General features: G+C 42.3%; 2 protein-coding genes across 2 annotated transcripts; one reads left to right on the forward strand and one right to left on the reverse strand.

Moving 5' to 3' along the window:
• The first annotated feature begins 1,706 nt into the window (after positions 1-1,706).
• PLA2G2E (phospholipase A2 group IIE) lies at positions 1,707-4,963 on the forward strand. The gene is made up of 4 exons (XM_061187042.1): positions 1,707-1,746; positions 2,492-2,630; positions 2,868-2,974; positions 4,821-4,963. The coding sequence occupies exons 1-4, from the start codon at positions 1,707-1,709 to the stop codon at positions 4,961-4,963; spliced, it is 429 nt and encodes a 142-aa protein (XP_061043025.1).
• Positions 4,964-10,987: 6,024 nt separating this feature from the next.
• On the reverse strand, positions 10,988-50,407 carry OTUD3 (OTU deubiquitinase 3). The gene is made up of 8 exons (XM_061184820.1): positions 50,059-50,407; positions 43,300-43,448; positions 31,663-31,775; positions 27,963-28,085; positions 19,075-19,206; positions 18,425-18,521; positions 17,042-17,226; positions 10,988-16,039 (listed from the first exon to the last, which is right to left on the reverse strand). Exons 1-8 carry the CDS (start codon positions 50,277-50,279, stop codon positions 15,863-15,865), a joined length of 1,197 nt encoding a protein of 398 aa, XP_061040803.1. The 5' UTR covers positions 50,280-50,407; the 3' UTR covers positions 10,988-15,862.
• Between the last annotated feature and the right edge of the window lie 21,682 nt (positions 50,408-72,089).

Genomic DNA, 72,089 nt, shown 5'->3' on the forward strand with positions numbered 1-72,089 from the left:
TTTAACACCCCACTAACACCAATAGACAGATTATCCTGCTTTGGGTAGTATAGTCATTTTCACAATGTTGATTCTTCCAATTCAAGAACATGGTATACCTCTCCATCTGTTTGTATCATCTTTGATTTCTTTCATCAGTGTCTTATAGTTTTTTGCATACAGGTCTTTTGTCTCCTTAGGTAGGTTTATTCCTAGATATTTTATTCTTTCTGTTGCAATGGTAAATGGGAGTGTTTCCTTAATTTCTCTTTCAGATTTTTCATCATTAGTGTATAGGAATGCAAGCAATTTCTGTGCATTAATTTTGTATCCTGCTACTTTACCAAATTCATTGATTAGCTCTAGTAGTTTTCTGGTAGCATCTTTAGGATTCTCTGTGTATAGTATCATGTCATCTGCAAACAGTGACAGCTTTACTTCTTCTTTTCCGATTTGGATTCTTTTTATTTCTTTTTCTTCTCTGATTGCTGTGGCTAAAACTTCCAAAACTATGTTGAATAATAGTGGTGAGAGTGGACAACCTTGTCTTGTTCCTGATCTTAGTGGAAATGGTTTCAGTTTTTCACCACTGAGAACGATGTTGGCTGTGGGTTTGTCATATCTGGCCTTTATTATGTTGAGGTAAGTTCCCTCTATGCGTGCTTTCTGGAGGGTTTTTATCATAAATGGGTCTTGCATTTTGTGGGACCTTAACATTTCTGATCACGACAGAGCCGGGTCCTCTCCTGCATCCCACGAACCTCCAGCCAAGCTTTGAAGCCCGGCCTCAATGTTCTGACCCGACGATGGGGACAGCAGCTCTCTCTGGGGGCCAAGTTGGACCAGGAGGCTACTGTCTCCCCGACCCAGGCCCTAAGATGACATCAAAAGGATGGAAGTTTCCAGCTCATGCTGGAATGTGGGTTTTCCAGCTGAGTCAGATGGAGCCTGTTTCTATGGCAGCCATGCTCCACCACTGCTCAAGGGTTTGGGGAGACAGAATTCTTAGCTGGGAGTATTTTCGCTACCTGTCAAACAAGCAGGAGCCTGCCCAGGAAAGAACAGTAAAGAAAAACCCCTAAGCCCAGTTGGCTGAGCGCCCAGCCTTTGGATTCTAGGTTCTTGGACAAATGGCCCCCTGCTATGTAGTCAAGTTGCCATCACCACTCTCCGTCTGGGTAACACAGGGGCTGGTTGAGGGGCAGGGAGGGGAGTCGGGGCCATGCTGAAGTAGCTAGCATCATGGAAACAGGACAGACTTGCCGTTGGTGCTCCCTGGCCAAGGGAGCTGAGAACTGAAGTTTCTCAGCCTCTCTAGGCTGCATCAGTAAAATGGGAATGAGAAAAAGACACCAAGAATGAAGAGCACCTAGCACAGCCCAGACATACAGCTCCTCGGTGGGACCAAGCACGTTGATTTGGGGAAAGGGGGAGGGGAGGGGAAGGGCGGTGAGAAGAAAGCCCACAGATCGACCCCACCTTCCCCAAACTGCCTGGAAGCAGAGCCCACAGGCCCCAGGCTGGCCCCTCCCCTGGAGACTTGGCCAAAGTGTCAGACCAGGAAGTATCATTACGTCACTGGGTATTCAGGGGTTAATGATGGGGAGTGGACAGGACCCGGGTATTTAACTAATGCGGAGACGCATTGAGATCAGAGGCACCCCTGCTGACTTCCTTCTCCTGCAGCCCAGCTTCTCTACTCCCTGCACCCCTCCCCTCCCCCCAGAATGAAGCTTCCCCCTCTTCGGACCTTACTTTGCCTCATGGGTAAGTAATCTTCCTGCCTTTACCCCTCCCCTGCCCCAGCTAGGAATCCCCAACTCCCTGGAGGCCCCTGAGCTGGGCCCTGAGGAGGGTGTGATTGGACATCCTGAGGAGGCCAGTTCTTCCTGAGCCATCACTCATCAGTGGAGAGGGGGTAGAGGGGAAGACTGCAGCCTGGATGGCCCAGTGGGGCGGGGGAGAGGGGCTGGCAGGGATCCCAGACAGCACACGAGCTCCTACCACCCACGCTCCATCCCTCACCTAAGTTTCCATTTTTGGCTCTAACCTGCCCGGGTCAGCAGCCCCCCATTGCTGCATCATCAGGACCTAGAGGAATTTGGGGAAGTCCAGGTGGTTAGGAAGCTTATCCAGTGACATCTGATGGGACTTGACAGGGACAGAGTTCCTGCGGGGATGGGGCTGACACCTGGGGAGGTGATCAGGAAGGGTTGGGACCCGGGAGGATGAGTGGAGGGTATTCTGGGAGATGGTGGAAGGAGAGCAGGAGGGGCGTCACGTGTGCTGACACGACGCAGGTGAGGACTAGGGGATCAAGGTGCGATGATGTCATGGGGATATTATTACTGCTTAGCATTGTTATTATTGGGAATGAGGTGCTTAGGGAGGTGACGTTACCTAGACAATCAGAGAGATGTCTGGACTCAGATTTGGGGGCACATCAGGGGCAGCTGGCTGCAGACGGTGGGGCCCTGAGGGATCTGACCTCCTCCACCCTCCCTCCCAGCAGTGGCCCTCGCTGTCGGGAACCTGGTCCAGTTCGGGGTGATGATTGAGAGAATGAAGGGGAAGCCTGCACTGCAGTACAATGACTATGGCTGCTACTGTGGTGTCGGCGGCTCCCACCGGCCAGTGGACCAGACAGACTGGTGAGCAGGCGACCCAGCAGGTGGACCACCCCGCTGGAGGATGGAGAGGCTGGGGGAGCATCCTGGGGGGTGGAGGAGCTGGGGAAGCATCCTGGGAGGAGGGAGGGGCTGGGGGCACCTAGAAAGTTGGGGCCGACCTCCACTTTGAGCCCCTTTGGGCACTGAGGCCCCCAGGCAGCCCCTGGTCCTGCCCAGCCTGGCTCACAGGCCCCTCCAAGCCAACCATGACCCTTATAGGTGCTGCCACGCCCATGACTGCTGCTATGGGAGTCTGGAAAAGCTGGGCTGTGAACCCAAATTGGAAAGGTATCTTTTCTCTGCCAGCAGACACAGCATCTCCTGTGGTAAGTGAGCAGCCCTAGACTCGCCCAGACACCAGGATGGGGGAGAGCTTCAGCTAGGAACCCTCTCCTGATGGAGACCCTTGAGCCTGGTCACCTGGGCTGGGGGTGGGGTGGGATCTTCCATCATCACGGAAGTGGGGAGAGACCTGTCCATCTACCCAGATGCTCCTGCGGCACCCAGTCTAGAGAGCACGTGACCCATCAGCTCCTGCCCTGACCCCAGGCACTTTCCCCAGCCAGAGCCCTCCCAGCTCCAGCCTCTGGGGAGAGGAGCAAAGTGGGTAGAGCTGAGCTGGGCCCCAGAGCAGCTGTACCCACACAGCCCTCCCCAGGGCCTGGGTGGCAGCTAGAGGCAAGGTTCCCAGGACAGAGCCTTGAGGGCAAAGCCCCAGACAGAGAGAGCTGGAGCTTGGATTTGGGACAGCAGATCCTGCTGCCAAAGGCTGACTGCACCGGTGCTCATCTTTGCCAGGCCCAGTGCCCACTTGGACCAAGTAGCTTTCCCCTGGTCCCCGGCCTGGGGAAGCAGCCTGCCCCGGGTCAGAGTGCGGAGGGCTCCACGCAGCCCAGCCCCGTGGAGGGAGCTCAGATCAGAGAACCAAACCTTCTTCCTGCCGCAAAGCCAGGAGCAGCCTGGAAGGAGGGCAGGCCCAGCGTGGGGCACAGCAGGAGGGTCTAGGAGGGTCAAAGAAGACCAGCTCAGATCTCTAAGGTCTGCCCTGGGGGAGGGGCAGAACAAGGACCAGAACCACGGGAGGCAGATTCGGCTCAGAGGTGCCTGTTCCCAGCAAGGCAGCTTTGACAGGTAGTAAGCTCCCCATCCCTGGGGGTTCAGGCAAGGCTAGGAAGCCACCTGTTAGGGACGGCACTGAGAGGATGAGTGAGGGGAGGGGTTAGGTGAAGAGGGACACAGGGTCAGGGAGTCACCTACCCATTGTATGACTTTGGGCAAGTGACGTAACCCCTCAAAAGCCTCTACTTCCTCATCTATAAAATCGAGACAATCACTCACTTCCCTGGCTTAGTCCAGCTTCTGGTAAGAACCCCCCAAAGGAGCTGACATGGCTGTTAAGCCTCTTCCAACTCTTGATTTCTGCTGAAAGAGCAGGTGACAGCAGAACCCGGATGGGAAATGAGGCTGACCTTTGCGAAGGACAGTGAGGAACCCGGACGTTTCTGAGCTGGGGGATGATGTCTCCGTGGGGACAAAAAGGAGCCAGAGCCACTCAGGGCAGACAGAGGCAGTGGAGGGAAGAGGAGGCTTTGGGGCCCCTGGTGCCTGCAGAGCTGACGCCAGCTCTGCTCCCCAGGCAGGGTGTGGCCATGTGTGGAGGGGGAGCCCTAAAGCTAATGCTAGGAAAATGGGCTCCGTCCGCTCTGAGGGAGATGGGCATGGCCGAGCAGGCCCCAGTTTCAGTCCCCCTGGGGCACGCCATCTGGGGTTGAGCTGCTGTAAACTTCCCAGCTTTCCTCTCTGATTGATGGCTGCCTCACTGTCAGTAACGCATTACATGGGAGAAGGAGTTGCCTGGAAATGCACTCTCCCTGGGCTGAGGCGGACGACAGTTAGTGAACCAGATGGTCTCCCCATGGGCGAAAGGGCTAAGGGCAGTGGAGTGGGCTCGGGAAAGAACAGGAGAACAAACTCCCAGGCTTCCCAGCATCCTGGGCCCCAGCAGGCCCTCCGGTACTCTGCCCTTTCTCTCACCCATCCCTGGAACATCCCCCATGAGAATGGGCTTCCAGCAGAATGAGGCTGAGAACAGGGACCCCAGAGCAGTTCCCTGCATGTCTGAGAGTGGCAGGACCGAGGCGCCCAGGCCCTGACTCACCTCGTCCCATCCAGCCGGCAGAACCACCTGCCAACAACAGACCTGCGAGTGTGACAAGAGGGCTGCTCTCTGCTTTCGCGACAACCTGGGCACCTACAACCGCACATATGCCCATTACCCCAACAAGCTGTGCACCGGACCTACCCCGCCCTGCTAAGGCTGTGCTCCGCTTCTTCCCTGCGGCCCCCTGCCCTCCAGCTGCTGGAGCCCCAGACCTCCGGACCGTTGGCACCAAAGCCCCTCCCTCTGGAAAATTCCTTTCCTGCAAACCCATCCCTCCCTGAGAGCTCCCAGACGAGGAAGAGCCATGCCCGGGGGCCCTTTAGCACCCAGAAGATTCTATAACCCACCCCCTGGGATCTCAGTTCCCTCTTCTGAATATGTGAATGATATTTTCCCATAATTCTAATACTGATCCTCAGATTCTATCATTGTAGGGCTTAATTAGTCTACAGTTTCATTCGTTCATTCGTTTTTTTGAGCACCCACCACGTGCCCACAATGTGCCAAGCACTGGGACACAGCGTGGGTCTGACATGGGTGGCCCCTGTGCACAGTTCTGACATTCTGTCCTTTTAATTTCCCATTACAGTGAGTTTTTGTGATTCTCTTTTTCTAACATTCCACCATCTTATCCAAGATAATAATGGCAATCTCTAGAAGGAAGGTTTCTGGCCATATGGCATAATGTGAGAAGCACACAAAATACCAACCTAAAAATATTGTCCCCACCATGTCATCAGGCTTCAAATCCTTCCCATCAGAAGACTGGCTCAAAGTGAAAAGAAGCTCTCAAATCACCTTTTTCGAAGCCCTCCCTTGACAGATGGGCATCCGGGGCTCAGAGAGGGAAAGTTCTACCTGAAGGGGTGTCCTCACTCCCATGCCAGTGTGCCTTCATTTCTTCATGAGTGGGTATCAGTCACTGACACTCTACCCCTCTGGTTGTCATCTTGGACAGCCTAGGGTGCCCAGGAAAGGTCAGCTCTGAGGATGCCCAGGCCAGGTCAGGCTCCTGATACAGGGAGGGGAAGAGGAAAGGTTTCAACATCCAACACCCTAGGGCCAACTCTGGAGCCAATTTAAAGCACCAAAGGATTCCCATCAAATGGAATGCAGCCTATCTGGGAAGCAATGAACTTCAGCAGATTCTACTCCTAAATATAGATATATCTCCTCTATCTATAATATGCTGATAAAATCTTCCAGGATTGGGATGAGCCTATTCAATGAGATAAAGCACATAAAAAAGTTTTGCACAGGCAACACTCACAGCGGCCAGGTAATAAACATCCACTCCCTTTGTCCATTTCATGGCACGTGTGCAACTTTCAGGACTTTGAGGGCAGGAAAGAGCCTGAAGCCATCAAAAGGATGAACATCGTAAATTTTAAAAGGTGAAGAAGTTCTGTGCTAGCAAAACAAACACAAACAAACAAACACACAAAACGAGAGGGGCAGATGTGCGTGCTTTGTTGCTATGACTTGACTCAAATCCTCGGTGAAGAATCACCAGGAGACCAGGTCTTAAAGCACAGCGTGGGTGGGTGGGGAAGAGAGCAACGTGTTTGTTGAGAAGAGTGGTCCTGAGGCGCCCTCTGGTGTCCATTTTGTTCAGGCTAATAGGTGAAACAAATTTGGCTTAAACCTGAATTTCCCTTCATCATGGGGGCAAAGTATGTTTCTGGGCTAGTGAAATCGGTCCCTTCACATTTTCAGTAATCATATGCTGAGAAATAATCAATAAGTCCTTACAGACATCTTAGAATGATTGTACGACTGCGTACACGAGAAACACAGGAAGAAGGAACTGACCTGGGGGAGATGGAGAGAGGTGGTGCTCTGGGCGTTATGGATTCAAGGCAGCGATGGAAGGAGTACCTTGTGATGTTACAGTTGCTTAACCATCTGACAGGGTGAAAATTGGAACTTAAGAACAAGCCCCGGTGCAGCCTGTTTTTCGAAGAATCAATAAATATTTGGTGAATGCATCAATGATTCTGTCTAGATCCTGTTTGTGTGTGTCTATAGTACACACGCTTGATTTCCAGCGCAGACTTGGTGGAAAAGGCTGAAAAAAGGAAAGGAGAACCCTGAACTTGATGTCGGAGCTGCCAGGTAGAGCCCTCTGCGCTGCCAGTTAGCAGCGGTGCATCTGTTCTAGACCTCGCCGCTCAGGGAGCTTATTAGAAATGCAGAATCTTGGACCGGACCCCAGACCCCCGGTTAACAAGACCCCCAGGTGACTCGTGTGCACACTGAAATCCAAAAAGCGCTGATATATGGCCACAGACAGCCTCAGTGTCTGCACCTGTAAAATAGAACAATGACATTTCCCTGGTAGGTTGATTGTAGCAAGGTTTTAATAAATTAGCATGTGTGAATGTACACAAAATAATGCCTAGCACATTATAAGCATCCCATAAATGAATGAATGATAGTCATAATAACAAAAAATACCTAACATTTATTAAGCATTTGGCATTCACCAGGCACTGTTCTAAATGGTTTATGTTTATTAATTTATCGAATGAATGAATGAGTGAATGAATTAATGGATGAATGAGGCATGGGGACTAAATCAAGGCTGGGGAGGGGACTTTGTTACCTGAATGTTTCATAGCTTGCGTCTCCAATTTTGATGATAGGATTTGGATGGTTTTTGCTTTTGTTCCCACTTAGCCCCTAACAAAAGCTATGAACCAAGTGTTCAATTAAATAACTTGCTGAGTAAGCGATTAGAAATCAAATCACGTTGGAATGCCAGAGTTAAGTCCAATTATTATTTCATGGACATTCGTCCACTTCTTTAGGGTTCTTCGCAGTGTCACTGCTGGAGAACTGAATACTGTATTAAATTCCATTCTTTCCCTCAGTACGCTTTCATACACACCATGCTCCTGGCCCCTTGCTGAAACCTGGAGACAGAGCCAAATCTGATGTGGCCAAGCTATAGACAGACAACATCAATTACTCTACACTAGTAAGTGTCATAATAGAGCTAAGATCAGGCTCTCAGGACCTAAGGTTCTTCAGCCCTCCGTTCTCCATCCAGTCTCCATCCTGTCCACGATGCCAGCTTCATTTTCCCAGAGATTGATTTCCATCATATCACTCTTCTGCCCCTGAACCATCAGTGGCTCCCCATTGTCCACCAAGCCCTGGCATTCAAGCTTGGTATCATCTGCTTTTCCAGCCATATATCTCTCTCTATGCTCCTCACCACTGCCAGAACATGCCCACCTGCTTTCACACCTCTGTGCAATAGCTTCCTTCAACCCGGAAGCCTCCCTCTCACAGGCTCCTTATCACCACATTCACATCCATGTGCTTTGAGGCACATCTCAAATGCCACCTTTCCCATGATGCTTTTCCACTTGGAGAAGATTTCACCCTCCTCTGAACAGCCAAGCAATGTGTTTATACTTTTCTTAGGGATACTTACCCCAGCTATTTGGGCTCTTGTTTTGGGTTCCTATATGGTGAAGGCAGACTGCCCTGGGTTCAAATCTGTGATCTTGGACCCATTATTTATTTCCTCATGTGTAAAATTGGGATGGGACCATCAGCCTCACTGGGTGGTTTTAAGGTTTAAATGAGATGACTTATTCAAAGTGCCTGGAGCATCATAGATGCTCCATCTGTGCTAGGTCACTTTGCATTTTTGCCTCCCCTATTGAATCCATCACACGGTGGATGCTAAATAAATATCTGCTTAATTGAATCCACAGATACATGATAATTGTGATTATTTTACAGAAGTGGCATCATACACATGATAAATACTATACTAATTTATTTGAATAGCCCCTTGGCCCACTACTCTGAGTGCCATTTATCTTAAACATTAATCTTAAATGGACAAGTGTTTGGAAGTCATTAAACTTCAGTGCCCTGTTCTGATGTCCCACAGAGGCAATGAGGTAAAATTGGCTGGAGAGACGGTACACAGCACTCTTCCTGGAGGGCTGTTACCTGTGATGTGTTCCAAGGTCAGAGTGCACATACAGGCTGACTCGTGACACTGTAAGAAGAGGTCAGGAGGAACCAGGTATTCCTGATCTTTGGAATTCATTCAGCATGCACAGCATTAGTCTTCCAGTAGCAAAAGGCATGCGACAAGTGTTTGAAGAAAGGAGTTCCCAGTCCTTCTCCAAACGAATTGTATACCCTTAATAAACTGTCCCAAACACGTGGGACATCCTACTCTCCCACTTGAGGGGTTTGCTTATGCTGGTCCTTCAGTCCCAAATATCTTAGCTTCCTATTTCCACCTCCTATCTTCCCTTTCATGCCTCGTCTAAATGTCACTTCCTCCACCGAGCCTTCCTTGATTTCCCTTCTGAACTCACAGCCCTCCTATCAGTACCTCCTTTTATGGCCTGTGTTCTCTTGGGTCATAGTTACGTATCCGCTTTCACTGCTGGGCTGAAAGGTTTTCGAGGACAAGGTCCATGTCTGATTCAATGCCCAGAAATAAAGACTCCAACACAGCACAGGTTCAGTAAATGATGGATGGGTTCTTGGATGTTTGGATTGGTGAATAAATTGAACAAAAACTGAGCATCTTGAGATATCTAAATCCCTCTATCATAGGGAAATTCAGACAAGCTTCTCCAAGGTGGAGAATTTTTTCCTTCTGCCAAGGCAGAATCCATGAATCAGCAGGATTGTTCTTGATCCTGTTCAACCCAGAAAGTTCTAAATCGCTGCATCACTATGGTCTGAGGGCCCACCCTGACCAGCAGTCCAGTCAAAATCATATTGGAGCAGAGCATTTTATGACACATTTTGGTTGTATCTCAAGGCCAACATGCACTTTCTGTGCGTCTGGCAAACAGGTAACTTTAAACCTAGGGGTTTCAACACTGTTTTCTCCTAGACAACCATAAGCAGTTACCAAGAGGGGACACGGGAGCAGCCACTTTCCCTCTTATGGTATCTCAATCTTTGGCACCATAGATTGTCACTCACCCAGAGTAAGCCTGGAGGAAAATGTAAATAATAAACTGTGTTCTCTAATTATCCCCTACGTGGTCTGAGGACACTTCCGCCCTTACAGACTCATCCAACCTCACGGGTCACCGAGACCCAGGCAGGAAGCCCCAGGACGACCACCCGGCCCAGCAGGCGGCCCCCGGCCCCAGCTGAACCACTGCGGGGTGGAATTAAGGAGGCCACAGAAGTCTTCCAACTGGGGGAGGGGACACTTACATCGGGACAGAACTCCGGTCCTAGCAGATCTTTCAGAAAGATTCTCAGTTGGGTTAACAAGAGTCCAGAGTCTGGGCCTCGTGGGCTCAGGAACTGGATAGCATTTGTGCACCCAGAAGTCTCTCGGTCACGGAATGAGGCAAAAATCACACACGGAGGACAGTGACCAAGGGGGAGCGGCCTTGCCAGTAGCTGGAGAATTCTTCTTCCACCCAGGGTGGTACCGGACACCGTTCAGTGCCAAGGTTCTGCAGAAACAATTCGAAGGCTGCTTGACGTGCACAAACATAGAACAAGAGCGAGCAGGAGCCTCGAGGCCAAAATCATGAGGCCGCGGCGAGGCTGGTGAGATGGCAGCGATCTTGACCTGTGACTGGCCCTGGAGCCCTGGAGCCCGGCGCGAGCGGCGCCCTGCTGCACGCGCCAAGGGGTCCCCTCCCTCTGGTTTTCTGTGGCCGCCCTTCCCCCTCCGGAGGACCTCTTCCAGGTGAGTCCGTGCAGTCACCGCTGCCCACGTGCGCCTGGGGGAAGGTGCTCCCTCCTGGAATGGGATCAAACCAAGCCCCCGAGTTCTAGGGAAACCCCAAGGTGGCAGCCAGTACGGGCAGACAGCTGCTCTGTATCTAGACAACTACAAACTATCAGACACGTTCTGAGATACCAGGCAGAAATCGGAGGGGTGGCCCTGCCAGTGTGTGCGGCGGCCACACTCCCCTGGACGGAAGCTACCATCAGCTGCTTAAGCTCAGTGAGACCCCGGACGACCACACACTGGAAGAACGCGCACATCCTCCGTGCCAAGGTCTCTGAGGAGGACATTTCCCGGCATGCTCTCTGTCTCATGCAAACGGCGGTCAGAGAGTGACAAAAACAACTCGAAACTTTGTCTTTAAACTAGAATTTATTGGTATACAAAACTCCATTTCATAGATAAAGTGGCACATCTTTGCAGCTTCTATTGCACCAAGTATTGAAGATTAAAAACACAAAAAAAGAAACATTTGGTTTTGAAAACACTGCAAATAGCCAAGTACAGTACTTTGGTAAATAAAAAATAAAATGGTTCAGAGTAACACAATCTGAGGAAAGAAACATCCTGGAGGAAATGAACTATGGACATCAGACAACGGTCACATTACCCCCGTCCAGCTCCACAGATAAGGCAAGACTTGCTAAGTCTATGGATCATGACCCCACAGAGGTCTTAAGTATCTCCGGACTGCAGTGAGGACAAGTATAGTGCAATTAGAAAAAAAGGGAAGGTGGCTGAGCCTGGGAAGGCCCCTGTGTTCTCCACAGACCCATCTGCCCTCCTTCATAAAGGGGATTAACACCCACCAGCCCTTCTGCATCAGCAAGAGGAACACGGAGGTCTGATGTCTGACTCCTGGCTCTTTTCTTCTTCTCACGGAGCCCAGTGCTGGTGGCGGACGCTGGAAGGGTAGCCAGGGAGGCCGAGGGCCCTTCTCCCCAAGGAAAATGAACCATGAGAGGAGCCCACACCCACATTCCTCAAGTTTTGGTTGAGGGACCTGCCAGGGGATCAAACCACAGGCTGAGGTCTGTGACTGTGCTCAAACAACCGTCACAGATGGCTGGCAACAGTGACCTGCTGGATGTCGAGATGCAGAGGATGAGGGGCAGACCACCGAGGCTTCGTCCGGCGGTCATTACCTTCCAGGGCTACAGCACAGCGAGCAGTAGTTCCGGGACCGGGGCCGTGCCCGGCTTACACCACAGTCACCACGCAGAAGTGCGTGCTCTTACAGAAACTATTCTCTACTGGTACCAGCCCCTTCTCAAGTAACTTTGCGAGGATGCTAAACATTTTCATCAAGCTACAAAGTAGTCTGAACTAGGAGAGCGAGGCTCTAGAAGGTAATTCCTCAGAGGAAATGGTTAAGAGCCTGAGGTTTTTACAGGGAATGCTACCTTGGACAGACGCAGCCAAGCAGTCAGCGAGGCCCAGCTCCTCCCCGGAGCCAGGCCCCGTGGGCACCTTCTGAGTTCCGTAATGTGCAATGCACTTCGTGACTGGTGCTCAGGGTCTCCACTTCAATCCAATTATCCATTCCCCCTCTTGCATGTGACGGCAGAAGATCTGCTATCATTTACATATGCCATGGAGATCTTCAACTTAACAACATCAATGGAAAAATACAATTTGCTTTAGAGTCAGAAAAACACACCTTGTAGCAAGTGCCATTATTAAATCACCTCAGAACAACCGTCGGAAGGCCCCAGAGTTTGAGCAACGCCTGTTCTGAAAGCTGAGATGAACAAAACAGTGAATAATGAAAATGTCAAAACACAAAAACTGCATCAGACTCTGAGTCTAAAGGCTTGCTATAGCTAGAGCCTTGAGGTAAAAAAAGGTGAAGAGCTACGCATCTACCCAAAATGGGAGTCAGAGAGGGCCGCGATGTGACATTGAAACCACAAAGCTCCACTGTCACCCCACCCACACAGACCCTTCTGGTCAGGCTGAGAGTTAGTCAGCTCTGACTAGGAACCCAAGTTTCCTTCAAGTGACTGCACATTCGAGTTGAACATCTCACAGAGGTAAACGGACAGCATTCTATGTGGACACAATAAAACCCAGGCAGTCCAGAGTTTCTGAGAATGAGAGAAACTGCACACTGATGACAGGGACTCACTTCGAGCACAGTTCAATGCCAAGTCCATCTGGTATCTACCTACTTAACGTGGGAGCAGCTCTCCCCCTCAGCATGGCCCTCCCCCGCCCCAGGACCGTATCATTTCGCACCGTCAAAGCTCCCCAGGGAAGCAGGCAGCACCATGAGAAATGACCTACACAAAGGCCCACTCTAGCTGCCCCACAATGGAGCTCCCACTTCACAAGCCCTCAGAATCACAATAGGTAGGGAAGTGTCTCCAGAGCTTATAAAAGAAACTACAGACAAGCCCAACTAACACTTAAGATTCTTCTTTCTGCCACAATTCTTCAACCAGACTTCACTCCTGAAAGCATATGTTCCTATTATTGAAAAATTAAATATACGTATACATTCTCTCTCTAATATCTCCTGGTGGCAACTATATTAACTCAGAAGTTGTGATTCTATGTTGTTTCAATACATCTACCTCTCTAGTACAAAGCTGATGTTACTAAAATTTTATTTCGTATTTTGACCTTTAAAAAATCTTTTTTTAAAATCCATAAAACCTTTATATACAGTTTATAGGACTAGTAAGCAGCTATGGACCACCGCCTCATCCCCCTTCTCCTGACCAAAGCTACCGAGACAATCCCACATAACAAACCTCTAACAGCCGCAGAGGTTAAGAAAGAGTCGCCTCCTACTATGCAGTGCACCTGAGTAACTATACCAGGTAACCGTCACTGACCACAGTCATCCCAGGACCAAACATGCTGGGCCTCCATTCTGGCTGCCAATAAAGTAGTTCTCAAGTGCCTACCAAGGCAACCAAGTACTACATGGATTCCATCTACCTCATACTTTGGTGGGACTGAGGCAGTGAAGGCTAAATTTAAACCCTTAGCTAGAAGTTATCACTAAAGTTGGATACATGTTCCCCATTCCTAATAATTAACATACTAAACACAGACCAATTATAACTGGAAAACTATGAAATGGTAATAAAAGAAAACTACCGAAGCCATTTGATTAGTTTTTAAAACCACTGTTATTTTACCCAAGAAATGCCGAAGCCTATTATCAGAATTAGGTAATTTATAAATAAATGTGCCCAATATTCTTGAGCAACTTCTAAAACCCAATAGGAAAAAACAAAAACAAAAACCGAGTAGGGCCCAAGGCCACCTTCATTAACCAAGTAAATAAAGCAATCCTACTACTTCTGACAATGGGTCTCCCTTAAGCTATTTCTGACTCCTAATTCTGCTGAATTTCTGGTACACAATCAGTCTTTCTGAGAGGATCTGGTCTCCTGTACTCTCACAGTACAAAACAGACAAGAAAGAGTGCGCGCTCAGAAACGCTCAGCCAGAGTCAGGAACATGCCCAGAGTTAACAGCCAAGAGAACAGATCCTAAAGCACTGGACCTCACTCCCTTGCAGACGGTGAGACAACGGAGACCCCTCACTTGTCTGGACTGAGTACTAGAGGCTCTAACTCAGGACTCTGCAATGTGCAAAGAAAAAGTGCTGTGCAGTTTCTAAATCTGCTACATATTACGATGTACTGTACCAGGATGTCCTGGGAGCACTTCCAAGAGACTACTGATGCTCCAACCACAAAAAGTCACCAAAGTCAAACAAACAAAAAATTAAAATACATCATCAAAACCACAGAAAGCAAATCACCTGCTGATAAAGACAATCCAATGAATCCAAGGCCAGCCCACACAATGATATGTCTATACGTGTCAAAACCTTTTTATAGTTTTTCCCTTTGCCTCGGAACTCTGATAATTTTGAAATCTGAGATGGGGGAGGTAACTAATAATTTACCTTTTGATTCAGCATATATTATTTCTCCAAATATTAGGTCCCCAAAAGGCAAAGGCAGTCCAAGATTGGCCACTTCATACATTCCAGTTTTAAAGTTCACATCCGTCTAATTCGGTTTGAGGAATGACTTCTCTCCACCACCCAAAATCTATTTCAGCACTGTGGAGTCATTTGAAGGCCTCAGCCAAAGTAAGTTCTCTGCCCTGCTAGTCTAACCTAAGTCACTGACAACTTCTGGAGGGTGCTGGAGAGTGTTTCAAACAGCAAAATCCCCAAACAGAGCTTAACTAAAAAAGAAGTTAAGTGCAGTGTTTTATGGGATTTCATTTTCACAATACTAAGAAAATTCAGCAATGGGTCAAGTTACCTTTTATTTCTCTGAAGGCATCTTTCTAAATCCAGAATAGTAAGGAAGAAAAGACAGTTACCTACTTAAAATGTGAACATGAAAAGCCTTAGAAATTCTTCCAGACACCCCCAACCCCCCGCCCCAAATCAATTACCTCTTCAGACTTCTTCCTGAGCAAAAACTCAGGACTCTCTTGACTTCTGCCTTTACAACTATGGCTTCTGCGCTCCACACTATCAATCAGAATCCCAGAACTGTATCATAAGCACTGATACACTGTCTTCTCGTTGTCAAGAAACAAGTACCAACTACTCAGCAACACTACAGATTTTCCAGCAAAGCCCAGGCCTAATTAACAGTCTGGCCTATTTATCATATGGCTTGAGTGCAAACGAACCAACAGCACCTGCATCCCATCTGAGCATCAGAATCAGGAAGAAGAGAAACGTGGCTGTTTAATTTCCACCCTGACTACAGGCCACAACCTTCACATCCTATTACTTTGGGAAAACACTTCCTGAATTATTTTCTGATTAACTTGCATTAGAAGAAAGTTAATTCTAAACATGTACCTGAGTTGGACATCATTTATAAACTATCCTGCATATTAATGTCTGTTTGAAAATGAAAGAGAAACAAAGGAAACTTGTCATTCTGAATTTCTAGCAATTAATCTAAACTACTTCATGAACAATTACAGTGAAACCCCGAGTGTTAAGGAAAGATCCCAGGGTCACCGAAGTCTGATTTTCAGGGCAAATAAAACCACACTTAAAAAGTTTTTTTTGACCTAACTATCCACTCCTAAAAGTCGATATTTTAATTATGGAACATGAATGGCTTCACTGCACTTTCATTAAATAAGACACATCACTGACAAAACTCTGAACAAAAAAGGAGGCAGCTTGAAGGAAACTAACTCAGTGTGTGATTCTGTGGGTTGAGTTTCGTTTTGTAAAAGGATGGCCTCGCTGGAAAGCCTGGCACACGGCCCTCCGCTTTCCATTCCCTTCTCACAACTCCCAGGAGGCCAGAGTCAGATGTTGAGAGCCGCGAAGGTCTTCACCAAGGTGACCTGGGTGCTCGCGTCTGCTTCGCTTCTGTTGTTGTCCCTGGGGCTACTCCTGCTCTCCAGGGCTTTGTGACGGTGCCTCTCCTCCTGTCGTTTCTTCTTCTCTAGTCGCTGCTGTTCTCGCCTCTGTTTGTTTGTGACCTGAAAGAGAAGACTGCGGCCTGAGTCGCCTGCACGGGGACACAGGCTGCACCAGTGGACGGGAAATGCGGGGCTGACAGATGCAAAGGGCACAGACTGCCTTTCAACAGGAACAGAGAAAACCCACCTAACAGACCAAAAATGAGTTATTTCCCATTACTGCTCAAATTTACATTTAAATTTATACCCTCTTGCTGAGCTAGCAAACAAAATCAATTCCATTCTCCTCATAAACCAATTCAAAATGACCTAAAGAAACATTAACCCTAGTCCAGCAGGAGGTAACACTCAAACATGCCACAGGATGCCCTCCTGTACATAATTTAATGCCCCAGGGGATCCTAACAAAATCCTCAGAAACTTATCACCTTAGCCTCTGCCTGTGACCTTTTACATTACGTTGCATTTTGAGCTCAGAATTTCCTGGTGAAAGTCTTTACAATAAGTTCTAAATTCAGTAAAATTAATGGTGTCATCTACTACTTGCGGGAGTGGGGTTGGGAAGGGAGCAGTACAACCCTTTGGGGAAACATCTGACAATTTTACCAAAAGACCTTAAAAAGATTTAAATATCCATGCCCTTTAACCTGTTAATTCCTCTTCTGGGACTCTAGCCAAGCAAATAACGCAAAATACTAAGACTTATACACAAAGATGTTCACTGAAGGTGACGGCATTTACAAAAAATGGGATTCAATCACATGGGTTAGCATAGAAAGTACCCACACACGCAGTAATGTTAGGCGGGAAACGGAGCCGATCCGCGTGTATGAGTATGAGTTCAGGGTATACTTCCTTCTAGCCGTCACTGCAAAGTCCAGGCAGGACAAGTGAGCTCTTCCTTCCGCTTCATGATATACCCTCATGCACTCCCCGTATTTCCTACAATAACCACTTTCATAGATCAAGAGAAAATCACACACTAAATTGAGCTCCAAGTTCCCTCCACGCCACCGAATTACAGCAGCCCACCATTTGCCCTTGCAGCCCCATCTTTCCTACCTTTGGGAGGTGATTTTTATTTGCTTTGTTTTCTTCACTAGGGCTGGCCCGAGACTTATCGTTTTCAGTTCTGCCTTCATTTAAGCCCTGATTTCCAAAGATTCTGGTGCCACTGTCACCCTCCTCCCATAAAGGGTCACACTGCTTCAGCACTCGGCCACTGGACTCAAGGTTCTCCTCTGCATCTTCCAAAGAAAGATATTTTGTTAAATTGAAAACCTAAGATAGTTACACAATGCGATTATTGTTAAATGACTCCAAAATTACCCGGGTCCCCAGATCACTGGCATTTGGAGAGCAAGTTTCCTTGAGGCAAAATTCTAATATCAAGTCAATACAGTGGGGAACATAAGGAAAAAATAATTGGTAAAAATCGGAAGATAAATTTTAAAATAACCTGTCGACCAGTCTTATCATCAGCTTCCTACCAGCCGAGTGCTTTGTTTTGTTAGATTAAACCACTTTTTAACATAAATTTTTAGGGGGAAATCTTTCATTTGTACCCAAAAAACAGAAAGGAAACAAGTTCTAAAGCTGTGCTCTCCAATACAGTAGCTACGAGCCACACGTAGCTATTTAAATTAAAATTAATTAAAGTTAAATAAAATTTTAAACTTAGTTCCTCAGTCAGTCTCGCTTAGCCACATGTCAAGTACATACCATATGGGATAGCACAGACACTGCATAGTGTTATTTTAAAATCACAAAGACCAAGTTACTTACAGCTTTCTAAGAAGGCATAGCAAATATGTAAGGAGGATAATAAAATACCCAATCAGAAAACTATAATGCCAGGAACAGTATCTGGCACATAATGTCTGGCAATAAATATTGAAATCATTTAAAATAAATAACTTGAGAAAACAGTTCGATGTTAACGTCTTTTTTCCTTCCTCTGAATCACAGAATTAAACTCAGTTCAAGCAAAAAGAAATTCTGAATTATCACCAGTTGACAGATGCCAGTAATCTAAATATTTCCATTAGAAAAATAATTTTTCTCTCCATTCCATTTCAATGATCATTTTGGTATTATAACGAGATCTTATTTCTAAAAGGCTAAAGTCTTCCCTGACATTTTCTATTCCTCCAAAACTGAGCTAGGTGGCCTTTTCATGCATTCCCCTAGCAGCCTGTACCCACACTTCATTATGTCTTATTATACCAATTTACTTATCTGTCTCCACCAAGCCCCTCCCCACCCCAGACTATACTCTCCCTGACACAGGGCTGGCACCTAGTAAAAAACACCTGCATATACAAAGCTGCTGAATGTGAAGAAATAACAATATAATTATTACCTGTCACTTGATTAAAAATAAGTATTTGGAAAATCACCAACATAATCATTGTGAAACCTTATAAATATCAATCATGGACTTACTATTTCTTTTCCCCTGGTTCATCTGGAGCATGGCAATTATCGCAGATTCAATATTATAATTTTCAGCTTCCAGGTTCTGGACTATCAAATTAAAATCCTATGAAAGAAACAAAGGAACACATCAAGACTCTGGGTATACTTTTCTACCTATCTCTACATCAATAATCTGACAAACAATTTTATAAACTTTTTGCATGTAAAAGTGTAAGTGGACTCAAGCAATGTGCAGTCTATTCCTTAGAATGTTAATAAAAAGCAACCTATTCTAAAAATAAACAAAAGGATGTCATTGAGGCAAGGTTTCAAGACCTTCCATTTAGAAAATGTCTTAATTTTCAGTAAGGTTAATCACCTGAAATAACCATTTAATAAAATAAATTCTTATAAAACTGCACTAGTCAGAAAATAATAAACCCACATACTTCCTTAGGATTTTGAACAGTATTGGATAAAGTCTAGCAAACAAGAGAGAAATGAATGAACATCTCTCATTAAACTGTATCACATAACCTAATTAAACTACAAATATCATGGGCCTATTTTGGCCCATCAGGTGTTAGCATGCTAGAGTGATGCCACAAAACTAGCAGATAAACTAGGCACAGCAATGCTTGTCTATAAACCACTGTTACTGCATGACAAATACTAACTGAACATCCAGTTGCATTGCAAACTTTCTGGACAGCATCTTCTACTTCATCTCTCAGGTCATCTTCAAAGTCGACTCCCTTTGTTTTGATCTTCTCTCTTTTATTTGATTCATCTTGATGAAGCATCTGAAACTAAAGGACACAGAGTAATAATCATGAACTCCAGCAAACTATGTTCAGAATCTGCAATACAGGAAGAACTTGTAATCTCAAAAACATTCAAATATATGGGAAAAGATTCCAGCGACAATCTTAAAGGAACAGCAATCACTAGGCTAAATTTTATCCAGACACTGAGATTCCAGGCCACAACTGAAGTATTAAAAAGAAAGGCCCAAGATATGGGATAAACTGTTCAGTAAAAATGGCATTAGAGCGCCTACAGCTTCTAGAGACCAACATTTTGGCAATGACTGCCAACTCAGACAGCACACATCTGTCTCAGCTGGTTTCCAGAGCTGTGAGCTTAGTAACAGAATCGATCCTCTACACTAGCACCCAATGAGCTTTTTCAGCAGGACAACTCATCTTGAAGAAACACACATACAACTCTCCTCTGGTTCCCTAGGCCCTATTTGATCATCAGCGAGCTGCAATGTGCTGGAGCTCCTGTCCCAACCAGATTATCACAGGTGAGCGTGACTCATCTAACCTCACGTGCTACCACCACACTCAAGGGAACCTGTCAAATTCTAAAAACTTGAAGAGCCGCTCACTTGGTATCCACAGGCCTTTACAACCTAAATCCATTTCAGAAAAGCTAAAATCATCCCTCTGTGGCTCCCAATCACTTTCTCCCCCTGCTTGCTATTAATGCAGGGAGATGGGAAATGAGCAAGGACATTTCCGCTTTTTGCATGTAAAAGTGTAAGTGGACTCTAGCAATGCCAGTCTATTCCTTAGAATGTTAATAAAAAGCAACCTATTCTAAAAATTTACCCTAACAATGTGGCTATGTGTAGCAAGTCTCTGAAATTCATCCAAAGGAAATAATGTCAAGTATAGAAAGGATTTTTGTTCAAGTGCTCCTCACAGTGCCACTAAGAGTGGTGAATAACTGGAAACACCTAAAGGCTTCATAGTGTGAGTACGGTTAAATAACCACGGTAAATCCACAGAATGATGCTTCATTCCCATTCAAGTAAGGAACACAACAAGGACTTTCACTACCACCATGATTATTTAACCGTGTCTTGGAGGTAACAGCAATGCAATTAGCGCCCCCCCCAAAAAAAAAGAAAAATTAGAAGTATAGAATTGAAAAGGAAGAAGAAAAGTTATCGCTATCTACAGATAATATAATTTAAAAAAAAAAAGAGAAAGAGAGAGAATCCACAAAAAAACTACTCCAAACAAAAAGAATTCTGGAAAATCATATGTTTATAAGGAATGTAAATTGATAAAGCCACTATGGTAAACGATATGAAGGTTCCTTAGAAAACTAAAAATAGAATTACCATGTGACCCAGCAATCCCACTACCGGGCATATACCCAGAGAAAACCATAATTCAAAAAGACACATGCACCCCAATGTTCACTGCAGCACTATTTACAATAGCCAGGTCATGGAAGCAACTTAATTGCCCATCAACAGACGAATGGATAAAGAAGATGTGGCACATATATACAATGGAATATTACTCAGCCATAAAAAGGAATGAAATTGGGTCATTTGTAGAAACGTGGATGGACCTAGAGACTGTCGTACAGTGAAGTAAGTCAGAAAAACAAATACCGTATATTAACGCATATATGTGGAGACTAGAAAAATGGTACAGATGAACCAGTTTGCAAGGCAGAAATAGACACAGATGTAGAGAACAAACGTATGGACACCAAGGGGGGAAAGCGGTGGGGGGGGGGGGGGCGGGTGGTGGGATGAATTGGGAGATTGGGATTGACACGTATACACTAATCTTTTAAAGTACATGTATCTTTTAAAAAGAAAGAAAAATAACAAGTGCTGGTGAGGATGTGGAGAAAGCAGATCCCTCAACACGTTGCTGGTGGGAATGTAAAATGGTGCAGCTACGCACTGTGGAAAACAGTGTGGCAGTTTCTCAAAGAGTTAAAGACAGAATTACCATATGATAAAGCAATTTCACTCCTAGATATACAGTTGGTGGGTTTGGGCTACACGGTCCACTTGTATTTTTTTCAGTAGTAAATACTACAGTACTACACAATTCATGATTGGTCAAATCCAAAGATGCAGAACTGCAGATACGGAAGCTCAGATACAGAGAGTCAACTATAAGTTATACTCGGATTTTCAACTACACATAATTGGCACCGCTGACCCCTGTGTTGTTCACAGGTCAACTGTATATCCAAAAGGTTGAGAACAGGTACTCAAACAAATACTATACACACATATTCATAGCGGCACTATTCACAACAGCCAAAGAGTAGAAACAACCCAAATGCCCGTCAACAGATGAAAGGATAAACAAAATGTGGTATATCATACAATGGAATATTATTCAACCTTGAAAAGAAACGAAGTACTGATAAGTGCTATGACATGGATGAACCTTGAAAACATTATGCTAAGGAAAGCCAGACACAAAAAGCCACATAGTGTGTGATTCCATTTATAAGAAATGTCCAGGATAAGTAAATCCATAGAGACAGAAAGTAGACTGGTGGTGGCTGGGATAGAAAAGGAATGGGGAATGACTGCTTAATGGGCACCAGGTTTTCTTTGTGGTGATGAAAATGTTTTGGAACTGGATGGAGGAAGTGGTTACACAGCTTTATAGGTGTTTTCAGTGCCACTGAATCATATACTTTAAAATGGTGAATTTTCTGTTATGTGAATTTTACCTCAATTAAAAAGTAAGAAAATTCTGTAGGATAGCTGGGTATGTACATAATTAACATTTTGTTAACAAATCTCATATATACAAATACAAAGGGAAAAAAGATCCTTTCCTTACAACAGGAACAGAAAACATAAAACATCTAAGAATAAACTCAGTAAAAAATAGGAAAGAGCTATATGAAAAAAGTGCTCCTGTATTAACAGCCATAAAAGGGGAAATTGACAGTAACACAATCATAGTAGGGGACTTTAACACCCCACTTTCACCAATGGACAGATCATCCAAAATGAAAATAAATAAGGAAACACAAGCTTTAAATGATACATTAAACAAGATGGACTTAATTGACATTTATAGGACATTCCACCCAAAAACAACAGAATATACTTTCTTCTCAAGTGCTCATGGAACATTCTCCAGGATAGATCATATCTTGGGTCACAAATCAAGCCTTGGTAAATTTAAGAAAATTGAAATTGTTTCAAGTATCTTTCCCGACCACAACGCTATGAGACTAGATATCAATTACAAGAAAAAAATCTGTAAAAAATACAAACACATGGAGGCTAAACAATACACTACTTAATAACCAAGAGATCACTGAAGAAATCAAAGAGGAAATCAAAAAATACCTAGAAACAAATGACAATGAAAACACGACGACACAAAACCTATGGGATGCAGCAAAAGCAGTTCTAAGAGGGAAGTGTATAGCAATACAATCCTACCTTAAGAAACAAGAAACGTCTCAAATGAACAACCTAACCTTACACCTAAAGCAATTAGAGAAAGAAGAACAAAAAAACCCCAAAGTTAGCAGAAAGAAAGAAACCATAAAGATCAGATCAGAAATAAATGAAAAAAAAATGAAGGAAACGATAGCAAAGATCAATAAAACTAAAAGCTGGTTCTTTGAGAAGATAAACAAAATTGATAAACCACTAGCCAGGGTCATCAAGAAAAAAAGGGAGAAGACTCAAATCAATAGAATTAGAAATGAAAAAGGAGAAGTAACAACTGACACTGCAGAAATACAAAGGATCATGAGCGATTACTACAAGCAACTCTATACCAATAAAATGGACAACCTGGAAGAAATGGACAAATTCTTAGAAATGCACAACCTTCCGAGACTGAACCAGGAAGAAATAGAAAATATGAACAGACCAATCACAAGCACTGAAATTGAAACTGTGATTAAAAATCTTCCAACAAACAAAAGTCCAGGACCAGATGGCTCCACAGGCAAATTCTATCAAACATTTAGAGAAGAGCTAACAGCTATCCTTCACAAACTCTCCCAAAATATAGCAGAGGGAGGAACACTCCCAAACTCATTTTACGAGGCCACTATCACCCTGATACCAAAACCAGACAAAGATGTCACAAAGAAAGAAAACTACTGGCCAATATCACTGATGAACATAGATGCAAAACTCCTCAACAAAATACTAGCAAACAGAATCCAACAGCACATTAAAAGGATCATACACCATGATCAAGTGGGGTTTATCCCAGGAATGCAAGGATTCTTCAATATACGCAAATCAATCAATGTGATACACCGTATTAACAAACTGAAGGAGAAAAACCATATGATCATCTCAACCAATGCAGAGAAAGCTTTCGACAAAATTCAAAACCATTTACGATAAAAACCCTGCAGAAAGTAGGCATAGAGGAAACTTTCCTCAACATAATAAAGGCCCATATATGACAAACCCACAGCCAACATCGTCCTCAATGGTGAAAAACTGAAACCATTTCCACTAAGATCAGGAACAAGACAAGGTTGCCCACTCTCACCACTATTATTCAACATAGTCTTAGAAGTTTTAGCCACAGCAATCAGAGAAGAAAAAGAAATAAAAAGAATCCAAATCGGAAAAGAAGAAGTAAAGCTGTCACTGTTTGTAGATGACATGATACTATACACAGAGAATCCTAAAGATGCTACCAGAAAACTACTAGAGCTAATCAATGAATTTGGTGAAGTAGCAGGATACAAAATTAATGCACAGAAATCTCTTGCATTCCTATACACTAATGATGAAAAATCTGCAAGTGAAATTAAGAAAACACTCCCATTTACCATTGCAACAAAAAGAATAAAATACCTAGGAATAAACCTACCAAAGGAGACAAAAGACCTGTATGCAGACAATTATAAGAGACTGATGAAAGAAATTAAAGATGATACAAATAGATGGAGAGATATACCATGTTCTTGGATGGGAAGAATCAACATTGTGAAAATGACTCTACTACCCAAAGCAATCTACAGATTCAATGCAATCCCTATCAAACTACCAATGGTATTTTTCACAGAACTAGAACAAAAAATTCACAATTTGTATGGAAACACAAAAGACCCTGAATAGCCAAAGCAATCTTGAGAACGAAAAACGGAGCTGGAGGAATCAGGCTCCCTTACTTCAGTCTATACTACAAAGCTACAGTAATCAAGACAGTATGGTACTGGCACAAAAACAGAAATATAGATCAATGGAACAGGATAGAAAGCCCAGAGATAAACCCACACACATATGGTCACCTTATCTTTGATAAAGGAGGCAAGAATATACAGTGGACAAAAGACAGCCTCTTCAATAAGTGGTGCTGGGAAAACTGTACAGGTACATGTAAAAGTACGAAATTAGAACACTCCCTAACACCATACACAAAAATAAACTCAAAATGGATTAAAGACCTAAATGTAAGGCCAGACACTATCAAACTCTTAGAGGAAAACATAGGCAGAACACTCTATGACACAAATCACAGCAAGATCCTTTTTGACCCACCTCCTAAAGAAATGGAAATAAAACCAAAACTAAACAAATGGGACCTAATGAAACTTAAAAGCTTTTGCACAGCAAAGGAAACCATAAACAAGACCAAAAGACAGCCCTCAGAATGGGAGAAAATATTTGCAAATGAAGCAACTGACAAAGGATTAATCTCCAAAATTTACAAGCAGCTCATGCAGCTCAATATCAAAAAAACAAACAACCCAATCCAAAAATGGGCAGAAGACCTAAATAGACATTTCTCCAAAGAAGATATACAGATTGCCAACAAACACATGAAAGAATGCTCAACATCATTAATCATTAGAGAAATGCAAATCAAAACTACAATGAGATATCATCTCACACCGGTCAGAATGGCCATCATCAAAAAATCTACGAACAATAAATGCTGGAGAGGGTGTGGAGAAAAGGGAACCCTCTTGCACTGTTGGTGGGAATGTAAATTGATACAGCTACTATGGAGAACAGTATGGACGTTCCTTAAAAAACTAAAAACAGAACTACCATACGACCCAGCAATCCCACTACTGGGCATATACCCTGAGAAAACCATAATTCAAAAAGAGTCATGTACCAAAATGTTCATTGCAGCTCTATTTACAATAGCCAGGACATGGAAGCAACCTAAGTGTCCATCGACAGATGAATGGATAAAGAAGATGTGGCACATATATACGATGGAGTATTACTCAGCCATAAAAAGAAACGAAACTGAGTTATCTGTAGTGAGGTGGATGGACCTAGAGTCTGTCATACAGAGTGAAGTAAGTCAGAAAGAGAAAAACAAATACCATATGCTAACACATATATATGGAATCTACGAAAAAAAAAAAAGGTCATGAAGAACCTAGGGGCAAGATGGGAATAAAGACACAAACCTACTAGAGAATGGACTTGAGGATATGGGGAGGGGGAAGGGTAAGCTGTGACAAAGTGAGAGAGTGGCATGGACATATATACACTACCAAACGTAAAACAGATAGCTAGTGGGAAGCAGCCGCATAGCACAGGGAGATCAGCTCGGTGCTCTGTGACCACCTAGAGGGGTGGGATAGGGAGGGTGGGAGGGAGGGAGATGCAAGAGGGAAGACATATGGGAACATATGTATATGTATAACTGATTCACTTTGTTATAAAGCAGAAACTAACACACCATTGTAAAGCAATTATACTCCAATAAAGATGTTTAAAAAAAAAAAAAAAAAAGTGCTCCAGCAGATCACCAAAAAAGTCAACTAAACAAATAAAAAGCTTATCAGGTTACTGGCTAGGAAGATTCAACATCATAAAGATGTCAATTTTTGCTTGTTAATCTATTAATTTAATGAGATCCCAATAAAAGCAAATTATCAACAGGACTTCTTTTTAACTAGACAAGCATATTCTAACACTCATATATAAAACAAAAAAAGCAAGAATATACAGGAAATCAAAAACAAAAGAGAAAGTAACAATGAGTGAAGAGTTCTACTAGATTTTAAAATACACTATTTCTTAACTAAAACAATGAACACATTAACATATGAAAAGAAAAACCAGTGGAATAGAACCAATGTCTAGAAATAGACCCAACTACATATGGGAATTTATTATATGAAAAAAGCGGCATTGTAAATCAGTGGACAAAAGACATGTAATTAATAAACAGTTTGGGTTCAACTAGGTAACCACAAGGAAAAATATAAAGTTGGATCCATACCTCACACCTGTATATCAATATAAATCCCAAATAGAGACAAGATCTAATTTCTTTTAAAAAATGAAAGTACAGAAGGACTAAAATAAACTATGGGAGAATTCTTTTTAACCTCAGAGTGGGAAAGAGCTTCCTAATCATGACCCAAAACCCAGAAGACATTTATATGATGTCTTGAAAACTTGATAAATTTAGCCACATAAAATTTTAAAATTCCTTCAGAGCAAAGACAATATGGGAAAGAATAAAAAGACAAAAGACAGACTGTGAAAAATTTGCAAGTCATACCACAGATAGAAGCTAATTTCCCTATTATATAACGATCTCCTAAAAATCATTAAGAAAACTGAACAGGAAAAAAATGGACAAAAAACATAATACAGTTCAGTCAAAAAAGTACAAAAGTAGGATTTAAACGCAGGAAAAGATGCATAAGCTCACTAATAAGAAAAATACAAATTAAAACTATGTTAAGAAAACTATTTTTTCCCTAACAGTGACACAGATTTAAAAACTTGATAACACACTGTGCTGGCAAAGGTGCAGAAGAGACACATATTCCAAGTGGGAGTGTAAACTGGTAAGACTTCTACAGAGAGCAACTTGGCAATACCTACCAAAATTATACATGCACACATCCTCTGACGTAGTAAGAACCTTCTAGGAATTTATTCCACAAATACACTCGCCCACGTGTGAAAAGATATACATATAAGTAAGGCACTGCGTGTTGTTTGTAAAAGGAAAGTTTGAAAGCCATCTAAAAGTCCATCAAAGGGACTATTCCAGCACATTATAATGCAGCCATACACTAGAATACTATGGAGCCATTTAAAAAGATTTAGGAAGTTCCTTATGTACTGCTACGAATTAAACTCCGAGATATGTTCCATTCGAAAAGCATGGTGCAGAACAGTATATAGAGGATGCTACAATTGTGGATAGGAAGAATGTACTCCAGCAAAAGTGGAATACATGCACATACTCACATATTTGCTTGCTATGTAAAATATCTCTAGGTAATTTTATGATATACTAATAACATTGGTTGCATCCAGGGAGGTAAACAAGGGTGAGAGAGTGACTTTCACTTTATTTTTTTAATTACAAAGAAAGTGTCTAATAATGTGAGGAAAGGCTTGTGAAATAATGTTAATGGCAAAAAAGCAGGAAACAAAGCTATACAAATACGAAAACAATAACAAAAATTGTTGAGTCTGTGCATTTTTTATTTTCTTCTTTACTTTTTCTATAGTTTCCAAATTTTAGATACAAAGCATGGATTAATTTTAAAACATAAAAGTAATTTTAAATGTTTATATAAATTATATTCATGCAATCATAGCCATCAGCTGTTAGGGAAAGCAAAAGAACAATAATTTTATCTGCTGCTCTCACCTGAACTAACAAAATTTAAAAAAAAAATCAAGCCCAGAGATTCTTCAAGGCAACTTTCTATTAACACATCACTGGTTTTTAGCTCCAGGGCACACAGCTCTCGACCTGGTTCCTGCAGGGCTGAGAATACAGAAGAAAACGGAGGCTTCACTCACATCAGTCTGGAGATGTGCAGGTGCTTCTGAGTTGTCATTGATCCTCCGAACGCTGTCATAGTGCTCTCCATACCGATATGCAATGTGTAACTCCTGCACGTTGCTCTTATCTGTACCACGAATCTGCAGGCAAAGGAAGGGGAGATGCCAGTGAGGATCTGCACAGTGTCCATTTCAGAAGAGAAACGCCACCTGATTGCCCAGGAAGCCCAGTCAACAGGCTCTATATAGAAGGAATTGGGAATATGACTGCGATACGTCCTAAGCAATTTTTGAATTATCTTTCTTCCACTCATGTATATATGATTCATTGTGCTTTAATATGCAACTACATGGACGTAAATCCATACAAAAATGCATATTCAAAAACCAGGGGCAGATTTACCATGAAGTTAAATAAGCTTAAGTTTCAGGAGCGTTAGTACCTCTCAGCCCCTCAAATGCACAGGTCCCTTCCAAGAGGGAAGGCCCAGGGGCAGATGCAGATTTGTTGGGCTTGAAACTCAAACAATTTGGGACCCTCTTTGAGAAAAAGACTATAAAATTACATATATAAAATTGCTAGAACTCCTCCCAAGACCTTGACGGGGGGCCCATAAAAATGAAGGACCTGACACTTATGCTTCACTAGCTTCACAGTAAATCCACACTGTTCTTAAAACAAAAATAGCATTTTTCATCAAACACATACTGAGAAACATTAACAACAAACTCAAAACATCCCACTTATATCAATTTCAAAATAAAATGATATACAGCCAGGCAGTACTGCCGCACTGCACAACCTGGAAGCACTACTCGCAAGGTGTTCTGTGTGAACGGCACGCCTGCAGCACAACCCAACCAGAATGGTGCTCCCCGGAGTCATGCAACACAGACGCCCTGAAGTGGAGCCTGGGCACCCCCCCAAGCCACCAACTCCGCAGCAACTCTACAGTAATTCTGAATCTGTCCTTTAGAAAGCCCAGTAACTGTCTATTTGTTAAAACCCCAAAATATCAGCACCTCCTTCTTGTTTTTGCTGAAAGTCACAGGCAGTAAGATACTATTATTAATTTAAATATCTGTGGTCCAAAAACACAGCAAAACCATGGAACAAAGAGGAACTACACAGATCTAGAAGTCAGAACCACGGAAGTTTTCTCCAGGCAGAATATCTAGGTCTCAAAGGGCAGAGAGTCTGGTTTTGACACATGCAAAATAGAGAGAGCACCATTCATCGCCCAGGAAGACTACTGGAAAGGAAATTAGTTGATCAGAATCTCTGAATGACATAATCCCTAAAGCACTTATATATTTAAATAATAATAACACTATATATGCATTATGAATAAGAAAAAATAACTTGAGGAACAGTCACCAAATTGTGATGCTCATGGAGAGGGAGATCACAGAGGACTTTCATTTTCTAAGTCACGTGTCTATATTGTTTACAGAAGCATACATTCCATTTGTAGCCAGAAAAAAAAAATGTAGGTTGTGAGTATAAACCTCCTCATTATTAACGTAAGAGCTCTTACCCATGATAGTAGCAACCAATTCAGTTTCAATTCTCAAATTTTATAAGGTGCTCCACTGGGGTAGGGAGAGATGGGGAAAACCTAGTAGACAATTCCAGTATACAGGAAATGTATTTATTTTAAAAACATATACTCTGAATGTTTAGCAAGAGGACACTACAGAAATAAATGTACTTGAAAAAAAAATCTAGTTATGCAGAATTATCTTCCACAACTACCTGGATAATTAAGAAACTTTAAAAACGGTTATCAAAGGAGGAGAAGGCAACCTACAGTTACTGAGTTGGCGCTGAGTATATTCCTTCAAGAAGAGGATCATTATGCTGTATATTCAAATGATTTTGATGACTTCCGCTAAGCAGTAAAGATTTAAAGACAAAAAATTGGGACAACGAAAGAGGTAACCAGTCTTCTTGGCTCAAAGACATCCTTAGAAAGAGAGAGCCTCACTAAAAATACGATAGCTCTCCCCGGTGTCAGTACCTGTGACGACACTACCCCAAAGAACAGCACATACAGATATTGTTTCCCATCCTGCTCACTGTATCCCTGTAACGTAAAGTCCTTACCAACCCATGGAGTATCTAATTTATTTTGTTGTAGTGTAATTTTTGTTAAAAGGACATTATGCCAGACACAAAAAGCTATATACTTCCATTTACATGACATTCTGCAAAGGCAAAAACTGTAAGAGACAAATCAGATTAGTGGTTACAAGAATCTGGGAGTGGGGGGAAGGGACTAGTGACTGCAAAGGGGCATGAGGTAACTTTTTGGGGTGGTGGAAATATACTGTATATTGATAGTGGTGGTACTTACATGACTATGTTTGTCAAAACACATAGAACTATACACCAGAGAATGGTGAATTCTGCTATACGTAAATTATATCTCTATAAATGACTTTATTTTTAATGAGCAAAGGCTAAGCAAAGGAATAAGCAATTTACAAAGAAATATATATGCAGGTGGTATAGGAAACCAATGAGGAAAAAAGGCCATTGTTGCCTTGATAATAATATAATATATAGGGATACACAGTGTGTGTATATATACACGTATGGATGTGTCTATGTGTGTGCAGACTTGCTTAAAACGTGTGACATTGTGATACGTCTCTTCCCAGTCATACATGAATGATTTTATAGTTAAGAGTGTGTGTGAATAACAGGGATACACACTAAATGTTAATAGTAATTATCTCTGCGGAGTATGACTCTGAGTGATTTTTATTTGCCTTTTTTTATTTGCCTTTAATGGGCTTTTCTGAATTTTGAAATTGTTCTATAATCATTATGTTTTACTTTCTAATTAAAAAAACAAAGTTAGAAATGGGGGCGTAGTGGAGCAGGGGAGAGAGGAAGACTGATAGGAATCACCTGACCAGCCTCCAGGAGCTGAGCCACAAAGCGAAAAGAGCTCTGAGTGCAAGGAGGACGAATAAGGGGTGGTAGTCTGTGTACAGTTTCACCCCGACCTCTGACCTTCCGTACTCCAGAATGTTTGGTTTGATGGACTGTTTAGGAGACTAGGGTACTTTAGAATAGAACACCAAAGGTAAAGGAGGGGAAGGAAGGCCTAAGCGACTCAGCAGCAGTGTGCTCTGCCATCCCACAGCACAAACGCAACATTTGTTGTAAAATCTTACTTGCTGTAGAAAAACCATTGGAACCGCTATGTATAGCCGGGCAGGGCACAGAAATAGAGCTTGACACCCTAGGCCATGAAATAAATTTTGTTGTTCAGAAATTCTTTTTAGCAACAGCTATTATAGTGAATTTGGTCTTTGTTTTCCTCCATCTAAAAAACAAAAACATATACATGGAACAGGTATATTTCACACTAGAATATGTATGCAAATCCTTTAATTTCTCATTGAGATATTTTTACAGAATTATCTAAGTTATTTCCACAGTAGGCTCTCCACCCCAAACTACCAATTAACTGACTGCTGAGGAACATTTCTGGCATTTTAAAGGTTTTTGAATTATACTTCAGACTCCATTTGTAATGCAGGGTTTAATTCCAAGCCACCACAAGCTTCCCGTCTTGGGTCAGGCTCACAGCCCAAGTTACCCTGCATAGTTCAATATCATAAGTCAAGCCCCATCATCTGAGGACATCCCCAAAGCTAATTTATAAACAAGAGCTTAACATAAGTTCCTGAATAGGTGACCTACCTGCCACAAAGGGGCATTAAGTTGATGAATCACCACATTCAACTGATGATTTCTTGCGAAGGCTACAATTGCATCATTGCCAGCAAATGTTCCAGGCTTTGCCAAACTGGCCACTGCATGGAAAGAGAGAAAGAAAAATGAAGTCTTTATCACAGAAAAATCCAAATGCAAACATGCTTTGGTATAATTTAGTTCTAAATAATGAGAAACGGTGAACATACCTGAAAAAGTCCATTAGCTTTGTCAGTCTACGAATTGAAGCTGGTTAAACAGTACATAGACTGCTACTCAGAAGGGCACCAATCACTCATAAAGAAAGGATTCATTTATTCATTCCTTCAATAGATATTTTCTGAATGCTTCCTAAATGCCTAACTCTATGAGAGACATTGGAAATGTGACAGAAACCATAACAGTTTGCATTAATGATGCTTATTATGTGTCAAGCACCGCTCTACTCACTTCTCATATTCTTTCAGATTTTATAATTTCTTCTCACAAATCACTTTTTTTTTTAACGTTTTTATTGGAGTATAATTGCTTTACAATGGTGTGTTAGTTTCTGCTTTATAACGAAGTGAATCAGTTATACATATACATATATCCCCACATCTCTGCCCTCTTGCATCTCCCTCCCTCCCACACTCCCTATCCCACCCTTCTAGCTGGTCACAAAGCACCGAGCTGATCTCCCTGTGCTATGCGACTGCTTCCCACTAGCTATCTATTTTACATTTGGTAGTGTATATATGTCCATATATACACTACCACTCTCTCACTTTGTCCCAGCTTACCCTTCCCACTCCCCGAGTCCTCAAGTCCATTCTCTAGTAGGTCTGTGTCTTTATTCCCGTCTTGGCCCTAGGTTCTTCATGACTTTTTTTTTAGATTCCATATATATGTGTCAGCATACATATTTGTTTTTCTCTTTCTGACTTACTTCACTCTGTATGACAGACTCTAGGTCCATCCACCTCACAACAAATAACTCAATTTCGTTCCTTTTTGTGGCTGGGTAATATTCCATTGTATATATGTGCCACATCTTCTTTATCCATTCATCTGTCGATGGACACTTAGGTTGCTTCCATGTCCTGGCTATTGTAAATAGAGCTGCAATGAACATTGTGGTACATGACTCTTTTTGAATTATGGTTTTCTCAGGGTATATGCCCGGTAGTGGGATTGCTGGGTCATATGGTAGTTCTATTTTTAGTTTTTTAAGGAACCTCCATACTGTTCTCCATAGTGGCTGTTATCAATTTACATTCCCACCAACTCACAAATCACTTTTAATCCTCAAAACAATCCCCTGAAAAAAGGTTATTATCACGTACACCATCTTATAGATGAGGAAACCAAGGCACAGAGTAGTGTGCAACTATGCCCAAGGTCACGAGCCGGTACACAGCAGAGCTGAGTTTCACCCCAGGCATCCTGACTTCAAGACCTTGGCTCCTGGCCACTCCATTATACAGCCTGTCACAGTTTGCCCTCAAGGAGTTTATAACCAGTGGGGGACAAACAACAAGAAAATGGACACTGCTGATGTGTAGGTGCTTTAGGAAAGAAACATGTAGTAAAGAACGTAGCCTTACCCAAAGAGAGGTCTGGCCTTCACCCCCCGCTCCTGGGAGAGAACCTCTAAACCCTTGGGATTTCCCAAGTGATAGGGGTCTCTTTGTTATTCACAGTAGGCCCCTCAGCCTCAGCTGACAGCTGATGCTAAGTTTATGCACGAGGCGACTCATGGTGGACCTCTCTGGCCATGTGATATTAGAAAGACCTGGGGGACTGGGGAGCTGGAGACTGAGTTGAACCACTTAGGCAATCAATCAATAACATCTACATAATGAAGCCCTAATAAACATTCTGGACACTGAAGTTTGGGTGAGGGTCCCTGGTTGCCAATACTCTTTGTATAGTGTGTAACCTTCCCAGATTCTACCATTTGGCTAATTTTGATCTGTATTCTTTCCTTGTAACACACTACAACTGTGAGTATAACAGCCTTCAGTGAGTTCTCTGAGTCCTTCTAGCAAATTATCAAACCTGAGAGTGGTTCTGGGAAACCACAAACTTGCAGCTGGTGTCAGAAGTCAGGGAAGTCTTGTGTAAGACTGTGTCCTTAAACCTTGCAGCTTGGCTAACTCCAGGTGGGGAACATAAGCCAGTCTGACCAGTGGGGAGGGGAGGTAAGGTGTACCAGATAAGCTTCTCAGCTGAGACAACTACGCTGCTTCCCAAAGGTCAGGTAACAGACAGACAGACAGAAGAGGAATGGGTGATGTCCCAAGCAGAAGTGAGAAAGAGAGCATGATGAGCTTGTGGACTACACAGCACTGGCAGCGACTCGGAATGCTGAGACGGCAGGGCGGGGAAGCAAGAAAATATACTGGGAAATGACAAGAGAAGAGGGTAGGGAAAGAAGAAAATCACAGATCATAAAGGGCTAAAGAGTTGGTACTTTCCTGAGGTCAACGGGGAGCTGCCAACAGGTGTTAGACAGGGGAAGACCTATTCGATATACATTTAGATCACCACTCTGGTTGCAATATGGAAAACAAACTGAAGGGGTCAGGAGGCAATGAGACCAGTCCAAAGAGTATTGAAGAAATCTAGGCAAATGGCCAAAGAGGCCTGATTCTATGAGACAGCAGAATGAGAAAAAAAACATTGAGGTAGAAGTGACAAGACTTAATGAATGACTGGGTATGAGGAGGGAGGGAGAGAAGGCATTAAGAACATTCAGGTTTCTGATCTGGGTATCTGTTTAGTTAGGGAAAAGATGATGCTGATTCTCCAAAGCCACAGTCTAAAGGAAAGAAAGAATCCTAAAGACACAGCCAGATGCAAGGGTAACCAGGTCCTGAAGAGTTAAGTGAGTCATTCAATGATTCAGTCAACAAATATGAGTGCCTACCATGTGCCAGCCATTGCCACAGTGGGGAAAAGACACAGTCCCTGCCCTCAAGAATCTCATAGTATAACAAGGTAGACATTAAAAACATAACTATAAGAGTGATAAATGTAACAAGTCTAGTCTTCAACTGACACACAAGTAGAATGTGCAGACTTCTAGGTTTCTTTTCCCTTCTGCTATGGCAGTCAGAGTCACTTCCCACTTCTATGATACTCAAACTCTTATAGAGCACCAACCAACCATCAGGCATGCACAGCGACATTTCATAGAAACACCTTCCCACCGTACACCTAAGGTCCTGCCATACCCCCAAATCTACCACATGACCATCACTGAAGATGTTCAAAGTGGAATTTCAAGTCACAAACTAAAAACTCTCTTCACCTAAAATATTTTAATTGGATCAATGGCACAACTCATTTTATATGGCATTAAACTCCCAAACTTGCTCCATACACCCACATTTAATTTGTAAACTGCTGACCATCTGATTAACTGGTGTCTGCTAGACAAAAAGTGATCCAGGAAGAGGACCATCAGAACTCCGCGACTAGAATAAACTACTCGCTAGGAGTTTTGCTACTGTCTCTCTTTTGCTGCTTGTGCCTAATGAATGAGTTCTTTCCCAGTAAGGAAAGAGAAAGGCTTTGGGATCACAGATAGCTTCCCTCCCAAATGTCTTCCTCCTGCTGCCCTCTAGTTTATGAACAGTACAGCAACTTGGTCTTTCCCCAGGCAGAAACTTCAGAATCTCCTGTCTCCCCCACCCCTCCCTTCCCCCCATCACCTCCCGAGTCCTGTCAATTATATTGCCAAACTGTGTCTTGGTCTGGACGCCACTCATCATCCCCAGTAGCTGCCTTGGTGGAGACACTCTTACGCTTTCATCTGGTCAATGTGCAGAGCTCTCTAACTTATCTCCCTTCTCAGTCTCTCTCCCCATCCTTTCCTGACATGGTTCCCAGAGTTAGCGCTCTAAAACGCAGAATGATTCTCTTTCCTGATAAGAGACAGACAAGACTGTGAGACCTGTAATGAAAATGTTATTTGTAAAACATAAATATATCAGCAGCCAGCACAGTAGATTCTCAGTAAATATCTGTCAAAATCAAAGCTTAAAAGCTAGTATTTTCTTACTAGCTTTGAGCCTATTAAGGAACTAATTTAAGTCACTAACTGACTTGCCTCAAAGAAACCAGGTTGTGTTTGGGTTTGGGGGAAAAATTAAAATGACTTTATTGATGTTTCTGATTATAAAAGTAATGCATGATCATTTAAAAATCAGAAAAATCTACAGAAGATCATTTAAATACTCATAGTCCCATCATCCCCAGATGGCTGACACTTATTAAGAACTTATTTTAATTGTATTAACTAATTTAATCTTTACCAAAAGCCCCTATAAATTAGGTCCTATTATTATCTCCCCTTAATAAAAGTTGTTGAAAGAGTGAGTGGTTTCTGAAAAATAAATGGAGCCAGGAATTAACCATACAATGTTAGTATCTTTCCAGACTTCCTAATTTGGTTCTGTGTGCATACACCTTTTAAAAATAGCATCAATCTATACACACTATTTTATAACCTGCTTCCCCCCTCCCTCCCCACCACTAAATAAGAAGTCACGAATAGGTGCAGGAACCAAGATGGTGGAGTAGAAGGACGTGCTCTCACTCCCTCTTGCGAGAACACCAGAATCACAACCGGCTGCTGGACAATCATCGACAGGAAGACACTGGAACTCACCAAAAAAGATACCCCACATCCAAAACAAAGGAGAAGCCACAATGAGACGGTAGGAGGGGAGCAATCAGAGTAAAATCAAATCCCATAACTGGTGGGTGGGTGACTCACAGACTGGTGAACACTTATACCACAGAAGTCCACCCACTGGAGTGAAGGTTCTGAGCCCCACGTCAGGCTTCCCAACCTGGGGGTCTGGCAATGGGAGGAGGAATTCATAGAGAATCAGACTTTGAAGCCTAGTGGGAATTGATTGCAGGACTTCAACAGGACTGGGGGAAACAGAGACCCCACTCTTGGAGGGCACACACAAAATACTGTGCGCATCGGGACCCAGGGGAAGGACCAGTGACCCCGGGGGAGACCGAACCAGACCTACCTGCTAGTGTTGGAAGGTCTCCTGCAGAGGCGGGGGGTGGCTCTGTTTCACCGTGGGGACAAGGACACTGGCAGCAGAAGTTCTGGGGACAAGGACACTGGCAGCAGTACTCCTTGGCGTGAGCCCTCCCAGAGTCTGTCATCAGCCCCACCAAAGAGCCCAGGTAGGCTCCAGTGTTGGGTTGCCTCAGGCAAAACAACCAACAGGGAGGGAACCCAGCCCCACCCATCAACAGTCAAGTGGATTAAAGTTTTACTGAGCTCTGCCCACCACAGCAACAGTCAGCTCTACCCACCACCAGAGCCTCCCATCAAGCCTCTTAGATAGCCTCATCCACCAGAGGGCAGACAGCAGAAGCAAGAAAAACTACAATCCTGCAGCCTGTGAAACAAAAACCACATTCACAGAAAGATAGACAAGATGAAAAGGCAGAGGGCTACATACCAGATGAAGGAACAAGATAAAACCTCAGAAAAACAACTAAATGAAGTGGAGATAGGCAACCTTCCAGAAAAAGAATTCAGAATAATGATAGTGAAGATGATCCAGGACCTCGGAATAAGAATGGAGGCAAAGATCGAGAAGATGCAAGAAATGTTTAACAAAGACCTAAAAGAATTAAAGAACAAACAAACAGAGATGAACAATACAATAACTGAAATGAAAACTACACTAGAAGGAATCAATAGCAGAATAACTGAGGCAGAAGAACGGATAAGTGACCTGGAAGACAGAATGGTGGAATTCACTGCTGCGGAACAGACTAAAGAAAAAAAGAACGAAAAGAAATGAAGACAGCCTAAGAGACCTCTGGGACAACATTAAACGCAACAACATTCGCATTATAGGGGTCCCAGAAGGAGAAGAGAAAGAGAAAGGACCAGAGAAAATATCTGAAGAGATTATAGTCGAAAACTTCCCTAACATGGGAAAGGAAATAGCCACCCAAGTCCAGGAAGCGCAGCAAGTCCCATACAGGATAAACCCAAGGAGAAACACGCCGAGACACATAGTAATCAAATTGGCAAAAATCAAAGACAAAGAAAAATTATTGAAAGCAGCAAGGGAAAAACGACAAATAACATACAAGGGAACTCCCATAAGGTTAACAGCTGATTTCTCAGCAGAAACTCTACAAGCCAGAAGGGAGTGGCATGATATACTTAAAGTGATGAAAGGGAAGAACCTACAACCAAGATTACTCTACCCGGCAAGGATCTCATTCAGATTTGATGGAGAAATCAAAAGCTTTACAGACAAGCAAAAGCTAAGAGAATTCAGCACCAGCAAACCAGCTCTACAACAAATGCTAAAGGAACTTCTCTAAGTGGGAAACACAAGAGAAGAAAAGGACCTACAAAAACAAACCCAAAACAATTAAGAAAATGGTCATAGGAACATACATATTGATAAATACCTTAAACGTGAATGGATTAAATGCTCCAACCAAAAGACACAGGCTTGCTGAATGGATACAAACACAAGACCCATATATATGCTGTCTACAAGAGACCCACTTCAGACCTAGGGACACATACAGACTGAAAGTGAGGGGATGGAAAAAGATATTCCATGCAAATGGAAATCAAAAGAAAGCTGGAGTAGCTATACTCATATCAGATAAAATAGACTTTAAAATAAAGAATGTTACAAGAGACAAGGAAGGACACTACATATTGATCAAGGGATCAATCCAAGAAGAAGATATAACAATTATAAATATATATGCACCCAACATAGGAGCAGCTCAATACATAAGACAACTGCTAACAGCTATAAAAGAGGAAATCGACAGTAACACAATAATAGTGGGGGACTTTAACACCTCACTTACACCAATGGACAGATCATCCAAAATGAAAATAAATAAGGAAACAGAAGCTTTAAATGACACAATAGACCAGATAGATTTAACTGATATTTATAGGACATTCCATCCAAAAGCAGCAGATTACACTTTCTTCTCAAGTGCGCACGGAACATTCTCCAGGATAGATCACATCTTGGGTCACAAATCAAGCCTCAGTAAATTTAAGAAAACTGAAATCATATCAAGCATCTTTTCTGACCACAATGCTATGAGATTAGAAATGAATTACAGGGAAAAAAACGTAAAAAACACAAACACATGGAGGCTAAACAATATGTTACTAAATAACCAAGAGATCACTGAAGAAATCAAAGAGGAAATCAAAAAATACCTAGAGACAAATGACAATGAAAACACAACGATCCAAAACCCATGGGATGCAGCAAAAGCAGTTCTAAGAGGGAAGTTTATAGCTATACAAGCCTACCTAAAGAAACAAGAAAAATCTCAAGTAAACAATCTAACCTTACACCTAAAGGAACTAGAGAAAGAAGAACAAACAAAACCCAAAGTTAGCAGAAGGAAAGAAATCATAAAGATCAGAGCGGAAATAAATGAAAAAGAAATGAAGGAAACACTAGCAAAGATCAATAAAACTAAAAGCTGGTTCTTTGAGAAGATAAACAAAATTGATAAGCCATTAGCCAGACTCACCAAGAAAAAGAGGGAGAGGACTCAAATCAATAAAATTAGAAATGAAAAAGGAGAAGTTACAGCAGACATCACAGAAATACAAAACATCCTAAGAGACTACTACAAGCAACTCTATGCCAATAAAATGGACAACCTGGAAGAAATGGACAAATTCTTAGAAAGGTATAACCTTCCAAGACTGAACCAGGAAGAAACAGAAAATATGAACAGAACAATCACAAGTAATGAAATTGAAACTATGATTAAAAATCTTCCAACAAACAAAAGTCCAGGACCAGATGGCTTCACAGGTGAATTCTATCAAACATTTAGAGAAGCGCTAACACCCCTCCTTCTCAAACTCTTCCAAAAAATTGCAGAGGAAGGAACACTCCCAAACTCATTCTATGAGGCCACCATCACCCTGATACCAAAACCAGACAAAGATACTACAAAAAAAGAAAATTACAGACCAATATCACTGATGAATATAGATGCAAAAATCCTCAACAAAATACTAGCAAACAGAATCCAACAACACATTAAAAGGATCATACACCACGATCAAGTGGGATTTATCCCAGGGATGCAAGGATTCTTCAATATACGCAAATCAATCAATGTGATACACCATATTAACAAATTGAAGAATAAAAACCATATGATCATCTCAATAGATGCAGAAAAAGCTTCTGAAAAAATTCAACACCCATTTATGATAAAAACTCTCAAGAAAGTGGACATAGAGGGAACCTACCTCAACATAATAAAGGCCATATACGACAAACCCACAGCAAACATCATTCTCAACGGTGAAAAACTGGAAGCATTTCCTCTAAGATCAGGAACGAGACAAGGATGTCCACGCTCACCACTATTATTCAACATAGCTTTGGAAGTCCTAGCCACAGCAATCAGAGAAGAAAAAGAAATAAAAGGAATACAAATAGGAAAAGAAGAAGTAAAACTGTCACTGTTTGCAGATGACATGATACTATACATAGAGAATCCTAAAAATGCCACCAGAAAACTACTAGAGCTAATCAATGAATTTGGTAAAGTTGCAGGATACAAAATTAATGCACAGAAATCTCTTGCATTCCTACACACTAATGATGAAAAATCTGAAAGAGAAATTATGGAAAAACTCCCATTTACCATTGCAACAAAAAGAATAAAATACCTAGGAATAAACCTACCTAGGGAGACAAAAGACCTGTATGCAGAAAACTGTAAGACACTGATGAAAGAAATTAAAGATGATACCAACAGATGGAGAGATATACCATGTTCTTGGATTGGAAGAATCAATATTGTGAAAATGACTATGCTACCCAAAGTAATATACAGATTCAATGCAATCCCTATCAAATTACCAATGGCATTTTTTATGGAACTAGAACAAATCATCTTAAAATTTGTATGGAGACACAAAAGACCCCGAATAGCCAAAGCAGTCTTGAGGGAAAAAAACGGAGCTGGAGGAATCAGACTCCCTGACTTCAGACTATACTACAAAGCTACAGTAATCAAGACAATATGGTACTGGCACAAAAACAGAAACATAGATCAATGGAACAAGACAGAAAGCCCAGAGATAAACCCACGCACCTATGGTCAACTAATCTATGACAAAGGAGGCAAGGATATACAATGGAGAAAAGACAGTCTCTTCAATAAGTGGTGCTGGGAAAACTGGACAGCTACATGTAAAAGAATGAAATTAGAACACTCCCTAACACCATACACAAAAATAAACTCAAAATGGATTCGAGACCTAAATGTAAGACCGGACACTATAAAACTCTTAGAGGAAAACATAGGAAGAACACTCTTTGACATAAATCACAGCAAGATCTTTTTTGATCCACCTCCTAGAGTAATGGAAATAAAAACAAAAATAAACAAATGGGACCTAATGAAACTTCAAAGCTTTTGCACAGCAAAGGAAACCATAAACAAGACGAAAAGACAACCCTCAGAATGGGAGAAAATATTTGCAAACGAATCAATGGACAAAGGATTAATCTCCAAAATATATAAACAGCTCATTCAGCTCAATATTAAAGAAACAAACAACCCAATCCAAAAATGGGCAGAAGACCTAAATAGACATTTCTCCAAAGAAGACATACAGATGGCCAAGAAGCACATGAAAAGATGCTCAACATCACTAATTATTAGAGAAATGCAAATCAAAACTACAATGAGGTATCACCTCACACCAGTTAGAATGGGCATCATCAGGAAATCTACAAACAACAAATGCTGGAGAGGGTGTGGAGAAAAGGGAACCCTCTTGCACTGTTGGTGGGAATGGAAATTGATACAGCCACTATGGAGACCAGTATGAAGGTTCCTTAAAAAACTAAAAATAGATTTACCATATGATCCAGCAATCCCACTACTGGGCGTATACCCAGAGAAAACCATAATTCAAAAAGATACATGCACCCCAATGTTCATTGCAGCACTATTTACAGTAGCCAGGTCATGGAAGCAACCTAAATGCCCATCAACAGACGAACGGATAAAGAAGTTGTGGTACATATATACAATGGAATATTACTCAGCCATAAAAAGGAACGAAATTGAGTCATTTGTTGAGACGTGGATGGATCTAGAGACTGTCATACAGAGTGAAGTAAGTCGGAAAGAGAAAAACAAATATCGTATATTAACGCATGTATGTGGAACCTAGAAAAATGGTACAGATGAGCCGGTTTGCAGGGCAGAAGTTGAGACACAGATGTAGAGAACAGACATATGGACACCAAGGGGGGAAAACTGCGGTGGGGTGGGGATGGTGGTGTGCTGAATTGGGCGATTGGGATTGACATGTATACACTGATGTGTATAAAATTGATGACTAATAAGAACCTGCAGTATAGAAAAAGAAACAAACAAAACAACTAATACTAAACTTTCATTGGGTTATTTGTATGGAAATATGTTAATATAAATGTTTCAGACATTACATGAAATTTCTAAAAATCTTCTATGTTCTGGTATAATGTTATAAGTCATAATTCTAGTTATTACTTTAAAATGCATATCTCAGAAATAACTAAATTTCCTTGTCAATTGCATTATTATGAACTTTCATCAAATCTTTAACCGTGGTCATTTTTAAGTCTTTTGTCATTTACAGACAGTTCTGGGTGTACTCTGATGCTTTTGCAAATATGTTCCTATTAAAGGGTTTCATCTTCAAGGAATTCATGGAAAAGACTCTGACAAGTACAGGTTTCTGGTAACTGACTGTACTGCTGAACTGAATAAGCATTTTCAGAACTGTAATGAAAAACTGATGAACTCATAAAACTGCTAACAAAAGATCAAGATGAAAAAAAAAATTAATTACATGGGACTGAGTGAACTGATGAGGATGATTATAATTTTTGTGACTTTCTGTTTGAATTAAAAAAAAAAAAAATCCCACAAGGACTCAGAGGCAAACAATACACAAATCAATTTTCACTGCAAAGGAGCTGTTACAGTGGAGGATTACTGGACTGAATGTCAATATTATGACATAGTATGAGTGTGTTTCATGTTTGGTAATTGCAATCATTGTTGCTTTTGTTGTGGTCATCCATTTACAATGCTTGGTGTCAGTCTATTTATCTCTTGTAAAAATAAAATACAGTGTGTGTGTGTGTGGAAAAAAAAAAAGTCACGAATAGCTTTTCAGGTTAATTAACATCAACATTTTTTTTTTTCAGATTTTACTTATTTATTTATTTATTACTGGGGACACACCACACAGCTTGGGGGATCTTAGTTCCCCAACCAGAGATCGAACCCGCACCCTCGGCAGTGAAAGTGTGGAGCCCTAACCATTGGACCACCAGGGAATTCCCAACATCATCATTTTTATTAATGTCATCTACATCTACATCTAAACCTAATGATTCCCAACTGCCTAGCACGCTGCCTATTATGGAGCAGACAAATAAATACTTGTTGAATAAATGAATGCCATAATTTATGTAATCAAACCCCTAGCTGGGAGGGTAGGGGATGCTGAGGGATTTAATTACCCAATGCATTACTCCTGGAGGATCCAGTGTCCCACGGTGAACCTACCATGTTTCTCAAAAGGAATGTCATCTTCTACAAAGGGTTCGAAATCTTCTCGCTGCTTTATCATGTAGTCCACTGTCTCTTGTCGGTGCTTGAGATGATTTCGTGAGTGTCCCTCCAACTGATCACCAAGAGCTCTGAATAGGCAATTGCTATCAAAACAAAACGCTGGTCAAGACCTTTTAAAAATGAACTTAGTTCATCTAAAACAATGATGCTTCATGCTAGGCCATCCATGGAAATCTTTCACACAGAAAAGAGATAAAGCCTCAACTCTGACTGTCCAGGTTCCTCCCAGATACCAGAGGGGAGAGCACTAGGGAAGATATTCAATCACATTACCTTTTTGAGAGGCATCAAACAAGAATCCTATTCCCCACTTACCAGCTGGCTGACTCAGGAGAGATACTGAACTTCTCTGTACCTTCGCTGCTTCAACAAGTGAAGTTTGGTGATATACTAACCACCTGAAGATAGGGTCCAGACACTACAGGCCATTCCACACCTAAGGGCTATGACTCCCAGATCCCCTTCCAAAATAATAAATCATATCTACTGCCTCTTTTCTGAAACCCTTTTCACTATGGCTGCTCAGCTATTCACCTAACAAGTACCAAAAAGATAGCAATTTGTCAAGCTCCCAATAGAAACAACTGAAGTGAACATCCTGCTTGAGTCCTAAGGACACAGTGGGGAAAGCTGCGGGAAGAAGAGCACCGGGTCAACACACAGGCATAGTTCACAAGGACACGCTCCCTCCTTGGGTCTTTACCTCTCACCAGAGGAGCCACAATGCTGGTCTTATTCCTGCCAAATGAAAACTCTCCAAGTTTTCTTTCTGTTTTGTTTCTAAAATTAAAATGCTGGTAATAAATTATAAGAGTTACCTTTACTTTCAAAACGCTTAAAGGCTTCTAAAATTCCAAACTATACCACAAACACAGAGCCCAGATACACAGAGACGGAAACAAGACAAACACAATCTGGTATCCTCAAAACTAAGGAAATGGCCATTCTGAAGCCAAACAGTTGTCCACATTCACACCAAACTGTTTACTCTTCCAAATGAAAACCTATGATATTCTAATTCCAAAATATAAACCCATCACACTTCTGGAAGGACTTCAAACCTAAATGTATAGGTGACGGAGGTTTTTTGTTTTTCAACTCAGAAAAGTGAGTTTTCAACAGAAAGTTATAGAGAGGTAGGAATCTCTTCAAACATATAAGGAGATATATATTTTTGTTTGTTTGTTTTGGCGGGGCGAAGGGGAGAATTTAGACAACAGATTCTACAAACTAGAATCCAAGAAACTCTGCATCAATCTGGGACAACATTCTAGAAGGGACTGGAACATAACAGTTCTATACACTAGAATGAGGGGTCTGTTGATAAAATCTAACAATGGCAGTCTTTTTTCAACCACAGGAATAAAGTAAGCTAATGGATAAGATGTTCTCCATTTTCAGCTTCTCTCTCAAACTTTTCTTAAAACTTTAACATCTGCCACCATAGTTTATTCTTGAATCCAGTTTAAAAGAAGGCATGATTTGGTGCAAAATTACATATTTAGTTGCTTTACATTAGATTCTCAAAATTCATGGTGTTCTACAGAAAGTAACATGCTTTCCATGAACTTTCAGCAACAGAGGCAAATGTTCTCCACATAAGCCAAAAAAGTACGTATCAAGCTGTGTATACTGCATAAGTGCAAGCACGTTCATCTGTATACTATACACACAGATGTAGAAACACATACAAATGTATGCAAAGAAAAAGCACTGAAACCATCACATAAACAGCTCTTACAATGTGCCAGGGACTGTTCCAAACACTTTATATGTATTAAATGTGTTTAGTCCTTACAACTCTATGAGATGGGCACTATTACTGTCCCCCTAAGGTAACTTGCCCAAGGTCACAAAATCAGTAGGTGGTGGACCCAGGATTCAATCGCAGGCACCAAAATGTTAGTAACAGTTATCCCTGGGGAGTGGAATTAGGATTATTTGTTAAACTTAGTTTGATATACTTTTCTATATTTACCAAACTTTCCTTGAGCTCACTAAAAATAAGTAGTCAAAATGAAAAATCAAGATAGACAAATCACTTCCTTTTCTGACAGAGTTACAAGATAGTAGGACATGAAATGTGAACAAACTCTACAAACAACCTAGGTTCCCTTAGGGAGCCCAGCAAGAGCACTCACGATCCTCACGAGAACAGCGCGGCCAGCGCCCAAAGGGCCTCTAGGAGATCCCAGCCGTTTCCTGAGTCCACACCCTCACCCAATACACTACAGCAGGGCTTCTCACCCCCCCCCCCACACTGTTGACATTCTGGAATAATCCTTTGTCCTGTGCACTCGAAGATGTTTAGGAGCATCCTTGGCCTCTACCCACTAGATGCCAGTAACACCACTACCACCATGTTCCCGCCAGTTGTAACAGCAAAAAATATCTCCAGCCATTGCCAAATGTTCCCTTGGGGGAAAAATCATGCCCGCTTCAGAACCACTGCACATACATATAGGGATATATGTAAAGTCTTGCATTTGAGTTCACAAAAATAACCAATTACATTAATTAAGGGTTTTGGGTGCTCAATAATTTAGCATGAGACAATACTGCAACGTTAGACATTAAAAAAATTAATGGGCTCTTAGGCTGCAGTAATGGCAGTTAAGTATGCAGAAAAGTCGGGGGAGAGGGGGTCAGGTTTTGTTCTGTTCTTTGAGGTCAGACCCCAGCTAAAGTACTGTATGTGACTCTAGTTACTACATTTTAAGATAGGTTCAGATGAGTTGATGTGGCTTTAAACTAAATAATATGAAGAACATAAAACAACGAGTGACTTCTAGCCTAAAGAAAGCTCAGGGGGACATGATAGCTGCCTCCAACTATTCGTCATGGTGAAAGGGATGTTATCCTTGTACAATAAAACTAAACTAAAACAAGGAAGCTACAGAGACATAGATTTTGGCAAATAAAAGGTAATTTTATTTTAGGTCTATAGAGACGGACTGCACAGACTAAGGATTTTGTACATTTCTATTGACAAGCCTCAGGAATTGCCTACATATGTGTTATACAATATGGTTGCCACTAACCACAGGTGATTATTAAGCACTTGAAATGTGGTTAATACAAATTGAGGTGTGTTGTAAGTGTAAAAGACTTACACTTTTGAACATTATTTTAAAAACTTGTTTCATTTTACCTTTTTAAGGTGGCTAACAGAAAAATTTTTAATTATTGTACATATGTGGTTCCCATTTTATTTCTATCAGACAGTGCTGGTCTCAATCACTGATTCTCAAAGTGTGACCCCTGACTGGCACCATCAGCATCACCTGCGAACTTGTTCAAAATGAACATTCTGCGCCCCCTAGCCCAACCCCAGCCCTACCGAGTCAGACACTCTGGGGTTGGGAACCCAGCAATCTCTTCCCTCCGAGGGTTTAATTAGCCCTCCAGGTGATTCTGTTGTATGTTGAAGTTTGAGAAACACTAGTCTAGAATCTAGACTCTAAATCAGCAGTTCTCAATTATACTGCACATTAGAATCACATGTGGACATTTTTTAAAATTATCCCTAACCAGGCCCCACTGCCTGAGATTCTGGTGTGGCTGATCTAAGGGAGCGCCCAGGCGCTGTATTTTTTCCAAAGTTCCCCAAGTGATTCTATTGTGCCACCAAGGCTGAAAAGCACTGAGCCAGACACAAAAGATGAGGCTGCTGTACAGGTGATGCAGGCACTAATGGATAATCAGACAAGATGACAAAGTGTGAATGCCCTTCTAGCACTAAGATCCTACGATTATAAAAATAAGGTAAAACTTTCAAAATAAAACAACCTGAGACACAGACAAATGGCTAAAATTAGTGATTCTTTAACGCTTTAATATTGGAACACTACTAATTAGCAATGTAATTTGAGGCTACATTTAGGAAGATACAACTGGATATAGTTCAGAGAGATGTTAATATTGTACTGCCTAATCCAATTAGCGATTCTTTTCACGCTACATCCAATCATGTTTTTAAGGACAACAACAAGGTTAAAATATTTCTTGTTTTGAAACTGAATCCAAGTTATGTGGGTCCACCCTCCAGATAACACAACAAATATGAAGGCGGGCCATGATGCACTACAAAAATCCATAAGTAGCTCCCTGATTAATCTATGCTACATTGATTCGTTTCACGTAAAGGCTACATTACAGAACACCAGCTAACTTCTTCCCAAGCACCCGAAGGTTCCAGAATGCTACAAGTACCATACTGCCAACAATGAATACGCCTATATAGTGTGAGATGCTATCTCAGGCTACTCAATATTGTAATCAGACCAGAATGGAAAGACAGAAGAGTGGAGATTGTCAACTATTTTTTTATTACCATAACTTTATATTTCACCAAGAGTACTCAATAAATGTTAACAAATAAAAGAATCTGTTGATACCCACTAACCCGTAACATACACAGGAAGCACAGTGATAAAGCCTGTCATCACCATATCCAAAAGTACCACAATACTAAAGAGGGCTGAACAGTCCATGGCACCCATGGGAAGAATTTGTGAACAGAAAGGGGTTAGCTTCATGGAGCCCCCAAAGGAGAAATTATCATTATCATTTTATCTATCTAACATTGTCCAAAGAACAGGGACATCAGAAGTGAGAGACATGAGCATTGCAGTCAAGCTGGCCTCTGCCTCTGCAGCCTCATTGCCACTGACTTTTACCCTTGTACCCTATACTCCTGTCATCCTAAACAACTTGCAGATGTCTCAAAAATAATGTGCTCCTGTGCCTTTACGTGTATTACTCCTCAGCCTGGAATGTTCTTTTGGCATATTTTTATTGGTCCTTCATGACCCAGCCTGAGTACGACCTCCTCTGAGAGGCATCTAGCACACGGTAGGTTTTGATGAATGTTTGCTGAATGAACAAGGTTTCCCTGACCACTTCTGGGAGTGTTGGCAACTTCCTTCTCAATAGTACCACTATAATCGGTCACTGTTAAGAATATATCAACTTGCATTTTAATTATTTATATCATCCATTCTTAAAGTGTGGCCCAGTTTGGGAAGGGAGGGTATCTCTGAGAACCTTTCAGGGTATCCCTGAGTCCAAAACTAAGATGTTATTCATCTTTTTCATTCTCATTCTCTCACAAGTGTACCGTGGAGTTTTCCAGAGGCTACCTGATATATGATATTCGATGTTATCACTCTGAAAGTTAATATAATGTGTTTGTGTATTATGTTTTTAATTTTTATTTTACTTTCTAATACAGTAAATATTGATACCTATAACCCACATAAACAAAAGCTCTTTCGAGTCCTCAGTAATTTTTAAGAATGTAAAGGGATCCTAAGACCAAAATGTTTGAGACCTGCTGTTATGTCTCTATCTTGCTAAGCCTGAACGTTATCTTAGTCATCAATGTGTTCCCAGCATCTCTGTGCTGCAATTCCTGCTCATAAGCAATCTTCTGTTGAGTACTTCAGTTTCCTGGATACCCTGCCAGTGGGAATCCCATGCCCAGTACAGCAGACACAAGCAAACCAATCATTTGCAAGGAAGAGGCAGACCCCAGCCCAAATCCCACCGTAAAGTATTCAGCTGGTATTTCGGTTTATAGAGCAATGTCTTGTGCTTGTGAGTTTGCTTAGGATAAGTAAGGCCCTGAATATTTATTAACTATATTTGACAAAAATCAAGGTACTAAGCTAAAGGCAAGACCCAGCAAAGCAAGCTTTTAACTGTAGCGACTCCACTAAGAAAATGCCCCTCTGAGGGGCCCTGCTGAGGGTCTAGCTGGCCTCCCTCTACGATATTTTTATCATTCATTCATTCATTCAACAAAAATGCCCAAATGAAGGGAGGAACAAAAACAACCAGGCTGTTACTAATACTATCTCTTCAAGAGTGCCACACTCTGGCATCCAGACTCCCTTTTACCTACCCCTGCAATGGGGATGCTAACTGATCTCCTGCCCTCTCCCCTACCCTTTTTCTTCTTCCCTCCACGCTCCTGGATCCATATGCCCCTTCCTGAGGCCATTTTTCCTTCCCTTCGCCCATTCCCTCCCTCCCACCCCGTTTATTTATCCCGTGTTCCCTAAAGAAGCTGGACACAGATTCCAGTCTAAACCCCAAGCAAACTTGGGTAAGCGCCATTGCTTACAGAGAAACTGAAGCCCATAGAAGTAAGAATTAGAGAAGCTGCCTTCAGCTCAGTAAACAACAGGCCCTCACAGACCTAATTTCCCAAGCGTAAAAGGAGGGCAATATCCAACAGTCAGGACTCAAAGGAGGCCAAGCGTTATACCAAGTGGGGCTTACGCCTCTTTCTATTCGTCTGATGGTCATTATGACCGCTCTCCGCGCGGTCCTGCTCTTCGGCTGACTGGCTCCATCTCATTCGTTCAGGTCTCAGCTTAAATGTCACCTTCCAGGGGGGCCTTCCTGGGCACCGATCTAAAGGAGACCTGCTCCAGTATTCTTTCTCAGGACCCCTTCACAGTTTGCTTGGAGCCTTTGCCACGATTAGGGCAACTGGGGATTACTCGAGCGTCTCGAGGGGAGGGGCCTGGCCGCCTCGCTCGCCGCCGGACCCCCTGCATTCGGAAACGGCTGGCTCGCAGCTGGCGCTCGGGGCCGCCCGATGAATGGGTGGGCGAGAACCGGCGACGGTCGCCATGCCCGGCGGGTCCCCCGGCGCCGCCCCCCGCGCTCCCGGGCCCGCCTCACCCGTCCCCCGGCACCTCCCGCAGCTTCAGCCCCAGGGCCTGCAGCTGGTTGGCGAAGCTGACGAACTCCTCCTCGCAGCCGCCGCCGCCGCCGGGCTCCGGCCGGTTCCGCCGCTCCTTGGCCAGGGCCCGACGCGCCGCCCGCTCGTCCCGCTTGCGCTCCGCCTCGGCTTTCCGGCTGCCGCTGCCCGGCCGGCTCTTCGCCGCCTGCTTCCGGGACATGGCCTTGGCCCCGCGGCCCGCAGCGGCAGGAGGGAGAGCCGCAGGACCGCCGGGCGGCCGCCTCAGGTGCCGAGGAGGCGAAGCGGCGCAGGCAACGGAACCCGGCGACGGCAACACCGCCACCACTCCTGCGCCGGCGCCGGGGACCCCGGTCATGTGATGAAACCCCGCCCATGTGATGAAACCCCGCCCCTCCGCCCGGCCAGGCTGACAGGCGCCATAGAGAGCTCGCCTGGGAGAGCTAGAGGGGAACCCATCTTTGTTTGTTTCGCTCCTCCCTCTATCGGTGGGTGGTACTCCAAGTGAGCAGCCGGTGGGACGAGAGAGAGCAAAGCAGGAAAAGGTCAAGGAGAGCCGGGGTCCTAAAGCGCATACACTTTATTTAATCCTGGCTTTCTCTGCTTCTCTACCTTCCCTCATAACTCAGGGAGAGGTAGCCCTTGTCCAAAACTGGCTCCTCTAGTAATCTTGATTCCACCGTAAGGTGACCAGCCCAGGTTTACCTGGACTAAGGGTTTTCCAAGGGGGCAGGACTTTCAGTTTTAAAACGGGGACAGCCCCAGGTAAACCAGGGTAGTTGGTAACCCTAATCCACATGCACGTACCCTGGAAGCTAACTCTATCAGTAATCCCCTCTCTCCTGCTGTAATCCCCTCTTCTCCCTCATCCTGGACCCTCTTTCTTAACTCTCTTCCCACAGTGATGCCACTGTCTCCTCCACGTCTTGACCCTCTAACCAGTCTCTTTCACCATTTCTGGGAATGTTCCTAATATTTCTGCCCTTAATGATGTTATTTTCTCTACCTACAAGTTCCCCTTTGGGAATAGCCTCCATCTCCTCAGTTTCAACTAATGTCTGTACTTATCTTCAGTGTGTAAGTAACTCTCACTTCAGCCCCTGTGGTAGATGCCAGATGTAACACTGAATCAAAGAGACATGGTGATTGCCCTCAGGGAGCCCAGATTCCAATGAGACATATAGGCAAGGACACAGCAGTTTCCATACTGCATGACAAATTCTATCAAGGGTGCAGTGGGGCAAAAAGTGGAGTGAAAAATGCAAAAAGGCTTCCCAGAAGAGCTGGGTTCTAGGCTGAAGCTTAAAGGATGAGTAGGACTTGGCCAGACTAAGACAGTTAAGAGATAGGGGATTGTGTGTGCAACACCAGAGCTCCATTTTGAGGAACTGAAGAAAGTTCAATATGACAGGAGCCCAGGACTTGAGCTATGAGACAGGAAATGAAAGGAAGGCCCAGATCTGGACCAGTCTTGTAGGCCCTATGAAAAGGTTTAGTCCCAGTCCTTAGAGCCATGGGGAGCCATAGGGAGCCATTGAAACATTTTAATCAGAAACTAACCTGAGCAGGCTTATGTTTAAAAAATGTCTTTGGCTCTAGTTAGGAGAATGGGTTGAAGGAGGGATGCCAGGTAGGAAGTTCCTGTAGCTATCCAAGGACAGGTGATGGGGATGGGGATGTGGATTGGGATGGGATGCTGAGTCTGGGATGGAAAGGAAGAGAAGTAGATCGGAAAGATAAATTCACATGCTAGTAAAAGTTCATGAAATGGAACTGGACTGAATTGTTGTAGAATGTTTCACATGCTTCTCTGAAGTTGCTGAAATTCCTCCTCTACAGATCCCTCTTTTAGTCTCAGAAAGAAAGAATGTGAGTTATGGCTGGCCCCGCCTTTTCTTGCACAGACATCCCAAGGCCTGCAACAACCCCTCTGCTTGTATTTAATTAAGTTGGGAGGCAGTGCTAGGAGTGGAAAAACCACTGGACAGAATGGCAGAGCCCCAGGTTCCAGTTCAGGTCTATCGCTGACTCATTCCATGGTCGTGGGTGAGTTGCTTAACATCCTTTTCCTCATCTGTAAAACAGGAATAACAGTGAAGACCACATACAATCATAATGATAGTAATGACAAACTTTTATGGTATTGACCGTGTTCAAGGCACTATTCTAATTGCTTTACAAATACTACCTTATTTAATCATTACAACAACCCAATGAAATAGGTGGGGTTTTTTTGAAAGTGGACTTTAAAAAAATTTTTTTATAATTTTTATTGGAGTATAGCTGATTTACAATGTTTTAGTTTCAGGTGTACAGCAAAGTGAATCTGTTATACATATATCACATATCCACTCTTTTTTAGATTCTTTTCCCATATAGGTCATTACAGAGTACTGAGTAGAGTTCCCTGTGCTATACAGTAGGTCCTTATTAGTTCTATTTTATATATAGTAGTGTGTATATGTCAATCCCAGTCTTCCAATTTATTCCTCCCCCCCCCTTACCCTCTGGTAACCATAAGTTTTTTTTCTACATCTGTAACTCTATTTCTGTTTTGTAGATAAGTTCATTTGTACCCTTTTTTTAGATTCCACATATAAGCAATACCATATTATATTTGTCTTTCTCTGTCTGACTTACTGAAATCTGTGTTATTTTTAATTCCCACCATCTAGGTGAGAAAACTGAGGCACAGAGAGGTTAAGTAACTTGCCCAAAGTCACATAGCTAGTAAGTGGCAGAGCCAGGATTTGAAGCCAGGCCACCTGGCTCCAGAGTATATGCTCTTAACCACCGTTTTATAGGACACATATAACTTTTTCATAAACTACTCTATGAAGAGTCCTCTACAAAATACCTGAATTTATTTCATTATTAACTCCCTTACACTGCCCATAATTGTTGCCAATATAGTCTTTCTACTATATCTGTTGTCAGATATCACTATTGTCTGGTTTTCTAGTTAACTTTCTCTGCATTAAAGCGGATCACAAAGATTTAGAGCCTGATAGGCCTGGGTTTCTATCCTGGTTTCATTTTAGATGAGTTATTTGACTTCTGAACATCAGTTTTCTATTCTATACAATGACTGAGATAACATAAGAATGGGAGGGAGAGTTGTAAAGATTAAATAAAAATGTAAAGCTCTAGGCCAACAGTAAGTACCAGCTTAGTGAAGTTGTTTGAATCATTCTTCTGACTGTGGAAAACCCCTGGGCTCAGGGCAAAGAGTGACATTGCAAACTTCAGACACCAGGGAAGAAGGTTTTGTCACCACAAAACATGTGGAAAGGTAGGTGGAACATGTGGAAATATTGACAGAAATGCAAAGACTTGCCCTGTTACCGAACGCAAGTTCATGTGCCCGACGCACAGTGAGGCCAAACAAACCGAAATGTTGGAATTCGGAGCAGAGAGGTTTATTGCAGGGCCATGTGAGGAGACGGGTGACTCATGCCCAGAAAACTGAAATCCCCAAGGTTTCAGCAAAGCATTTTTAAAGGCAAGGTGAGGGAGGGGCATGGTTGGTTTTTGCAAACTTCTTGGTGTAGGAATCCTTTGTTCTTGCAGCTGTCCACGTAGGTCAGGTCATGATGTAAACCTCCAACAAGGTAAATGTTATTCTCTGTTCTACAACTTTTTATCACTGTATGAATGGAAAAGTGTTATACCCTTAAAGGTCAGAGCCTTGAGAATGGGCTATCCTGTATATTTCAGGCTATAGGCAACATTCTTAACTGGAAGCAAAAGCAATAGAACACAAAGGCTAAAGTAAAAGAAACAGATCTAATATGGAGTCAGGTTTGTCCTTCCCTATTACAGTCCTTCTTGTAAAATCTTTTCTTGCATAAGCCCTTGACCTGTCAGGCCATGCCTAGAATTTTGAATGAGCTCATTTCTCTTCTGTCATCAGAGGCCTGTATTAAATAATGTCTCCCTTTGAGGGCAAATCAATACTGCTTATAAATTATATCTAAAGGCCAAAGGGAGGGAGGACTTGTGAATTAAATGAATTAATTAAAAGAATCATCAAACCTCATTGAGTGGCATTTAGTTCAAATTAGTTTTTTAAAAAAAGTGTGACGAGTAGAATTTTAGTGAAGAAATGCAGCTTTAAGACTTGCAAGAACATAGTATCAAGGGTATGGGGAAATGAGAAATCTCACACACTGCTGTTGGGAGCTAAACTAGTCTGGCCACTGGAAAGGCTGTTTGGGCAGTCTCTGGTAACATTTTAAATGCCCAGTGACCCAGAAATACCACATCTCATTAACCATCCTAAAACAAATCTTGCACACATGCATTAGGAGGTCTGTCCAAGGATATTTAAGGCATAGTGGTGAGTAAAAGAAAATCATTATAAATAGTGTAAATATCCATCAATAGGAAAATGGCTTCTTCAATTATGAAACAGCCATTTATGAAATACTCTGCAACCATTTTAAAAAATGGTGAAGGGGAAAAGAGGTAGGTCTAGATGAGTTCAAATGGATAGCTCTCCTGGATGTGTGTTGGAATGAAAAAGCACGTGGTAAAGTGATCCACTCCAGGTAGCCTTTATGTAAGACAGAACAACAAAACAGAAGAACTATATGTTTTCTACAGGTACACATGTATACGGTCACCCCTCAGTATCTGTGGAAGATGGCTCCAGGACTCCTGCAGTACCAACCCATGGGTGCTTAAGTCCCTCTATAAAATGGCTGTAGTACAGTTGGTCCTCCGTAACCATGGGTTCCCCATCTGTGGATTCAACCAACCTTGGATCTACCATTAGTTGAATCCATGGGTGTGGAACCCCCAGATACAGAGGGCTGACTCTTCTAAATATGTAGAAAATGGTCTAGAAAGATAAATATCAAATTGATAAAAATGAGGAGGGAGGAAAGAGTGAAAGTGAACTTACATGTATTTTTTTTAATGAGTGCAATATGATCATGTATTACATATATAACAAAATTAATAAAATTATTTTTACTAGACTAATAAAATCTATTCTTTCCTTCAAACTGAAGCCCAATAGACTTCTTTGGGGGACCTCTTTATCAGCTAAGCCAAATTTGTAATAAGCATATTGCTTTTCCCAAGAAGTGGGTATTTCTCAAGTCTTTAAGTGTTCTCAGGGGCTTCCCTGGTGGTGCAGTGGTTAAGAATCCGCCTGCCAATGCAGGGGACACAGGTTCGAGCCCCGGTCTGGGAAGATCCCACATGCTGTGGAGCAACAAAGCCCGTGCACCACAACTACTGAGCCTGAGCTCTAGAGCCCCAGAGCCACAACTACTGAGCCCACGCGCCTAGAGCCCGTGCTCCGCGACAAGAGAAGCCACTGCAATGAGAAGCCCGCGCACCTCAACAAAGAGTAGCCCCCGCTAGCCGCAACTAGAGAAACCCCACGCAGCAACGAAGACCCAACACAGCCAAAAATAACAAATAAATAAAAATAAATAGTAATAATAAAAAAAGAGTTCTCGGCATCTTGCTTTCTTGCCTTTCTCACCATGTCACCTTTGGATCAATCTCGTTTTGCTGTTAATTTGCTTTTCCTGTAAGGACAGGGCTTCCTAAGCAAAATTAAATATCAACTCAGCCACGTCCAAACTGTCACAGACTGTGTAGTACTAAATTTGAGTTAATGATACGTCGTTCTATTTGATGGACATAAAGCACATACATATATGTCAAATACTCAGGACAAGGATCATCCCCCCACGCCACCACCCAGAACCCCTCTGCACGTTCACTTGGGCATATGTGCACACATACACATGAAGCTTTGTCACCCCTTCACCTCTTTTTCCATTTGTGGCTCCTGTTCTTGGTGGTGGTTGGTCCCAATGGGTGCCTCTGTCCCTCTTACTTCCCCACTTGTCCTCTTTCTCTGGATTTCCAGCGCCCCCTTTGTCTCACCCACTCAGCATATGGCGGACCGAAAAGAAAAGACTTTTGGAGTGGTCAGACTGAATTAAGTCGAAATCCCATTTCTGCGGCCTGTGTGACCAGCACTATTTTCCATAATCTTTCCAAGCTGCAGTTTCCTCATCTGGGAAATGAGAGCAGTGGTGGCTCCTTCCCCGAGTTGTTCTGAGGTATTAATATCACGACCCTAACAAAGTACCTGATCCATTAAATATTAGTTTCCTTCCTCCTCTCTCCCTTACTTCTCTTTTTTTTCTACCTCAGCACTGCCCATTCTCTCCACTTTCCCTTAAGTGGCTATAACACCGAAATATATTACATATACCAAATTATTTATATATGTAAAGTGAATAGTTTAATATCCTCCATTGCTAATTTTTCTGGCAACTAAATAGAATATTTTACCCTGCTCTTGAGGGGATTAAAAGACATCAGTTTTTGTTTTCATGTGATCCTCGCTTGATTTCTCTGTTTCATCAATGACCTTGAAGAGAGAAGAAGGTGATGGGTGTGGGAAAGGGAGTTCCCATCCCTGAACTAGATGCCCATACTCATTCAAAATGACTTTGCTAGTCCTTGAGCTGCAGGATTTATCTTTACGGCTCCGTAATAATCGCTTTGTCTGGTATCTCTGTGCCAAAGATCCTAATTGCCCGCAGAGTCTGTTGTTATCATCATCCTGTGTAAACCACCTGCAACTGTTTCATCAGCACTTATGCCAGGACTCCACCCTGTGGCGCAGATTAACTAACCTGGCAGGTGAAAGGAAAGGGAGCCCTGTGCTATAGGGCACACAAGGGGGCAGCAGAAAGACAGCGTTCTCTCTTTCTTCTCAAACGATCCACATAGAAATTTTTCTGATATGAAAAATATAACCTGTTCATGGGAGAAAATCTGAAAAGACATTAAAGAATTTTTTTAAAAACTCATCCATAAATCTACTCTCAGAGATAGTGATTGTTGCCATTTTAGTGTATCAGGTTTACCCATATGAGATTGCTGATAATCGACCATTTTTTAACCTACAAAAATGACAATTTCATGGGGTTTAACCTGATATTTCCTGCTATCTTTTCTCTATGAGAACAAAAATGAACTTTTAAATATAAAATTGAGATGGGACTATATGTGTATATGTGTGTATATTTTTAAAACCTGCCTTTTTAAATGAAATATTAACAGCTACAAATATGGATAGGGAATTCCCTGGCCATCCAGTGGTTAGGACTCTGTGTTCTCACTGCTGTGGGCCTGGGTTCCATCCCTGGTCAGGGAACTAAGATCCTGCAAGCCACGCTGTGTGGGGAAAAAAATGGATAAAGAATAATACAATGTACACTAACACGCCTAAAAAATATCACGTACAACTGAAGCCCCACATACTCTGCTCCCCAACAGCTGCCCCCTCCCTAGCTCCTTGGGACAACCATGCTTATAAATCTGGTGTTTATCACACATAGGTTTGTATCATTACACAATACACAGTATGGTTTAGTATTTTTAACTTTACGTAAATGATACCAAAGTGAATGTATGACTTGTTTACTGAACATTATATTTTTTAATGTATTATTTTTTATTGAAGTATAGTTGATTTATAACATTGTGTTAGTTTCTGGTGTACATCAAAGTGATTCAGTTATACATATATATTCGTTTTCATATTCTTTTCCATTACGGTTTATTACAGTATATTGAATATAGTTCCCTGTGCTATACAAGTAGGACCTTGTTGTTTATCTATTTTATATATAGCAGTTTTTATTTGCTAATCCCAAACTCCCGATTTATCCATCCCCAACCCCTTTCCCCTTTGGTAACCATAAATTTGTTTTCCATGTCTGTGAATCTGTTTCTCTTTCGTAAATAAGTTCACTTGTGTCATATTTTAGATTCCACATATAAGTGATATCATATGGTATTTGTCTTTCTCTTTCTGACTTACTCCACTTAGTATGATCATCTCTAGGTCGATCCATGTTGCTGCAAATAGCATTATTTCATTCTTTTTTATGGCTGAATGGTATTCCATTGTATATATGTACCACACCTTCTTTATACATTCATCTGTCGATGGACATTAGGTTGTTTTCATCTCTTGACTATTGTAAATAGTGCTGCTATGAACATTGAGGTGCATGTATCTTTTCAAACTATAGTTTTCTCCAGATATATCCCCAGGAGTGGGATTGTTGGATCATATGGCAATTCTATTTTTAGTTTTTTAAGGAACCTCCATACTGTTTTCCATATTGGCTATACCAGTTTACATTCCCACCAACAGTGTAGGAGAGTTCCCTTTTCTCCATACTCTCTCCAGATTTGTAATTTGTAGACTTTTTAATGATGGCCATTCTGACCGGTGTGAGGTGGTACCTCATTGTAGTATTGATTTCTCTAATAATTAGCAATGTTGAGCATCTTTTCATGTGCCTATTGGCCATCTGTATGAACATTAAATTTTTTAAAGTTATCCATGTTTATACATGTAGCTTTAGTTGTTTCATTCTCAAGTTTTTGCTATTAAATATTCAGAGTTGCTATCTGCCTCTCTCCACTAGACTAGGCTCCTCCATGCTAGAACTCTGTCTTAGTTATCTATGGCCTAAGAGGCCCCATTAGTGGGTATTGAGTGGACTGGACAAATGCAGAAAGTGAAAGAGTGAGGACCACTGTGCTAGAAAATCAAGCCTAGACTCCTTTGTTGGGTACCCAAGGCAGAGAGCACTAGTGACAAGAAGGCTCTCATGTCTGGGAGAGGCAGACATCAAAGGTGAACATTTCATTGTGATGTCACCTCTCTAGTGCCAGACTTAGGGTGCTAGGGCATCCCAGCCAGAACTGAAGGGGCAGAGCAAGAGCATCTGGGAAAGCTTCCAGAGAGGGTGCTGCGCCCATTCCTGAAAGATGGTGGGTCCCTTTCACCATGGCAACCAAAAGCCCACATTTTTAGGTAAAGGCATTGACATGTTCTCAGGATTCTCTGAGTATTTATCTCCAATTTTTTCAGACAATTAAAATGTATGATTGGTAGAAAATGGCATGCTGGAGTCTTAAAACACAGACAACCAAAAAACCCAATTCCTTTAGTAGCCAAAATCTTCCTAACCCTGATGAGTTTAAAGTTTACCTGTAAAACACAAGGATAACAATAAATCAGAGTAGAAATGAGGTACAGCAGCAAGAATTTAGGGGCTCTGGAATCACTGAGAGTAGAGTTAGAATCCTGACTCTTTTACCTCCTGAACATGTGATGCTGGGTAAGTTAGCTAACCATTCAATTTTTGTCTGTTCATGGGCAAAATAGAGATACTAACGCCCACCTTGCAAGTTGAGGATGTAAACTGCCTGGTCTATACCGAGCATCCCATAAATGGGAGCAGCTTTTATTGGCAGGCTGGGCTGGCAGGGAACTGTCTTTGACACTTGAAGCTGGACCTGGTCATTGAGAGAGAAAGAAAACTCCTCACAGATACTAAAACCCAGAATCTCACGGTGACAGCTGCTGCCAGCTGCTGGTCCTGGAAATCACTGTCCTCAACCCTCCTCAAGAACATGTCTGTCCCTTGAAGAAGATACATCTCTGACATCCCAGGAAGCTGCCTTTGGTTCTGTGTCCATTTCTCTTCTTGGAGAAGATGGAGGGAATAAAAAGGTGTGTATCAGCAAATCGCAAAAAAATAAGTGAATGTTCCCAAGCTCACCTAAGAATCCTCTGTGAAACCTCCAGGTGCAAAAGCACAAACTCAAAAACATTCAGAAAGTGAGACAGGCTGGGACCTGGAACCCTTTGCTGCAATGCTTGCACCTGGACAAACATCTCCTCCTCGAGTTCCAAAATACAAAGAAACTTAGGGGGCAAATTCTGGACAACAAGATACAAAGAGACCAAAAAGCCCGACCGCCACTCCTGAAGAGCCGGCAGCAAAGCAGGGTACTGCGCATGCCCCCTGCACACAACACCACCAAAGGGGTGGGCAAACCACTTAAGCCCCACCTCCGGCCCGACAACTGGACACACCCCTACCCTCACCCCATATAAGGAACCAGCTTGACCTCCCTCCAAGAGCAAGCCAGCGAGGGAAACTGTTACTTGTTCTCGCTCCCCGCTGCTGTAGCAGGGGCCCCAGTAAAGCCTTGCCTGAATTTCTTGTCTGGTCTCTGATCAATTTCTATTGATTAAGGAGGCCAAGAACACTGGTTGGTAACAAAAGGAAGTAAAATCTGGTGGTTCCACAATACCTACTACTCCCCTGGCAAACATCTTTTTTTTTTTTTTTTTTGGTTAGATGAAAAAGGAATTGGGGCCAAAATGACCCCAGTGGAGTAGATCTATTTAAAGAAGTGAACATTTAATTTTTGTATTTACAGTTAATCTCTCTCTCTCTGTCACACACACACACTTTATTTAAATTAGCCTTTATTTTTATTTGTTCAGCTAGAGCCGCTAGAACTTCTCCACTTGTCTGGTAAAGAGCAAGTCATGCTTTTAAAATGTGCACACCATTTGACTCGATGCCAAACCTTAAAGATAATCATTACAGATTTGTTATCATGGGAAAAAATGGTAAACAACCTAAATATCCACCAAGAGTGGATTTTTCAAGTAAACTAGGATGTCGCCATACCATAGAATATCTCTCGCCATTCCAAATAGTCTCATAGAAGATCAAATGAAATGGAATGGAATAATGTATACAATGTGTTATTAGGTGAAAAAAGCAGTTTGCAAAGAGATAAGGATCTTATTTCTGTTAAAAAAAAAATAAAGACACACATATGCACAGAAAGAATGGAAGAGTAGATATCAAAATGCTACGCTGATTACCTCCGGGCTCTTGAAAATGGAGGTGATTTTTATTTTGTTTGCATTGTTGCATGTTTGTATTTTTCTGGATTTCAGACATTGAAACCTTATTACAGCGGTAATAAGAGAAACATCCCCCAAAAGATGTGAACAGTCCTTGGAACACCTGGTTCTTTGCTCTTATCCTGTTCCCTAAAGCTTCCCACTGGCATCAGAACTCACAATGCCAAGGCTGGAGCAGCCTCTTACGGGGAAATGTCAAATACTTCATTCTCCAGCAGCTGACCCTAACTTTGATCCGTGCCAGACATGTCACTTGTGACATTATCTAAGCATATTCATTGTATCAGGAATGGAATAGCTGCCATACCCATTGGCTTGACTTACCCAAAAAGAAAATTGGAGAGTAGGCACTCAGATTTCTAAGAAAAACATTGAGTACCTCTCCTTAGGGACACTCATGCTTACAGCTGTGACATTTGCATTGCTGTGACATCAGGAATTTGAGATGGGCAGACCATCATATGGATGGCTGGGTCGTTTTTATTTATAGGTTAAAGAAAGGTGCCAGCCCTTTGCTATGAACCTAGAATCTGCCTTTGGCCCCCTCTAAGAAAGACAGAAAGGACAAGCCCACCTTCTCCCATTGTGAGTCCATTCTTTACTCTTTATATTGTGTATAGTAGCGGTCCCCAATGTTTCTGGCACCAGGGACCAGTTTCATGAAAGACAATTTTTCCACAGACGGGGCGGGGAGTGGGCAGAATTGTTCAGGTGGTAATGCAAGCGATGGGGTGCGATGGGGAGCAGCAGGTAAAGGTTTGCTTGCTCGCCAGCTGCTCACCTCCTGCTGTGCGGCCCCGTTCCTAACAGGTACCGGTCTGCAGCTCGGGGGTTGGGGACCCCTGGTGTATAGGGTTCAGGAGCTTTACCATCATAAAGTGGTAGCCGGACTGGTCTCCTTGCTGAACAATGATAATTTACAAAGCCCAGGGGAGCAATGTATTTGGTTACAGACCAAGTGAAGGTGTAAAAGCATCAAGAGAAGTAATATGACACCCCCTTCTCTGAGGCACAATTAAATACTCCCTCCAGCTCTAATATTACCACCTACAGGAAGCCTTCCAGGGTTTCACAAGTTACCCTTAGATGAAGGACTATCATCTCTCTATCCTTAGATTAGGCCCTGGCATTTTAGAAAGAGTCTATGAATGAATGAAGGAAGGAAGGAATGACTAATACATGAGTGAATGAATGTGAGAATGAATAAATGAATGCATCTACACTTTGTGCATACGCCTACTCATTCTTTTCACAACAATTTATTGGGGATTTACTGTGTGCCAGACTCTGTGATGGTCACTGGGATACAAAGTGAGCAAGACAGACAAGCTCCTTGCTTCCAGGAAGCTTATATTATAGTCAAGGACATAGTCAATCCACAGGAAACAAATATGTGCCTGATTTCAGATAGTGATAGTGCTACAGAGAGGATACACAAGGTTACATGAAATAGAGTATCTGGAGGAGCAGGGTGGTTGGAAGAAAAGGGGAGCAGGGAAAGCCTCTCTGAGAAGGTGGCATTTGAGCTCTGAACGACTGTGAGAGCACTTGTTATCAAGCGCTTATTTAGCTTATTTCAAGAGCTTTTTTTTTTTTTTTTTGGCCACACCACACAACATGTGGGATCTTGGTTCCCCAACCAGGGACCAAACCCGCACTCCCTGCAGTGGAAGTGCAGAGTCTTAACCACTGGACCGCCAGGGAAGTCCCAAGAGCTTTATTCTTGAAAATAAAATTTCAAGGGTGTGTCTGACTTTGTCTTTTTCTTGACAGTGGAGACTACATCTTATTCATCACTGTGAGCTAGGAGGATGGCAAGCACATGGGATTTGAAAACGGACTACCTGGGTTCAAATCCAGCCTCTACCACTTATCAGCTTTGGACCTTGGGTAAGTTATTTAAGTACTGGAGCCTCAGTTTCCCCATCCAAAAATGGAGATGATGATGATGATACTTTTACAAAAGAGATAACAAGCTGTCCACCAGAAACCTATGCTTCCTCTTCCATAGTGTGAAGTTGAAGTTGTTTTATCAACAACTTCAACTGCCCAACCATGGTCTCCATTTTCCAGCCCCTTTTGCACCCAGACGCAGCCAAAGACAAATTTTTGCCCCTGAGATGTGAATACAAGTGATGTGTGTCATTTCCAGGCCTGGGTCCCTGAGTCACCATAAAGAGGAAAACCACCCATTGACCAGGAACACCCTCTTTGGACTGTTAAGTGAGGGGAAAAGCAAACTTTGATTGTGTTAAACCTCTGAAATTTTAGGTTATATTTGTTAGAGCAACCAGTATTATAACACTAATACAACCTTAAAGCATTACGAATATTGAATGAGTGTGTCATTCAGTGCCTACTCAAAGTGCTTGCTGGATGAACGTAACTAAATACAGGGCTTTGAATCCTTTGAAATCAGCCTCATGAGATTTTTGACCCCCTGCCCCCCTCACCTTTCCAGAAGGAGATGGTTTTTACTATAATATTTATTTCTGAAAAGGTTAGTGACTATAAGATGAGGAATATTGGGACCCTGGGACCTTGCTGACTTGTGCTGTCAAAGATTTTTTTAATTGCCTGGGGATACAGGAGGAGAGAATCTTGCTCAACAAAGTAATCTCTCTCTTCCTTGAGATCAGACTTTGCAGTGGAACTTGAAGATCAAGAACTTCTTGGGACTTCCCTGGCGGTCCAGTGGTTAAAACTCCCATGCTTCCAATGCAGGGGACTTGGGTTTGATTCCTGGTCAGGGAACTAAGATCCCACATGCCGCAAGGTACGGCCAAAAAATTTTTAAAAAAACAATTTTTTTTAATTAAAAAAACAATTTTTTTTAATTAAAAAAAAAAGAGCTTCTCCCAAAATCTAAAACATCTTTTCTCTCTTCCTCTTCCTCCTCCTCCAGGACACTTCTGTGATGAGATCCCTGCAAGGTTTTTAGTTCTCAGGCATCTAAGAGAGAAGAAGAGAACTATATGTCTCATGTTTTCATCCACCTTAAAATAAGATAATGAATATAATGCTCCTAGCACAGCAAATGGCACATGGTAGGAATTCAGCAAATGGGCCTGGCCTCCCTTTAGCTCATTTAACTCCTGTTGGCTCACTGTCAACTGTGACATGATGGATAGCCTGTCTCAGCCTATACTAAAAACAACCCAACTGGAATTATTTTCCTCACTGGACAAATATGAAACCAGAGTCTTAAGGTGTTCAAATATATAGCATTATTGTATCAATAGAGGTCTGGTACACGTTTTATCTAAACTTAATTCTTACAACCATATACAGAATGCATGATATTGGTATTATTGTACCCATTTTCCAGATAAGAAAACTGAGGCTCAATGAGTTTAGATGACTATCATTCTTGGACACACATTTTTTTAGTGCTTTTCTGTGTACCAGGCTCTGTGCTGGGGTGCTGGGGTCAACAATGAGTACTACACACACATTCTCGCTCTCATAGACCTCACAATCTGGTGTAAGAGGCAGCCAGATAAAGAGGCAATTTCAGGTATGGTAAGTAAAAAAGTCTGAGTAAGCCCAGGATGTTGTGGGAGCAAAGAAGATGGACCACATAACAAGAAGTGGAGTGAGAAGGAGGGACATGGAGTATTTTAATTTATATTAGATGTAAGATAAGATGTGACTTGTGGATAGGATTTAGCTAGAATGGGCATTGTGGAAGAATGTTCCAGGAATAGGGAATCACTGGGGCAGTTTTACCATTAGGTGTTCCCATGTGAATTTCTTTCTGTTTACCCTGCTTGGGAATGTTTCGGCTTCTTGTGTCTTTGGAAAGATGTGTCCTCATCTCTGGAAATTTTTCTGTCATTTTCTTCAAATATAACCTGTGCTCTGTTCTGTTTTTCCTTCTGGGAAAAATATTTTTCTGGAAAAGCCAAATTCAATTAATCCTAAATTAGACATTCTGTGTCACTTACTTCTCTTCTGTAGTTCATGCCTTTTTGACTCCCCATGCTTTTTTCTGGAGATACTCTTTTTACCTGTCTTACAGTTCGTGCTGTTAATTCTTTCTTTAGCTGTGTCTAATCTGATGTTAAAACCATACATTGCATTCTTAGTTTTGGTTCTTATATTTTTCAGTTGTAGAATTTCTACTTGGTTCTTTTTCAAATCTGTTATGTCACTTTTTATCACTTCCTGTTTCCTGACAGAATTTTCCAGCTTTATGTGTATCTCTTTGAATATAGTGAGTGTAGTTGTTTTATTGTTGTTTTCTGATCATTCTAACAACACTAGTCCCTATCGATCTGTTTCATTGTCTCTTGTTTCTCTTAACTCTTGTTCATGGTGCCTTGTCTTTTAGTGTGCCTAGTTATCCTTAATTAACTGTAGAATATTGTAGTTTAAAACATATTTGTAAAACAATTTGTGGCCAGGATGATGTTATATTCTCTCAAAAGAGGATTTTCTTTAGTTTCTATCAAACACCTGAGGGCACTAACTGCCCAAGATGATTTAACCAACCAAATTCAGAAGACTGACGTTTTTCTGGACCACCCTGATGACTCAAAGACTGGCTACAGTCTGAGATACAGCTTGTTTATTTCCATCTCACCCTTTCTCCTAAGGTATAGCCCTTTTGAGTCTCAGCTAAAAGTGGAAATGGTTTACCAGGATTCTTACCCTTGATGGGATTCGATATTCTACTTTAGTTCCATTGTGTCTGAGAGAGCTGCCTGCTTGATATCAGCAAATGTATGGAACAATACAAGTGGCCCTGAGTGTAATGCTCACCTCTCTGGGATACTGTCTTTTCCCAGATCTCAAGCAGTACCCCTCACTAGCTTGTTAGCTATTTGATACTTTTAAGATGTTTTTGTATTTTATACAGCTCACTTAAGTATCTCCAGCTTCCAGCCATTACTGAATACAAAAACTTAAGAACAGTTGTATCCAGAGATCACAGAACTTTTGAGTAGTACAGGCAGGATTGGAATAAAAGGTGTATCTGTTTCAAATCCTAGATTCTTTCTTCTACATTGCACTGTTCAGTCCAGATGATAATGATATTGATAAACAGATGACAGATAGATGGTAGGTAGATAGATAGATAGATAGATAGATAGATAGATAGATAGATAGATAGATAGATAGAAACTAACACTTATCAAGCCCCCTACTCTGTCAGGAACTCTGTTCTAAAAGCTTTAAATTTTTTAACTCATTCAATTTTCACAACAATCCTATGAGTTAGGTACTATCATTATTCTTATTTTACAGATGAAGAAACTGAGGCATGGAGAGATTAAGTAAATCAGCCCAAAGCCACACAGCTAGAAAGAGTTGAGCTGTAATTCAAACCTGAGAGTCCAACTCCAGAGTCTGTGCTCCTAACCACGAAGTTTTAAACAAAACTTTCCTGTTGCCAAGGGTCTGAGAATCACTTATCCTACCACATGGATTCAGACACAAACATCAATCCTAAGACTACTGGTTCTTCAAGATTGAGCTCCATGCTATTGCCACCTACACCTGCCTGAGTCTGTATAGAGCAAAGTCTTCAGTTCCAGGTATCAGGAAGTGTTGCTCTGAAAACAAATCTTCATTTCTGTAAACTGCAACCATCCTCATCACTTCTGTTAGATATTTTTCTCCAAGGGAAACCACAACAGTTTACAGGCTAATCAGTGCTCCCGCCAGCCTCATAAATTGGGAGAGAAGGGTGGGGCAGTGAAGGGGAAAATGTTTTATTGTCCCCATTTTGCAAAGGCAGGTTTCAAGCAAAAGCAGGTGAGTCATCCACAGAGATCAGAATCCAACGCCCGCTCCATTCCACCCCCCTGAATTCCCTCCAGCAGTGGGGGACTTTACCCCATAGAGAAAGCCACTTGTCTTCTTAAGAAATATGCAAAGTAGACTCTGGACCGCCAGGGAGAGGGTGATAGGAGACAGATGCATGCCGGGTCCATGAGTCTCCCTAAGGATTGGATGATCCCATATCTTGAATTTTCAGGACATTAATAACTATCCAAGTTACTATTTTTTTACATATAAATTTATTTATTTATTTTTGGCTGCATTGGGTCTTTGTTGCTGCGGGCAGGCTTTCTCTAGTTATGGCCAGAGGGGGCTACTCTTCGTTGCGGTGCGCGGGCTTCTCACTGCAGTGGCTTCTCTTGCTGTGGAGCACAGGCTCTAGGCGCTCGGGCTTCAGTAGTTGTGGCACAAGGGCTCAGTAGTTGTGGCTCGCGAGCTCTAGAGTGCAGGCTCAGTAGTTGTGGCGCACAGGCTTAGTTGCTCCACAGCATGTGGGATCTTCCCGGACCAGGGCTCAAACCCGTGTCCCCTGCATTGGCAGGCGGATTCTTAACCACTGCGCCACCAGGGAAGTCCCCAAGTTACTATTAACTGAGCATTCACCACTGTGTTAAAGCACCTTCGTGCATTATTTATTTAGTTCTCACATAACCCTGTAATGAAGATTCTATCATGATCCTCACTTTCAGATTAGAAAACTGAAGCCCGGGGAGGTTAAGGCACTTGGCATAGCCATCTAGTTAGGAAGCAGCAGACCTTTGGTTCAACACTCCGAAGTTAGTGATCTTCCATTGTCTTTCCTTCCCCACCTACAGATGTGTTTCTAGATATTGAGAGACAGAGTAGGGACAGACGGCTTCCCTGAGGCCCAGGCTCACTCAGAGACATGGCTGAGGAAGCTAAAACCCAGAGCAAATGACACCAGGAAGAGGAGAGGGTTTCTCTGAAAACAGCAGGGTGGGTGCAAACTGACGTGCTTGTCCACATGGCAACCTGGACACACCTGGAAACACCTGTTCCACCTCCCAGATGGGGCCAGAGCCGCTTGAGTCATGCTCTTTCAGTTGTTATTCTCTTCTTATTTCTTCAGAGTTGTACAAAGGTCAAGTCCCACCAAGGGGGCTCCCAAGGACCCCTAGTCCCACCTTATCTTAGGAAGAACCTTGGAGAATGTTTTGGCACTGAGGCCCATGCATTGGAAAGGCCTCTCCAGGACGAGGTAAGTGCTGTCTCAATTGCATGGCTTTGGAAGGGTATCCTTGCCTCCAAAGAGATCTCCTATCTTGAAATGTCACACGGCTTAAATTCCACAATTAGAGCTATCCTTTTTGGGTAAAAAGAAGTGAAACCTCTTTCAAAATGTAAACATTCCCAGAAGAGTTCTAAATTTTTGTCACTCATTTTTTTCTCACATAAAGATTTTTTTTCCCCTAGACTTTTGGAACTTACTACCATTTGTCTACTGAGAATCTGACCCATAAAAGGCCCCCAGTAAGTGTAGTATTTGTTTACTATCTGATGAACGCTCAAAAATGACTAAACAAATAAATAACAGCTTAAAATTAGAGAGAAAGCTCAAAGAAAGCCATGTTTCAACCACTTTTTTTTTTTAATGGAGTTGAGCATATAGCATAGTTGCATTAATTTGTTCTTTGGGGGCAGTATGTATAAAATTTTTATAATGTTCCACAAAGAGCACTATGACTAAAGATGCTTTAGCATCTGAACAATTTTTTTTTTACTTTTTTGTTTTGGCCATGCCACACAGTTTGCAGGATCTCAGTTCCCCCACCAGGGACTGAACCCGGACCATGGCAGTGAAAGCCTGGAATCCTAACCACTAGGTGACCAGGCACTCCCAGCACCTGAACAATTTTTTTTTAATTAATTAATTTATTTATTATTTATTTTTGGCTGTGTTGGGTCTTTGTTGCTGTGCGCAGGCTTTCTTTAGTTGCGGCGAGCGGGGGCTACTCTTCCTTGTGGTGCGCGGGCTTCTCATTACCGTGGCTTCTCTTGTTGCGGAGCACGGGCTCTAGGCACATAGGCTTCAGTAGTTGTGCTATGCGGGCTCAGTAGTTGTGGCACACGGGCTTAGTTGCTCCGCGGCATGTGGGATCTTCCCAGACCAGGGCTCGAACCCGTGTCCCCTGCATTGGTAGACGGATTCTTAACCTCTGCGCCACCAGGGAAGTCCCCTGAACAATTTTTAAAACCACTGGATTCAGGTGATTGGTCTGGCTAGCATTCATCCATCCATTCTTTAGAATAAACTACTTTGTGAAGCTGCTTTTCTTCAAACACCTTTCTGGGTGTCTCAGCATCAACAAGAAAACATATCAAAAAGGCTCAATACAGAGCCTGGCACAGAGTAAGCACAGACTATATTGCAGCTGGTATTATTGATATTTGGGGACTTGAACTTGGAGACTCTTAAAATTTGGTCTAGAGTATTTTAATGCCACCCCATTCTGCCTCTGAAAGAGCAAGAACGTTGATAGAGAGGTAGTAAACACCTCCATGCAAGATGCCCTGCAGCCTGTGGGCACAGAGCACACAGCAAGCCAGCAAGAGGAAAAGCACAACCAGAAACTTCTCTTACCACCACAGGCTCATCACGATTGTGTACAACGAGAAGAAAAGTAGAAGTGGAGTGTCAGGGGAAGAAAGGAAAAGAGAACAGAAGAAATGGAAAAGACGGTGGGAGAGGAGAGAAGCTGCAGGTTGATGCTCCATCTGGAAAGTCGACAGGCAATGCTATGATTTTTAATGTCCCTTTCTAGTACTTTATGATGGGAAAGTAGTGAAAAAAGTAGGAGAGGGGGGAAGCAGAAAGAAGGTTTGTGATAGTAAGGAGTCATCCAAGAGCCTAAAGGTAAATGCTGAACCCATGAGGGCTATGCTGCTTATCGCGGGCATTGCATCCAGTCTACAAATAGTGCAACGCAAAGTGCAGGAGGGAGAACAGCAACAGTAAAGATACCATCCTGTCATCTCAGCCTGGATTTTCCACGAAGACTTCATCTGTTCTGAATTTATGCCAAGCAACCAACACCGTGCCCAGGACCTGGTGGGTGCCCTGCAAATATTTGTTGTTTCAAACATTATTATGCTTTCACTTTAGAAAATATGAGAAAAAAGACCAAAGAGTATAAAGAAAAAAATAACCATCATTCATGAGCTCATCACCAAGAAATAGTAATAGAAAATGATAGTTAACATTTCTTTGAGTGACTATTATGTGATAAGCACGTTACAGGATCTGCCTCATTTAGTCGTTTACTTAACTACTGTGAATATTTCTGTTTGCTTTCCAAGTTTTTTTCTATACATGATACATAAATCTTTCCAACAGTTGTGCTAAGCCTTTTACATATGTTTTCTTATTATCATTCTTCCCACTATTATTGCTTATAATCCTCACAACAAACTTGTGAGATATCTGTTTTCTCTCCCATTTTACAGATGGAATCACTGAGGCTCAGGAGTTAAGTTGCCTAAGATCACAGGGCTAATAAATGGCAAGGCTGGGATTTGAAACAAGTTTGGGCTGGCAGTAATGCCTATATTTCATTTATTACTTGACTTGTTTCTCTCTCTCTCTCTCTCTCTCTTCCTCTCTCTCTCACTCTCTCTCTGTCTCTCTCTCTCTCTCTCTCTCTCAGCTTCCCAGATTTTCTTCACCATAGGATGTGAGTGAAGAGTGATGGGCTGAATGTTCCCATGGGGTCCTAAAGACACACCTTCAAAACAGTACAAGGGTTAAACACGTGTAAGGTGTGTTTATTACTGCAAATGGCCAAAGAGACCCTTGATTCATACTGCCTTTCTGCCAAAGAGATAGTCTTGTGATATCCAGTGACCCAACCAGAAAGGTGCGGGCAGGTGCCAGGGTCCATCCAGGGCTTCTGCTGTGGGAAGCAGAGATGAAGTTACCAAGATCTATAATCTGATCGACATACGTTTACGACTGCCTGGACAGTTCAGCCAGGTAGAGGAGAGAACTCACCAATGTCCTGAGTCTAGAAGTGCCAGATAAAATCCAGGATGTCCAGGTGAACTTGAATTTAGCCATTTATTTAACCACTGTCAACATGATAGATATACTCATAAGTCTAATTATGGAGATATGCTTACATTAAAATATTACCTGTTCTTTATCTGAAATTGAAATTTAACTGGGCATATTTGGAACATACGTATAGTAAAAAATTATTGTTTAACTGAAATTCAAATTAAACTGGATGTTCTGTATTTTTGTTTGTGAAATATGGCAACCCTAGTAAAAGCTCCCCTTTTTAATTTTACTTTATTTTTTCCTTTCCCCTTCATCCTCCATTTCCTCTTCTGTTCTTCCCCATTGTAAGCACTCAAATTGATTTTATTTAAGTCCATCTAATTTACCTTCCATTTGTTTATTTTGATATATACATACATTTGAAACTGTATCCTACTGATTTTTTTAATTCACACAAATGGAATTCCACTATAAATCTAATTCTGTTCCTTCTTGTTTCTCAACACTTTCTTCTTGAGATCTCTCCATGTTACTACATATACATCTGGATCATTAGTTCATTAGTTCTGCATTCTATGTAATATTTCATTGCATGCATAGATCAGGTTTTACCTAACAGTCCCCCTCTGGGGGACACCTAGGTAGCTTCCACCTCCTGGTTCCATAAACATTTCTGGGTCAAATTGTGTGCATATTTGTTGGGTGTCAAGTCAGTCATGTTGTATTTATTTGTATTTCTCTGGTTATCTTACAGATGTGATGTGCATGAGAGAGTTTCTCTGGGGAGCATTCTTAGGAGTGGAACAGCGGGTTCACAGGGTATACATGTATGATATTCAAAATATTTAACAACCATCAAGATACAGGCACTGATCACTCAAAACACTCACTGCCCATGAGCCATATTGGTGCCCACAAACTGAATCTCTGCCTTGAATATCCACAAACATAGGTTCATCAGGCAACTAGAGTTACTTGGGGACAGCTCTGCCAGTCTACACTCCCACCAGTAGTGCATGAAGATCCTCTTTTATTTATCTATTTATTTATTCATTCATTCATTCATTTGGTTGTGCCAGGTCTTAGTTGCGGCAGGCAGCCTCCTTAGTTGCAGTTCACCAGCTCCTTAGTTGCAGCACGTGGACTCCCCAGTTGCGGCAGGCAGCCTCCCTAGTTGTGGCATGCGAAATCCCAGTTGCGGCATGCACGAGGGACCTAGCTCCCTGACCAGGGATCAAACCCCAGCCCCCAGCATTGGGAGCACAGAATCCTATCCACTGTGCCACCAAGGAAGTCCCGAAGATCCTCTTCTTCTTCACACTGTCCCCATTTGAAACTAACTTTTGACTTTTGCTGATTTGAAGGGTGTTGAGTTACTCTCATTGTTGTACTTTACTTGTATTTCTCTGGTTATTAGTGAG

Source organism: Eubalaena glacialis, chromosome 3, assembly GCF_028564815.1.
Source record: "Eubalaena glacialis isolate mEubGla1 chromosome 3, mEubGla1.1.hap2.+ XY, whole genome shotgun sequence".
Taxonomy (NCBI): Eukaryota; Metazoa; Chordata; class Mammalia; order Artiodactyla; family Balaenidae; genus Eubalaena; species Eubalaena glacialis.

Coding starts and splice junctions, on each gene's coding strand:
- PLA2G2E (XM_061187042.1), top strand. CDS start 1,707: ATGAAGCTTCCCCCTCTTCGGACCTTACTTTGCCTCATGG. Junction 1,747..2,491: donor GACCTTACTTTGCCTCATGG/GTAAGTAATCTT, acceptor CCCTCCCAGCAG/TGGCCCTCGCTGTCGGGAAC. Junction 2,631..2,867: donor CCAGTGGACCAGACAGACTG/GTGAGCAGGCGA, acceptor TGACCCTTATAG/GTGCTGCCACGCCCATGACT.
- OTUD3 (XM_061184820.1), bottom strand. CDS start 50,279: ATGTCCCGGAAGCAGGCGGCGAAGAGCCGGCCGGGCAGCGGCAGCCGG. Junction 28,086..31,662: donor TTAATGCCCCTTTGTGGCAG/GTAGGTCACCTA, acceptor CTTTGCCTGCAG/ATTCGTGGTACAGATAAGAG. Junction 19,207..27,962: donor CTGCACATCTCCAGACTGAT/GTGAGTGAAGCC, acceptor TGTGTCCTTTAG/TTTCAGATGCTTCATCAAGA.